Source organism: Ptychodera flava, chromosome 21 (assembly GCF_041260155.1).
Source record: "Ptychodera flava strain L36383 chromosome 21, AS_Pfla_20210202, whole genome shotgun sequence".
Taxonomy (NCBI): domain Eukaryota; kingdom Metazoa; phylum Hemichordata; class Enteropneusta; family Ptychoderidae; genus Ptychodera; species Ptychodera flava.
The window spans coordinates 31,680,512-31,733,324 of record NC_091948.1 but is presented as its reverse complement, the minus strand read 5'-3'; the positions used below and the strand labels follow the sequence as shown (position 1 = coordinate 31,733,324).

The window sequence follows — 52,813 nt, the reverse complement described above, 5'->3', positions numbered from 1 at the left end:
CCCCCCCATTTTCTCTTCCGGCCCCCCTGCCGTTAATTGTGCTCGGTCCCTCGGCTAGTTTTGTATTTAAAAGAAATTATTCATAGCTTCTCATAGACTACCCATAGATTATGTATGGAGGACCAAGCAACATGAAATTCTAAAGTCAATTTTTTTCCATAACTCCATACAAACCTTTATAAAATCCCCCCTTCCAATCATTGATGGTAAAATTTGAACCCCTAAAAAACGGTTTTGTAAAAGTCAACCCCCTGCCGATTTCCACCGACCCCCCTCCCTGTAAAAAACGAATGCTCCCTAACCTACCCTAAATGGGCGGGGTGAGTCGGCAAATTCTTTGTGTGCACAGAGTCAAAATTATAGTGCCCCCATCCATTGTTCAACTCCAACAAATCTTTGCTCAGTATGGCGTTGTGGAAACAGGAAGAGAAGTAGAAAAAGGAAGTAACATAGAAGGGAAAAAAAGAGAGAAAGCAAGAAAGGTTAAGATCTGGTGTGATGAGTTCATCTGACGATTTTGCAAAATGCTTAGTAATGAACCATAGATGAACCGAACTTAATGGAGGAGATTTTGTCCAATTTCAACGAAAGAAATGCCATATCTTGACTATAGGCCTACCTCCTGAAAACCGGGGATTTCGATGGTGGGGCTTAAGGTAAAGCTCATGTAGGCCTAATCCATGAAGAAACAAAACTATACTTCTGAAGCATGGGGCCGGGGAGGTAGAGTACAGCTGAGGAAATGAGACTCGGAAGACAGCACATGATGCTGATGATGATATGATGATATGATGATGACGACGACGACGACGACGATGATGATGATGATGATGATGACGGCGACGACGACGACGACGACGACGATGATGGTGCTGACAATGACAATGGTGACTGATAAAAGAATTTCTACGGCTACAGAAATAATCCACAAAAATCATGATAATTATACTGATTTAGGCCTACTTGTTTAATTTACTTGGTTATAACGTTATGCTGATGCCATATTGCCGTGGGCTCCATCGAACATATCGTCCATACTGTTCTAATGAATTTATATTAAAAATGACATGTATGTTTGTCTTATTCTACCTTCTATGACATTTGTTGCAATCATCTTTATGTAATTTAAATATAGTTTTCCCATTTAAATATAATTTATCGTGTAGGCCTAATTCTCAACAGGCATTAGGCCTAAACCAAAACCTACATAGCCATTCCGTGATCCGTTCATGGACCACACATCTTAGTATTTCTGTTCATATATGATTGATTGCAAACTAACATTCAACCGCACTTTTACGGGGCCTCACTTCCAGGGGAAATTGTGCATTTTTACATAGTTGCATTTTTTTCAGAGAAAATGTATTTGGAATTCCCCCACACACCAAAAATACCGGGATATTAGGGGTCAAATAATAGGCTCATAATTATAGGCTTATGGTACCCACGCACCGCTCCATATGGGCTAAGGGACGATTCAGAATTTACTTCCAGGGGGTGGAGGATTTTCAGGGGGGGCCACCCATTTTTCCCAAGAAAATTTAGGGGGGCCAGACAAAAAAACCACAATCTTTAGGGGGGGCCAAGGAAAAAAAACATCAATTCAACATTTGCCCAGAATTTTGATCTCTACAAAAGAGCACCGTAGACTACGGTGGCCCCTACACGCCACGGAACTCTATTACTTTTGAATATAAACTCTAATTTTTCTTGACAATATCTTTAATATTTGTGAGAGATTTTATTTCTCCACCGCAAACTTTTAATTTTGTACGGGCAACTTTATCTTAACATTATCTTAACTTAACTTCTCGAAAGTAGCTTAGTTTTAACAATAAAGAAAATATGTTTCTCAAAAGTATTTTTTATTTTGTAAAACAAACGTAAATTTTTTTCAAGATAACAGACTCCCCTACACGTCATGGAAATTTATTACTTTTGAACATAAACTCATATTTCTTGGCAATATATTTAATATTTGTAAGAAATTTTATTTCTCCACAGCAAACTTTTATTTCTGAACGCAGAAACTTTATTTTTGGGGTAAACTGTTTTTAAAAACTTTTAACAAAAACACTTTAACTTTTAAAAATAACATTAACTTTGAACAAAATATTTGTTTCTCAAAAACGTTTTTTATTCGAAAAGAAGTAAAAATTGTTCACAGCAAGAGTTGAAGATATTTGCTGAGCGCGAACAGAGTTACTTAAATGACATAACCTTATGTCTTTGAGAGCAAAACTTAAATTCTTAAAGAAAAGTTTTATTTTTCAAGAGTAAAATTAATTTCTTTATGGAAAAAAGATTTTCTCAGAGCAGCAAATTGAAATATAGTGAATAATTTTCTTTCTCAATGGAGAGAAATTATTTTCTGAAGACAACAAAACTAATTCCTTCAAGATATATTTTCCACATATGAGTGTGGTTTAAGAATTTGGTAAAACTGAACTGAGAGAGAACGAAAAAGGGATGAAAAAGTCAAACTTACTTTTCTTCAGAGCGAAATTTATTTCTGAGAGGAGAAATATTTCATGTGAGGGCGCAATTACCTATAATGCATAGCAAACTCTTTCTAGCGAGAGTAAACATATTTTTGGGAAGAGTAAAACAATTTTTCCGACGAGCAAAACTATTTTAACGGCGGCGGAAGTTAAAGTATCCCACCATGCAACACCCAAGTTTGATGACCCAGAGTCTCCGAGTTGGTAGCCGGTATCAGACAGTTCGTGTTCATGTCGGCTACATGGACGATCTGCTCTCCGAGACAACCATGACTGACTTCATCGGCGATACGGGCACGCCTGCCCGGCCCTACCCTGCCTGCGTACGATGCTGTGTGTTGGGGCCGTATAACGCCGGGAACTCACAACATCGTACACAGGGCTACGGGCACGCGGGTCAGTTGCTGCGGATCCATAGCCCTACCATTCCCTGTGCTGGTTATGTTAACCAGCACAGGGAGTGGTAGGGCTACGGATCCGCAGCAAGCGGGTCAGTTGCCACTTGTCTGAGTCCCCGAAGAACGGTTTTATGTTTGAGTGATTCATCCTGACGGCAGACGGTGTGCGACGGGACCGCATTGGGGTTCTTCATTAGTTCGCATGACATAGCCCTGCGAACAGGTCTGTGTGTTCCCGGCGTTATTATACGTTATTAGAGAGGTTTAGTTACACGTAATTACGTGTAACTAAACCTCTCTACTATACGCCGGGAACACACAGACCTGTACGCAGGGCTATGCATGGCAGGGCTGTGTGTTACCGGCGTTATACAGTCTCCCACCACATAACCCCGGTAACACACAGCACACACAGCCAATGTGTGTGATATTCATCTTTTCTAAGAGGAGAAGCCAGATTCGTAATTTATAGAAACTGAAACTGAACCGAGCCCGCCAGATTTGACCACAGTCGCGGACTGGTTTTGACTTTCACGTACGTGTGTTTGCGGGGTCAAAAACGTGAAAGTCTACCAGCCCGTAAAAGGCATATCCCGTCCGAAAACACCACAGCTGTGGACCCACAACTACTGTTTTGAACCACGCTCGACTGTGGTCAAATCTGGCGGGCCAGGTTCAGTTTCAGTCGAAGACTCTATCAATTACGAATCTGGCTTATAGAAAAGATGACTATCACACAACATAACATTTCACAACACAGCAACTGATGAAGGAATAGCTCTGGATGGCAGGGCTGTGTGTTACCGGGCAGATCGTCCATGTAGCCGACACGAACACGAAGTGTCTGTTGCCGGCTACCGAAAACTATGAAAAATAGTAAAGAATGAGCTACAAAATCACTATCAGTTTTAAGTTGCAGGTAGAATAAGTCTGTGCCTTTGTATAAAATACTATAAAAATAGTAGAAAGTGAACAACCAGCTGAAAGTCAGTTGAGGAGACCTTGACTGCATATCATTTGCATCTCATTGTCGGCTACATGGACTGTGTGCCATGTTACCGGCGTTATGTGGTGGAAGGCAGTATAACCAGGCCTAGGTAAGAAATATTGGCAAAGCGTACGGTCCATATCGTCAGGATGGAATTCTAGATAGCTAAGCTACGAAGTCCCACCTATGAGATGTAAAACACAGATAGTTGATGACAAAAGCTAGGTTGTCAAGACGCAATTTTGACGATTTTTCCCGTCATACATGGCGTTTCAACATGGCGGCCTAGGATAACGTCGATGCGAAGGCAGCAGTCGTGGTAAGTTTTTACCGTTATTTTTAGTTTTGAAGTGAGAAATCGTGAAAAAACGTATCGCTTCCCGGGTCAAATATCATGGAAAATGCCCTCGTGAAGTATTTTTGTCGAACGTTTGGTATTTTAGAGAAGATAGATGTTAATTGCGGACTGCTGTGGGTCTGCTAAGCAGATCTGTGCGATATCCATAGAAAACCACGTGCGTATCAGTACAAGTATGGTACACGGTATGGTACAAGGCTTTATACCAACTCATCGCAGATGAGCAGAATTTGATGATCTAAGCAGATATGTGCGATATCCATAGAAAACCACGTGCGTATCAGTACAAGTATGGTACACGGTATGGTACAAGGCTTTATACCAACTCATCGCACAGATCTGCTGGTAGACCCACAGCAGTCCGCAATTAACATCTATCTTCTCTAAAAATACCAAACGTTCGACAAAAATACTTCACGAGGGCATTTTCCATGATATTTGACCCGGAAGGCGATACATTTTTTCACGATTTCTCACTTCAAAACATAAAAATAACGGTAAAAACTTACCACGACTGCTGCCTTCGCATCGACGTTATCCTAGGCCGCCATGTTGAAACGCCACGTATGACGGGAAAAATCGTCAAAATTGCGTCTTGACAACCTAGCTTTTGTCATCAACTATCTGTGTTTTACATCTCATAGGTGGGACTTCGTAGCTTAGCTATCTAGAATTCCATCCTGACGATATGGACCGTACGCTTTGCTAATATTTCTTACCTAGCCTGATAAGCCGGTGATCTGCGACCTACCCTACCTGCGATCTACTCTTCCACTCATGAATAATTAATTAGATTTATGCAAATATTGCTACTTATGCCTGACAGCGAATTCTATTCAGACTACACTGCCAAACGGAGTGTGGTAAATACGAAAATGTAATCATGGGAGAAAGGTGGTTTTACGATCACGCAATCACAGAGAGATTATGCTTACGGATGTGATGAACTTCTTGTCCATGTTTAGTAACCTTTCCAATGTTGTGAAGGAGAAGAATTATATTATTTTACTCCGTATGCACATATCACCGCGCATCATTATGATTTGATCATTGACAGTCCTCGCATGTGAGTCGTTGACAGGTCAAGTCGCAGAGAGAGAAAATTCGTCTAATTACCTCCATCCATGGCCAAGCTGAACTGACAGGTATGTTTTTCCTACTCTTCTAAATGTGAAAATGTTAGGTCAAGACAATAACGCAACATGACAAGCCCGGCGAAGTCGTCAATGTGTGGCACGATTTTCATAGTATTGATCATAGTGTCGATTGGATTGATCAACAGTGGGAATTCAAAATGTTGAATGTGATGAAACTGTTCGACTTGTGATGGTCTTCATAAGTGTACTGTCGGTCGCTCATGTCAAAAAGCGTTCTTGTTTTTGAAGTACCGCTGCTTATTGTTATTTTCCTGTACAGAGTGAAGACTTACAAATGCACGGAACTTGTCAAGTATGATCGATGAAGTGATAAAGTGTATGACAAGGCAACGCAAGGCAAGGCTAAAACCTATGTGATACTCATTATTCAAAGAGCGGTACAATAAAGGTGTATTCATCTTATACTGAACTATCATTGCAATAAAATACATTTTGTGTCTTGTATGCCTTATTTGTTGGCAGTGGGGTGCTATCTATATGACCTGCATAAGAGACGACATGAAAAGTTCAACATCTGATAAAAAATGTATATTTCTATTGCTGTAAATTATCATAGATTGATGAGGGGAGATAGCTGGCAATGGGAGTATAGATGGCAATGGGAGTATAGATGGCAATGGGAGTATAGATGGCAATGGGAGTATAGATGGCAATGGGAGTATAGATGGCAATGGGAGTATAGATGACAATGGGAGTATAGATGACAATGGGAGTATAGATGGCAATGGGAGTATAGATGGCAATGGGAGTATAGATGGCAATGGGAGTATAGATGACAATGGAGTATAGACGACAATGGGAAAATAGATGACCTGCATAAGAGACGACGTCAAAATTTCTGACCCAACACCCAATCGCCCCCCTCCATTGAAACTTAATGATGAATATCAATAATCAGAGGTTCCCATTTAATCTTCACTGTGATAATTCCAATCATACTTAAAACATTACCAGGATGGAAAGTTGCAAATAACGACAATGTTCTAATGACAAAAAACTATTTATTTCTGTTAAAAAGGCTTATCAGTAAGATAAGTCCCTGTAATATAAGCAGGTCAATATATAAATGTCTTTCAGACAAAATCAAACAAGAATATCGTTTTATGCAGGATGAAACTTTTTTGGGTTAAACCCCCCCTCACCACAAAACCCTCCCCACCCCAAACTTAAAGAATTCGGATTTTTATCTTTTGACGTGGTCTCCAAGGGAAGTGTTGAGGTTGCCAGGCTCAATCTATACCTGCGAACTACACTTCCCCGGCGACCATTGACACTGGCTGCACTGAATAGCTGTGACGCCTGTGACTCTTATGTGGGGAGGTTTTTGGCATCGATAGCCAACCCCTAATTATTGTTTTAGAATGGCTTAATATTGACTGGAGTCTATAAATTGAACGAAATCAGCAAAATGTAGTCTATAAATTGAACGAAATCAGCAAAATGTATTTGGGAAGCGTAGATCGCAAGGGAAGTACAGATCGCAGAGGTATCGGCGAGGTAAACTTCCTGCGACCAACACTGCATGGCTTCCCCGTGGCGATGGATGTGAATTTTATGTTGCAGGGTTTGTGGTATCGAAAATTATTTGATCCTGCGTAATTGTTTTCGAATGTTTAGTATAAGTTTGAATTATCAATCGAACGAAACAGTAAAATGCATCTGGGAAGCATTGATCGCAAAGGGAAGTATAGATCGCAAGGGAGGATAGATCGCAGAATCACCTGCGAGCTATACTTCCTGCGATCAACAATGGCTGCCATTGTGCTGATACTAGTTAATCGTATATTGCGATCTTTGTGGCATCGACATCGATCACGGTCACGAATAATTGTTTTGGAGTGATTTAGTATCAACTTGAATCTATAAATTGAACGGTAATAATAAAATACGTTTGAGAAGCGTAGATAGCAGAGGGAAGTATAGATCGCAAGGGAAGTATAGATCGCAGAGCTAACTGCGATCAACTCTGGCTGCCAAATGCATGCCTTGTGGTGATGCCAATGAATCGTATGTTGCGATGCTTGTGGCATCGAGGTCGGTCAACGATCTCGGATAATTGTTAAATCGAATTTATAAACTGAACAGTAATAATAAAATACGTTGGAGAAGCATAGAGGCAAAGGGAGGATAGATCGCAGGGGAAGTACAGATCGCAGAGTTACTTCCTGCGATCAACACCGTCTGCCATTGTGGTGATGCCAGTGAATCGTATGTTGCGAGGCTTGTGACATCGATAATCGATCCCTGATAATTTTCTGGTATGATTTAATATTATATCTAATTTATAAACTGAATGGTAATAATAAAACACATTGGTGAAGCGTACATAGCAGAGGGAAGTATAGATCGCAGAGTTACCTGCGAGCTAAACTTCCTGCCACAACAATGGATCCCGGATAATTGTTTTGGTATGACTTGATATTACATCGAATTTATCAACTGAATAGTAATAATAAAATAGGTTGGAGAAGCATAGATAGCAGAGGGAAGTATAGATCGCAAGGGAAGTATAGATCGCAGAGCAGAGTCACCTGCGAGCTATACTTCCTGCCATCAACACTGGCTGCTATTGTGGTGATGCCAGTGAATCGTATTTTGCGAGGTTTGTGCCATCGACAATCGATAATCGGTCCCGGATAATTGTTTTGGCATGACTTAGTATTACATCGAATTTATCAACTGATTAGCAATAATAAAATACGTTTGAGAAGCAAGCAAAGGAAGTAAGATCGCAAGGGAAGATAGATCGCAGTAGTTACCTGCGAGCTATACTTCCTGTGATCAACACTGGCTGCGATTGTGGTGATGCCAGTGAATCGTATAATTGCGAGGCTTGTTGCATCGACAAATGATCCCGAATAATTGTTTTAGTATGATTTAATATTACATCGAATTTACCAACTGAATAGTAATAATAAAATAGGTTGGAGAAGCATAGATAGCAGAGGAAGTATAGATCGCAAGGGAAGGATAGATCGCAGAGTTACCTGCGAGCTATGCTTCCTGCGATCAACACTGGCTGCTATTGTGGTGATGCCAGTGAATCGTATTTTGCGAGGTTTGTGCCATCGACAAATTGATCCCGGATAATTGTTTTAGTATGATTTAATATTACATCAAATTTATTATTGAACGGTAATAATAAAATACGTTGGAGAAGCGTAGCTCGCAAAGGGAAGTATAGATCGCAGTCACCTGCGTCTAAGATTATGATCATTGCTCCGCGATCAGACCGACACTGCCTTTGGATAGGCCGACTTCATTTATTGAAGTTAGATGTTGCGACATTCGCGGTACGTATCGAGGTGTGGCAGTTGGCTTGTGACAATTCTTCTGTGAACCGAAAGAGCAGATATGCTATAAAGTTGTAAAATTTTTGGAGTTGCGTAGATAGCAAGGGAAGTATTGATCGCAGGTGTGTTTGACAGAAAACCATGCGATCTACCCAGCTCTATCTTGTAGTAATTTGATCTATAAGCTTAATTGTAGGCCTACCATTTGGATGAATATTTTATTTATTTGATTTATTAAAGGATGGATGTGCCGATTATGCTTAAATCTTTAAATTTGTCAGGACATTATTTTTATTCCATCATGAGTTTCTTACGTTCACATCGCAAGTAATTACAACCATCTCACCATGGCTAATACGCAAATAGCCAACAATACACATGATAAAACATGAATATTAATAATTCCGAAATAATACACAATCAGACCATACAACATGTACGAAACATTAAAATACACTAATGAGAATTGTGGAGCAACCTTCCTCTATTTTACTCAGACATTAGTATAGAGTTTATGACACAATGCAAGGAAGTGATGGCTAGAGGAAATTTAAATTTCCCACTTAGAAGATTTGCAGTTCGTCATAACAAAATTACTTGCTGCAAACAGATCGCAGCGAAAACGGTGATTAGCGAAAAGCACGCAAACTTTGCCGAATTTGCAGTTTGCTCCTAACGACGCTCGCGCTCGCTATAAGGATCTGAAATACAAAATGAAAATGAAATATAAATGAACTGAAGGCCTCCTTTACATCATGCACCGTAACGGACTGAATGTACGGCTACATGCAGTTGGTTGCAAATCTGCAATCGTGGAGCGTAGCTCGCAAGTCAGCATAGATCGCAGTATATACCTGCGATCTATTCACCCATCTTTCACGGGCGCACATGAAATTTGCATAAACCTGTACATTTTTGCATAAATCTAATTAATTATTCATGAGTGGAAGAGTAGATCGCAGGTAGGGTAGGTCGCAGATCACCGGTAACACACAGCCCATGCACAGCTAATGAAGGAATCCAATGCGGTCCATCCCGTCGCACAACGAATCACTCAAACACAAAACCGTTCTTCAGGGACTCAGACAAGTGGCAACTGTTGAACTGACTCGTTTGCGTGCCCGTGCCCGTGCCCATAGCCCTGCGTACGATGCTGTGTGTTCCCGGCGTTATACGGCCCCAACACACAGCATCGTACGCAGGCAGGGTAGGGCCAGGCTAGCTGCAGTACAGTACGGCAAACCGTCCGACCCAAATACCTAGGTAAAACCTCGAGGTACTGTACTGCAGCTGGGCCAGGCTGGCGTGCCGGTAACGTCGATGAAGTCAGTCATGGTTGTCTCGGAGACTCTGGGTCATTAAACTTGGGTGTTGCATGATGGGATACTTTAACTTCCGCCGCCGTTAAAATAAAGTTTTGCTCGTCGGAAAAATGTTTTACTCTTCCCAAAAATATGTTTACTCTCTCTAGAAAGAGTTTGCTATGCATTATAGGTAATTGCGCCCTCACATGAAATATTTCTCTCTCAGAAATAAATTTCGCTCTGAAGAAAAGTAAGTTTGACTTTTTCATCCTTCCTTTTTCGTTCTCTCTCAGTTCAGTTTTACCAAATTCTTAAACCACACTCATATGTGGAAAATATATCTTGAAGGAATTAGTTTTGTTGTCGTCAGAAAATAATTTCTCGCCATTGAGAAAAAAGTTTTATTCTCTGTATTTCAATTTGCTGCTCAGAGAAAATCTTTTTTCCATAAAGAAATTAATTTTACTCTTGGAAAAACAAAACTTTTCTTTAAGAATTCAAGTTTTCTGCTCTAAAGACATAAGGTTATGTCATTTAAGTAACTCAGTTCGCGCTCAGCAAATATCTTAAACTCTTGCTGTGAACAATTTTTACTTCTTTTCGAAAAAAAACGCTTTTGAGAAACAAATATTTTGTTCAAAGTTAAAGTTCTTTTTTAAAAGTTAAAGTTTTTTTTGTTAAAAGTTTTTAAAAACAGTTACCCCAAAAATATAGTTTCCGCGTTCAGAAATAAAAGTTTGCAGTGAAGAAATAAAATTTCTTACAAATGTTAAATATATTGTCAAGAAATATGAGTTTATGTTCAAAAGTAATAAATTTCCATGACGTGTAGGGGAGTTTGTCATCTGAAAAATTTTTACTTTTGTTTTACAAAATAAAAAATACTTTTGAGAAACATATTTTGTTTATGGTTAAAACTAAAATACTTTCGAGAAGTTAAAGTTAAGATAATGTTAAGATAAAGTTGCCCATACAAAATTAAAAGTTTGCGTTGGAGAAACAAAATCTCTTACAAATATTAAAGATATTGTCAAGAAAAATTAGAGTTTATATTCAAAAGTAATAGAGTTCCGTGGCGTGTAGGGGCCACCGTAGTAGACGCTACCAGGGTGACAGATAAACTCAACATGTTTAGTTAAACTCCTTTAGCTGCCAAATTCGGTAATATTCACAGTTGTTTGTTTTATGCATCTACTGCAGTATCTTGTTCTCCTCCCTGAAGCGTTATGAAATGTCCAGTATTTAGCGTGTCAATACAAACCATACAGTGAACAGTCAGGGTTGTTTTTGTTGAAAAGAGATCTCAGATCAAGTCCAGACTAGAATTCATTTATCAACAATAACAATGGTCATTTATGTTCACACTGGTATGTTGCTAAATACAGCATTGGGTGTTCTATGTAGTGATTAAATAACAAACAAATGCTGATACACAGAGATGAACATTGAACAAATGCTAAAAATTACAGCAAATGTCTGGGTTTACCTTGTAGCTTGTAAAGCAGTTGAAAGTTGCATGATAAAGAAGTGGTAATTTATGCAAATGTATGCAAATCACCTGATTTCTTGGCTTCTTTTGCCTCCCAATTTCAAAATTTCCAACGAATTTAACTCCACTCCGGCTGGGTCAAATTTTCTGAAATTTCACATTATGTTTTTTTAAATGCTATATAACACAACAACTATCAATTGGTTTTGTTTGGCAATAAAGCTCTTACATTTTTAATAAGAGGCATTTTGAATAAGAGGCATTTTAATTTTGCTGATCATGATTTTAATCAATTATTAGAGTGTCAGTCTTTAAACCCCTACAATTTTAAAATGAAGATGGATAATGCCAAGTAAAATAGTTGTTTTTTTCTACATGAATACTATCCTTTCAAGTGAAATATTACATTTCAGAAAATACTGTCTAGTTTTCGACTTAAATTAATTTATATCATTAATACAAAATTGAGGTTTTTTACCCCAAATATACACCCACTTCATCCTTTGAGTAAACTACTGCTACTGCCACTCTTCTTTTCTGCTCCTTTTTTCTATGTTTCATTCTCATCAATTTTACCCTTTCTAAATTTTTTAAATGTTCTACATTACTTTTTACAGTGCTTACATCTACTATAAACGTTTTTGAAAATAAATTTATGGCCGTCTCATCTTCAAGGTGCTTTTCAACGAATAGGTTTTAATGTTGAAAATAAAAATATTATGTATTACTGTCAAAAATATATGGTGCAAAATTTACAAAAGGGTTGATTTTCCAATAATCCTGTATGTGCATCCAGAAGATCATGTGGCACTGCACAATGCTATGGTGTCGGATTGTTGAAATATTGTGTACACAAGAAATTTGCTGTAGTCCAAGAAGTGATCTCAGTGTGTATGAGGCTAGGAGAAATGTGGATAGGCGTACACATTGTGTATTGATGCTAATACTTTTGTGTCCCATTCATTCTGATATGTATAATCAAAGATTTCACAGTGGCGGCTGGCAGAAAAGGCAAAAAAAACAAATTAACATGTTGTTTCGTGTCATCTGAAAACATGCGCATCATGACTATTTTAAAATTAAAGTTTGTTAAAAAAATTTGAAATATGAATGCTCTGTCAATTTTGAAAAATACTGCTGACAAAATGTGAATTTTGACTTACACAGGGTTATCTGCATTTTAATATGAACATTGGATTGTGAATGGAATGAGCAGGATAACATGTGAATTCATGTTTTGGATAAGGTGTTTTGTTCAAGAAATGTTCTAAAATATTCCTCAGCATTGTTGCTTTCAGTGGCAGCAACTTGGTTTTATGACAACCAAATTAGAAAAAAAGAGAAAATTAAAAACAAGTTGGCTTTCACCAATTTTAATTCCTAATGTTAAGACTTTCACCGTGAGTCTGCAAATATTCAGCATCATCAAATGAAAATGTATGCTGAACGTGTGCATGTATATGTACATCTCACTTTCCAGAAATATCTGGATATCTGCAAATTAGATGTACCATTAAACTTCAAGATATATATCACTTTGTCAATTATCTGCTCCTCTGATTTTCTGTTCACCATTTCTAACTGACATCTTTGCTTATCTTTGTGTGCATCATATGTATCAGTGAGACATAACGAAAAAAGTATTCATATTTAGTAATTAACTTTTCTTCAGAAATTTACAACCAGATATGTTTATTGCTACCCTTTCCAAAAGTGTGCCACTTGCAGTCCTGCAAATCATTCTTTTTATAGTCATATAACCCTGAAATGATTTGTTATATCATCGATTAAATGTCCACTACAGTTCCTGCAACTTGTTAGACTGGATATGTCTGGATATGTCTATAATGTATAAGCATGCATGTATATATTAGGGGGGCCATGGAAAAAAACAGGAAAGATGAGGGGGGGGGCCATAGATTTTTTCTATAATTTACTAGGGGGGGCCATGGAAAAAAATCACCGAGAAAATAGAAAATCCTCCACCCTCCCCCTGGAAGTAAATTCTGAATCGTCCCTAAAGAGAAGCAAAGTGAGCTAAACATGCTTTGACAAGGACACGCTCCCCAGTGGAATACTCTGGCCACAATACCATAATGCTACCTGAAGGATACTTTACTATATAGTATGTACTCATATTTTATATTTATTATAAGAGTTATAATATAAAAAGTTATATTTATGTATTTTTTCCTTGTTGCAAATAAGCCCCTTCAACAGTTCTGCGGACCAGCGTTCTATACCAATGATGCTTTGCGAAACTAGCGGCTTCGAGGGTACCACTTTGAGCGTATAGGCTAACATTTTCTTTAACCTGTTAACGCAGGTCTGCTATAACAAGAATCTTTTTTTGCTTGTTATCCGACTTATTCTGTCGAAAATGTAAGCTAATTAGTCATTTTGTACATGTCAATCTATCTGAAAACTGTTGAATATAACAGTTCGCCAATTATTTACTGTTTCATGGAAATATGGAGGAAATTTGTGTCGTTCTAATTTATTTACACATGCGGATGTTGATCGCAATAATCGGCTGTTGCTTTAGACAAGAGATTTCACGCAAAAGTATACAATAATATTACTGCCGTCAAATTGAATGTACTAGAGTGCATTGAACATGCAAATATTACATACAACAAGTACGGGTGATTTTTTAGCTGGGACACAAATGGGAACCCCCGCTCATGTAAACAAACACATAAAACTTGATACGACACAGCGGCAATCATTGGACCGGAGAAGAGAACACCACCAGTCCGACGGTTAGTTGAAGGAGACATGTCCTGAAGGTGTCTAGTGTAAGGTTTTCGTTGCAACCTCACAAATCTATGGAAGACCGGTCACGACATGCGACATGCGACCTGCGACTTCAAACTGCGACCTGCGTCCTGCGAGTTTGAAACATACGACCTGCGACTTCGGCATTTAGACCAAGGTGTAGGCCTAACCTGCGACTCACAACAGCGACCTGCGTCCTGCGTGTTTGTCAAACTGCGATATCAGTCTTGATTTGTTCGCACCATTGCTCTGAACACGAGCCTGAAAAACACGAGGGACACCATTGCACTATATTAAAACAGCCGGTTTACCGCATTCTCGCGACCAGAGCATTATTTTCGCACCGCTGGCCTACGCAAAAATCTGCCAGCGAAAGAATTCAACCAGCGATAGAAGTCCATGAAGCTGTGACGGTAGAGAATTCCACAAACGAAGAGCACAAATTTATTTTCCTTCTTACGAAAGGCAAACCGATCTGAAATAATGCAATAGCAATAGGGTTTTAAACGTCTACATCAGTGTTAATAGTTTCTCGAACCTTTTCTGCCTACATGATCTAAAATATTATATACACACAAAAAATAATATGTGTCGCATGTCGCAGTTGTGAAGTCGCAGGTCGCAGTTTGTCAAACACGCAGGTCGCTGTTGTGAAGTCGCAGGTTACACGTAGGTCTAAATGCCGAAGTCGCAGGTCGCATGTTTCAAACTCGCGGGACGCAGGTCGCAGTTTTGAAGTCGCAGGTCGCATGTCGCATGTCGTGACCGGTCTTCCATACAAATCTAATTTTTCAAAATCAGGAATGTTTGCTACAACCGCATTGACCACAGATGTAAACAAACGCGAATCCCACAAACATTTTCCAGATTTCCGTAAAATTATTGCGCAATTGGCAAACTATTGATCAGGCAGCTATAAATACATCGACAAATAAAATATTACAGCGTAGCTCACATTTCTTCGCAGAATGAGTCTAAAACATGCGAAAAGTGAATCTGGATATAGTAGGCCTGTGTTAAAGGATAGGCGAAACGCTCAACGTGGTACCCTCGAAGCCTAATTTCGCAAAGCATCATGGGTGTAGAACGCTGGTCCGCGGAAATGCAAACTGGCTTATTGACATACAAAAAACAAGGTCATTGAAACTTTTCTTTTATATTCCAGCCTTTGTGTTTATTTATTCAGATAAGTTTTATACATCTCTTTCCTGTATTAAAACTGGTCAGATATCAACGTTTACAGTACTAGAAGTGCTATGCAACGGCACAAGGAGGATCTTTCAACTTACATGTATAATGTAAGCCAGGTTTCAGTTTAACATATAGCTTGCACCTAATCAATGCCTTACCTCAGCCAAAGGCTGATAGCATTTGTTCATTTACCATCAGCGAGCTCAATTTACAAGGAGACAAGCCTGTGCATAGTTGCCAGAGCATTGCGCAAGATGTTCATGTGACAGATACACACAGTAATACCTACACTTTTATTTAGATTAAAGTGAAATGACTTCAGAGGATGAAATCATGCAGACAATCATTTTTATTTCCCAGAATATTTTACAACTCAATGTGAAGTGATCGAAATTTTAAACTTTTCTCCTCTCACTCAACCCGTTAAAATTTATTTTTTCTCTACTTTCTTTTCACAAGGGCATAATTTGTGTGGACTATATAGGCCCTATAACGTTTTTAAGTTTCGCTACATTTTCTCTCCCGATCAGTCGGACGGTCACTGATTTCAATTTTTACTATTTTTTTTTTATGCATTTTCTCTCCACGACCGGACGCCAGGTCGTGGCTTTCGGGTTATATTTCTATCGTAGTTTCTCTCCACGACCGGTCGTGAGGTCGTGGCATTAAAGTGTTGATTTTTTCCCCCATTATTCTTGCCCACGATCGGTCGCCAGGTCGTGGTTTTAAATTGTTGATTTTTCCGACATTTTTCTCCACGACCGCCCACCAGGTCGTTGCTTTCAGGAGTTTACCTTTTTTTATTTTTCTCTCCATAAACGGCCATGAAGTGGTGGCTCTTAGGTTTTTGTCACTTTTTTTCTGTTATTTATCTCCACGTGCACGCGACCGGTCGCCAGGTCGTGGCCGTCAGTTTTTTTATTTATTTCTGCAATTTCTTTCCACGGTCGGTCGCCAGGTCGTGGCTAACCCCCCCCCCCCCCAACGCCCGCTGATTAGCCTGGTTATATTTTCCCTACCGCTGAAAAACTGCATGAACAACTTTTTACACGAAAAGCTTCGTTAACAGCATCTGTCCCTCCACGTGTGTGGAGGGACTGTGATTTAACAGAGTTATATTTCGCCCTAATCGAAATTGCAACTCAGTAATAAGACATCTAGCCAATGCCTAAATCCGGTCTACCCTGGTCACGGTACATGTCAAAGTTGGTTTGACGCTGCCTGAATAACAGTAAACAAGTAAATATAAAAAGAAAAAGAAAAAAAAAGAAAAATCGGTTGAAAAAGAAAAAAAGGTAGACAGAATAATACAACAAACAAGTAAATAAGCAAACAAACAAACGTGTGACGGTTCAATCATTGTGAGATTTCAATGAAACAGACTAGACTCACCTCGCTACGGAATGGTCCTCCTCTCTTCCATAAAATAATACAAGAATCATTTGTTTGTTTACTTATTTATTTATGTCTTTACTTGTTTGTTTGTTTATTTTTGTTCGCTTGTTTGTTTGTTCTCGTTTATTCTGTTTATTTTCCCTATGTTGACCTTTTTCCTAATTTTTATTTACTTGTTTACAGTTATTCAGTTAGAGTTCCCTCTCTATGGGCCGCGTGGGAGAGAGCGGACAAGGAGCCAAAAAATGACTCTGCCTGGCCTCGCGACCTCGCAGCCACACAGCTGGCCTGCGAGGCCGAGGTGGCTGAGGTGCCACGAACCATACTGCTCATGCGTGAAAGCCAAGATGGTTGCGCCCATGGGAGGAGCGTGACAACATCAACCCAAAACGTTTGTGCAATTTTCGCATGCTTTATATGCTCAGATGTTAACAACATTTATCTCTGTCAATTAAATGTATTAGACAGTCACTGAGATGGACAGAGAAGCCGAACTTCGCCGATCGGTCGTCGACAGTCTGACAAAGGGAAGGCAGAACTGGCATTGTTTACCTGTGAAACACCCAAGCGCAGTCATAGTCACTTGTGTGATGGAAGAGTTGAATGCACAGAAATGTCAATCACAACAGGTAAATCAGTCCATTTCATACAGTGGATATTTACAACCGATTCACAATATAAAATGGCAGTAGGTTACTGCAATGCCAATGACTGTCGCTAGTTCAAAAAATCCGCTCTGCGTACTGTGCTGTGCTCCCGGCGTTATACGGCCTCCCACCTAGTAGTAGCAGTACCATGCGCCAGTAACACACAGCCATACGCCCACAGTTGCGAGTGTAGTGATACGTATAGGCCGCCGCGTACTATGCCAATTATTCTATGCATAGTACGCGGCGGCCGATACGTATCACTACACTCGCAACTGTGCATACGCCTGAGAAGAATAAAGTTAGGAACTCAAATGTAGAGTGACCGGACGATTAATAAAACAAGTCTTTTGCCAAAATCTTGACAGCAGCTGTTGAAGGTGTTGGGATGAAGTCCAAATCTGGAAAAATAATTTGGCTTATTACTCTCAGTGTTAATCTTTACGGCCCTGGTACGGCTTTTGCAGCCCAAGGTCGTATGGCGGAAGGGCCCGAGCGTGCGAGGGCTGCAAAAGCCGTATCAGGGCCGTAAAGCTCATATACCTTGTGGAATGATAAATATTTAGTTTACATAATATTCAACATTGTTTAAGGGATAAAAATGCATGCGATATCAAAAGTTCATCGCCATTTGTGTCAATTTTTCATAAATGCAATGGCCGCTTCCCGTCACAGATTGACATACTTAAATAACGTCATTTAGTGTTTACCTGCAGATTTCTAAAATGCGCAAAGCAACATGCGTACTAGTACGTTACCAACAGAGATCCAGGCTGAAATGGAGGTGTAAGAAGGACAAAAGCGTGATGTCAATTTATTGTAATTTATACTGAACAGGCACGCATTTAGTATACACAGGAGTTCACTAGAATTGAGAAATGAAAGCCAATGTCACCGTCGTGGCTCCGCGCAGCTACGATCTGTGCAAGCAGCGGTTTTCCTAATCATGCGCTGGCTTTGTGTATGAATGGAACGTTTGCAGATAGCAACGTATGTAGCAACCAGAGTTGAGGTAGTTCAAAAATGTATGCAATATTGCCCAAATTTGGGCACTGGGTCAGTGCATGATACATAAAAAAATGCACGGAAGTGAGGGCGCTTTCCCCAATGGCTTTACACAGGCACGTGAATGTAGTTATACATGATAAGACAGTTTTCGGACAGGGTAGTGAATTTCGCCCAAAGCAGTTTCATAAATGACAAGCACTACGAAATCTTATTATCATACATTTTGAAACTTTGTTATGTTTATCCTCAAACTGTTAACATGACAGAAGTGGTATCAAGGGATCAAAGTTGCCAAATTTTTACTCCATGTTGAGTGCGTAGTAATCTGACTGCTATCGCAGTAATCAGACATCCTATTTGGAATGTGTATTAGGGGCTAAATATTGATAATTTGAAACTTCAAAACCCAGATTTTCAATTTTGATGTGTTTAGAAAACTGTATATAAATATTTTGTGATAATTAGTTACATTTAATCCATGGACGACTCAAAAATATTGCGATGCATGTGGCGCTTACCTACCATGCATGGGCTGTCTCTGTGTGTTGCTTTCGGCACCTTATATCGTACGGTCTGGCTAGCTTCGCCAAGTTTGTAGCCCGAAATAGCTTCTACCCCAAAAAAACTATTCAAAATGGGACAACAGCATCACCTGACTTAATATGTGGTCACATGACATGTAAAACACTATCAATACAGTGCAAAGTGAGTACAATGAATAGCATGTTATTAAATGTCCGAAAACTGAGGTTGTCCGGAAACTGTCACACTGAGTGTAGCATAATCACAATATGGCAGCCCTGGAAAGGCAAAGTTTCCAAATTCTTTCCGTGAGAATATTTTAACCCTTTTCCTGCCGAGCGCCCCTGTCTGTTATCCTGCCAAGTCGGTCAAAACCGGCCCCCTTTTCCGTGTCTACAGAAGATTGGCTCTCCTGCACGCTTTCCTGCCAGGCATTTGGCGGGAAAATACCGCATTTTCGGGGTACGATTACCGACCATATACGTGTTAGACTTCAAAAATTTTTGCATGCCCGTATAGAGGGGCAACCGCTGATGAGGTTGTGTCGAGAAAATAACGAGGTCTTGGGCGTTGTTTGCCCCGGGGGACATGCACTTTTATGCCCTTTTCTAGCTTACTTTTGCGGAAGTAAAGCTCGTTCGCCGTCACGCACGTCCACACCGGGGAAACATCACCTCGCTCGTGAGTTAGTAGAAGACCCAGGGGTTAGTGCTATGGGTGCGGCAGCACCCTCAAACCTGTCCTGTTCCCCCTGGGTTGTGTCACTTGGCCACGTACTTTGAACGACTTGGAAGAGTCGCACAGTGCAGTCTGCTTTGACGTAGTGTCAACGACATAGCTTCGCCATTGAAGGAAAGCGTGTACGTAGTTTGGCCAGTTCAGTGCACACTTAGCTCGTTAGTGTTACCGTTTCCTAACAGGTTAGTTGTGCAGTTGTTACTAAGGTGCAGTTTTGTACCACCTTAGCTCTGGACAGTGCAACTGCTCTATGCACTAACCCAAACGACAGATGGTTGGTACAACGTCTACGTCGCACGAGCACAGCCTCCGTTTCGCTGTGCCCCTCCCACGTGATACAACGCACGTTCATCCATTACTATAGCGTCCTTACGGATCTGCCAAAAACGAAAGTGGGGGTAAAAACAAAATAAACGAAAATATGCGATAATAGATAGTATTTTATTCGGGAATAATTTACATTATGCCGAACAATAAATCTCGGAGTCTGTCTCGACGTCCGAGTGCATGGTCCGTGTTTCAAAAATTACAATCGGGGTGGCAGATCCGTGTTACAAAAATTACAATCGGGGAATTGTACAAAATAATCCGTGTAAACAAAACAAACGAAAATATGCGATCATAGATAGTATTTTATTCAGGAATAATTTACGTTATGCCGAACAATAAATCTCGGAGTCTGTCTCGACGTCCGAGTGCATGGTCCGTGTTACAAAGATTACAATCGGGGGGATTGTACAAAATAATCCGTGTTTCAATTTACAATCAGCGGGATCGTAAAGCACAAACAAACGGCACAACCGTGCTCAAAATGTGATCATGGTCCGTGTTAAGAATACAGTCAAGCCACTGTGAGGCGAAGCTATCCCCTGTCCGTTATTTACGTCGGGTTCTCTTGCTGATGGGTGTCGTCGGGGCTGTGTGAGTAGAGGTCTGCACGCCAACGCTCCTCTTACCTCGTAGCATCATGCGATGATGAAAAGCCGCAAAACACTCGCCCTCGTGAAGATGAACCCCGCACAGACTACATCCTTTGGACGTCTCAGACAGTCGTCCGCTCGCAGTGGTCTTACCCTCTCTGCTGCATACTTTACAGCATTTCTGCCGCCCCTCCAAACGGCTGACAACGTGCATCGGCTGATTTTGTGGATTTATGTACGAGGCAAGAGAAACGGTGGCCTCGACCTCTCTCACACTGGGCTGCGATCGCCCACGATAACCGCCAATGAGCTGTTTCCCGACACGCAGATGAAACATCTTATGGGTCAGCTTACTATCAGGGTGTACATGCTTGAAGCATATATATGCATTTACCAGGGCAATATCAATCAGGTAACATGCCAGATATGTCCACCATCTGTGATTCTTGCGCCCAGTGTGAAAGTACTTGCGCTTCTGGTTGGCTCGGTCGACACCTCCCATGTATACCGGCGATAATTATACAGCGACAGAGGCACTTGTCGCTGCTCGTCTCCCTCCCCCACTGGCACGCACTCCAAGGGTGGATAGACCGTATTCAAGATCAGCACCTGAGCGTTACTATCCTGATAAGCAGTGATGTTAAGACGAGAGTCCGTTCTGGTCGTGGCTTTCATATCCCCAACAGACAGAGGAAGGCGCTTCCTCTTACCCGGCGGAATTAATTGAGGGGGCATGGTGCGACGATTATGGCCGTTAAAGCTCCTGACCATGTAGATCCCGGTCTCCATCAGCTCTCTAGCAGTAACGACCGTGCTAAACAGGCTATCACAAAATAGGCTGTGATTATATCCACAAAATGGCTGGACCAGCTCCATCGTAATTCTTTTCACCACACCTCGCTCCTGCCGTCTCCCATCAGTCCGATCCCAAAATTTAACACCTAGGTACGGTGCAAAGTTAGCGATGTATGCAGTGCTAGAGTCGCACAGCTGCCATATCTTAAAACCGTCTCGGTCAGGCTTATGCGGTAATCTCTGCTTAAATTTAGAACGGCCCTTAAATCGCACCATGCCCTCGTCGATGGAGATCTCTCTACCCATCTTATAATTATTTACGCACCTGTCAACTATGGGCTCCATCCATGGATTGATTTTATAAAGGGGATCCTCCTGACACCGACGTCGGCGGCGTGCCTCATCGGGATCACGACGTGGATCGTTCTCTTGGTCTGCCAGATGAAAATATCGCATAAGCTGCTGAAAGCGACTGCGGGTAATCACAGTAGAAATACCCTGGTTTCTCAGAAATGGATCGCTAGACCAATAATCCTCCACTGATGATTTACGGTCGATACCCATACAGACTAAGACGCCAATGAACACCTGCACCTCTCGGTAGTCAGCGTTACGCCAGTATTTATCGATCTTTCTAGCGATATATCGCTGGTGGAATTTGGCGTATTTATTAGTCTCGTCCTTTGCCAATCTGATCAGTGTAGCTGGAATAAACTTAAAAAAGTAATCGATCTCACGGGAGTGGCTGGGCAAGGTGAAGGTCGGTCATCTTTCATGGTCAAAATCGGTCTCCTCAAATATATTAGCATCGGTAGTTTCTGACATACGCCAGACAAGAGGGGTGTCGTCCTCCGCCAACACAGCAGCAACGTCTCATCGTCGTCAGAGCTTGCCTCACCTACATACTGCCTGTCATAAAAGTCATCGTCCATCGCGCACGAGCCACTCCTCGTCAACCTCCGAGTCGGACTCAGCGGTGATATCACCGTCGTCTGGGCGTCTGGGTCTGAACTCGCCCGTAGCGGCATCAAGGATCATATCTGGCTCAAAATCAGGTGGGCTGTCCTGATAACGAACCCTCCACACTATCTTTTTTGGCGGGGACATCGCAGCACACGAAACTATGGCAGGAGCGGGCTGGGCAGCCTCTGCTGATGACGAGGACTCAACCTCTTTCGCACTGGGCACAGGAACCTCTCCTGACTGCAGGATGAGGGCTCATGGTGAACGCAACAGGTGGTGTCTCTCCCGGAGCAGCCAGGGGAGAACCAATGGCATCAGCCGTCTCGTTACTAACTGTCTCACTAGCAGCAGCAGACGTAGTCTCTGCAGATGTAGTCTCTCCACCAGAGCAGATGTAGTCTCTGCAGGTGAAGTAGTCTCTCCCGGAGCAGCCGGGTGAGAACCACTGGCAACCGGTGACCCATCATCATCCTCATCGGCAGAACGATCAGTCTTACGTTTACGCTTACCACTGGGTTTTTCAGCCGGAGATAGCTTCGCCTTACGGGAGCGTTTCTTGCCCGACTTCTTAGAACGTTTACTAGGGACATCACAACGATCGCTACCACTACCGCCCGGAGACTCTGCATCTTTGAGCTTCAGTCGTCTGCTCGCCTTCAGAAAACTTTTGCGGTCCGTCAAGCTCATGTCTGGAACAGTGTCGACAGACTAGCAGGTCCCACCCTTTTAAAGCCACAGGGAAACAAAGCCCTGGACATGATTGGACGCAGGGGTGTTTATATATGCAGCCACCTGTTATTATAATGGACCTACGGCAATCAGTCCACCAACCGGCGCTGACATTCGTACCCGTCATGTAAATTGCCTGTCCGTACCATTTGATATGCTAATAATACTCATTTGCAATGCAAATCCCTCGAGCACTTAGCATAACATAGTCAATGTCATTAGCATCTCAACTTGACATTCTGTCCAGCTGGGTACGTGGCATGCGCACCTGCCACCCAGGACATTGGCCCAAGCCCATGTTTAGTACGGGTGGGAAACCCGTATCTTTAACCTCATGTCCCTTCTAAGTACGCCTGCGCAGGGCGTATTGTCATCCAGTCGGTGACAAGCCAACCCGACAGATCGCCCATTAAGCAGTAATGGACTGGCCGTCTCGTTCTTGTACGGCAACGAACAGTGCTTCAGCGGCTTGTTTAGGTCATAACTGTCGCCTGCCGAGCGGCTTACCCAACTAAGGCGGTCAAAGATGAAGGATGCCAAAATTGTCAACAGCTGTCTCGGCCTCGTCCGTTGGGCAAACATGGCTCCTTCAAATAACGTGGCCAGCACGTCTACGTCATCAGCGGTGATGACGACCCGTCATTGACGCCCGAGTGCGTAAAACTCGGAATATACCGACAGGTACCTCTACCTGAGTCGGTCATACTACGGTATAAACCAAACACAGGTCTGCCAACTCCCGTTAGACTCGGCCGTTAGCCGAACTTCACAGGGACAACATAGGCGTAACAAGTCGGTGAACAAAGGTTCACGTACCTAACCGCAGCCGCCAAGTCGGTGAACAATGGTATCAAATTTTGAGGCCATGTTCGTGAATGGCAAGGCTGAGGCGGTGTGTTTCGTTGCACGGCTTGAACGTCTAGAGCCAAGTGCAGCCGACAACATCCGACATCTGAGTGAGTAGTCTTTTCGAAAAGGTAACAAGTCGGTTAAAAGCGGTGGTTACCCTTCACAAATGTCGCTCAAGTCCGTTCGGATCAGTTCCATGTCAGGGACTAATCAAGCCGAGTCCGTCAAATCCGTCTGCACTTCCCGTCAATCAGGACTAAGTCCGTGATTTTCGTCTCGCACCATTGGCAAAAATGCACCGCCAGCTGAGGCGGTCTTAGGCGGTTGCCTTACAGATTAGCGTTGCCGAGACGGTCAATTTCGGCCGCAATCTATGTAGTGCCTCAGAGCCAAGTTAGCCCAAACTCCGCTAGGATACGTCACCGTGCTAACCTGCCAAGTACGCTACTCGTCCCCCCCAAAAAAACAGTCCCCCAACGGGGTAGGGGACTGGCTGGGTAGCTTCTGCACCTTTCCCTGTCGTTGGACTCCCTGTGAACCCATTTCGAGAGCAAACGCCGTTCCTCGCCCAAAACCTGTCCTCGAACGACCCCTAGCGTGAGCAAGGGTTTGCTACACGTAGTTCCGTCGACTAGGCAGGAAAGGGGGTACCAAAAAGTAGCCCGATTTCCACCGCCTTGGCAGGATAACGGCCGTGGCTGCTCAGATTCTAGCTACACCGAATTTCAAGCGGATTTTCACCGACTTGGCAGGAAAAGGGTTTAATGAGGGATACTGAGACAGTGTGACCAAAAAGCGGACCCAATATGGTTGAAATAGCTAACAGAAAAATAACTGTACAATGATGAGTCCGGTGAAAGGTGCATTTAGTTTCCAAATTCTTTGCCCGAGAATATTTACCCGTGTATATATATAGTAAAATCTTTCCGTTGTAATTGCACGATCATGATCTCCTTTCTTATGTTGCCCCTTCCTTGCACTATAGGTCGAAGAAGGACCTCATTTTAGGGCTCCAGGTTCTCTACGATTTCAGGAATATAGTGGTATACAAATTTTGTGATAAAAATCCTGAAAATTGACTAAAAATGCAGTTCTTTAAACTCTCGTGTATAGGTAGATAAAGCATCCACTGAAAGAAAATGGAAGATTGTCCTCATGCTGACCTTTTCCAGTATCATGGATACAAGCCATTGTTTCTGGATAATGACAGGTGTGCACAATGCACCAGTAAAAGCGTGCAGAACTAGTGCGACCCCTTTACTTCTCCTTTATGTGAGGAAACGCCTATGTTTTGGTGATGTGTCTGCTGAACTCTGCCAAAAATTGCATGAAACTAGAATTTTTTTAAGCAGATTAAGTATCAGATACATGTATGAATTTTATGAATTTTGAGAATGAAATGGAACGATTGATAGTTACGTGATAAATGAACTCGCTAATTTTCACAGTAAATCAAACATGGAAGATGACAAGGCATAGTCCTTATAGCCATTTGGTTTCCTGACTTTATTCTTCTCAGGCGTGCATGTATGTACACATATCTATGGGGCACGTACACACAGAGCGAAATTTTAGGAAACTGCCGACTGTGCCACAATCATGGGATTGGGAGGGACTGTGTCGCAATTCAGACTGCTGCGATCCATCCTTAGTCTCTTTCCACCAGTGTTTTTGTTGAGGGCGGTAAGCAGGTTAATGTAACCAGTGTTCCCAAGTCATTTTACGAGGGTTCCCCTTTGTATATTAATGCAATCAGATCAGAGAACAGCAGAAATGTGACCAGGGCTCCCAATCATTTACCAATATTCCTAGTCTAGAACCTTAGACTCCGTCTTTGGCTTTCGTCTTTCTGTATACCTCCATGGTCATATGGATGAATACCAAAAAGACGGAGTACAAGGTTCTAGACTACAATATTCCAGAACCTGAGCAAAAGCACTGTCCGCTGTAAACATGAGAAAGGTAGGAAGTTGGGAAACAACATGGCTGCAATAAACATGTATCACAGAGTTCAAAGATGGATTTCTTTTACATAAAGGTAATGGCACAATTTATTAAATAAATCTGCATTGATGGCTTCCGCTACATGTACATCTCTAAATTTATACCTGCTGCCTTTCAAGTGTCATGCCACAGAGCTACCACACAGACTATGACACAATACATGTACTTGGAAAGACCCCTATCCTCTTTGCATCAAAATTGATCTGCTGTGCATTTTGGGGTGCAATTTCTGAGGGGACCTGTACGGGTACTTTACACCTCCTTTCTGCAACAGCTGCTGGTGATTTGAAAGTAGCGGTGTTGTGATTGAGCTATCAACTGTCAGTCTGTGATCTGTTGAAACATTTAAATTTGGGTATGTTGATTGAGCCAATGAGTGTCACACCCAAAAATGCACAGAAAATCAATTTTGAAGGGCAAAGAGGATAGCAGGTATGAATTCAGAGATGCAGTAGAAGCCATCAATGTTGGTTTATTGAATAAATTGTGCCTTTTTGTGAGGAAAACTTTCAAACTTGGTGATAGGTCTGTATCACGGTCATTTTGTTTTCAAACTTCCAATTTTTCTAATGCTTATAGAGGCCCCTGCCATGTATCAAACCATAAGCAACTGTGGATCCATCTATACCCTTTGCTACTTAGTTGTGTCCATGGTCATTTTGACAACACCACAACTGAGAGAGTGCATTAGTAAGGCTGAGGATCACAGCAACGCAATCTGCAATTGCAACTTACAGTACGGCTCTTGGACATTCTGTGTCGTCAATTTTCACAACCCACCTGGGTTAGGTCATCATGCGAGTATGCATATGCTTGTAAAAACTTATCCGATTGTCATATATTTCGCGGACAGAAAACTCTACTGAATGGATTCTGTGCATTTCTTGAAGAATGTCCAGCAAACTGGCTGTTCACTGACCTGAAAACAGATGGAATCATTATCTATGAACGCTTGATATCCACTCTCACCAACTCTGCTACCTTGACAACAGGCAGTATCAATGAAGATGAAGGTAAATCTCCAGAAAAGACAAATCATTCCACAGCTGCTTTATTGCTGTGGTGTATTTGGACTAAAACCAGCTCAGCCCAAGTTTCAAGTTGGCATGAAACTGGTTTTGTCCAATTCTATCTCAGTTGAGTGCAGTCTGCAGTTTGTTTTAGCGGTTTGAAATCAGATTCATAGGCAATGTTTGGCTAGTTTATATCAGTCTTGTATATCCAGGCATGAAACATCCTTAGAATTAAAAGAATAGAAATATTGCCATCATTTCCCGCCAAGGTTAAGGAATTGAAACACAGTATAGTTCCATTATTATGAAAAGTATTCACGCCTACTTTTCATACTGGAACATAGTACACTTTTTACTCCATGGAATAGGTACACATTGAGTATATACCGGTATACAATGCTAGTTTTGTATTTGCATTCCTCAGTGCCATTTATGGATAATCTGTATTTTGGTGTCATTTTCTAGTATTTAGAAATTGACAAAGATTTCAAGTAGTACAGATGTTTCTACATGAATGTAAAAATAAAATTGTGACTACCAGGTAATAGAAATGTATGGCTGTTAGATTGACTTACAACTAATAAATACATGTTGAACCCTATCTAATACTTCATTAAAACTTGATGAAAGGTATCTTACTGCTTTTGCTGTGAAAGAAGCTGATGTTACAATGTTTTCTTGTTTGGTCCTATTATAAAATAGCTTACAAAGAAGACTTCACAGACATTACAAGTAAAGCAACCATTGTCTTCAAGATCCTTATATCCTTCATCACCAAATTGGATGACTTTTCTCATCTTGGTCAGGAAGAGGCTGATTTCAGGACAGCTGTATTAAAAAATACTCTTGTGGACTGCGTTGTTCTCTCTGCAGCCTATATTGGACATCATGAGTGGAGTAATGAAACCACAAACAAGTATGCGTCAGGTAATCTATGGGTGCAAGCATGAGCATAAAGTTAACATCATCCTCATCCTCAGTCTAAGTATGCTGCTGCAGCATCTATTCCACCGGCATCAGATCTGACCATTCCTGACGTTATCCAATGGAACAATACATGTAAAAATGAATGTAAAAATATACTGCAAGTTTTCTATACCTTTAAGTATTAATGAAAATACTGTACATGTAGCTTTTGGTAACTTCTCATATTAATGTCTGTTTACCATTACATCGTCACAACACATTGTCAGCCATAAGTTTGAATACTGCATATTTGTTGTTGTTCCTTGAAATCAAAATAATGTTGATTATTCAGTCCGTAAGTTACAATTATTCAAGTACATGGTTTCTTATCTTTTTTATATAACTGGCGCTTTCATATCCCCTTGCATGGTGGCAAATTTTATACATGTCAGACTTACTTTGTGCATAAGTTACTAGGACACCAATAAACAGTGCCACAGATCATGGACTGAAAATTACAATCACTACCAAAAAAGCGTCTTTATGGGATATTCTTCTGATAACTATTACTTATGAATCAATTTTATAATTAAACAGAAAATTGTGTCATTGTATAGTTGTTTTTTTCAAGTTTTGAGCAAACTTTATAATTTATCCCTCATCGGGTAGAGCCACATCAGAGTTTTTAGGATATGATGCTGAAGCTGATGCTGAGTAGCTTCATTTTTAGCATCAGCTACGAATGCTACTTGAAGCTGAGGATGGGATGATGCCAACCTTATACTTGTGGTGCAAGCCCCAATAAATTTTTTAATCCCCTTCAAATTTTACAAGAAGTTGATTCTGATTGTGGTTCTGCAACATCACCACTTTGTCATCAGACCATACAGATTGCATCTTTTCACAATCGGTGGCTGCAACATACAAACAACATCCACTAGTGAATTTTTTCCTTGAGTGCAAGTCAACATTTATCCAAATGGACTGTAATCTTGTGAATGACATTGCAATGTTGCTGTATATTGTTATACATCGCAAGATGGGTGATGTACGCAACCTTTTGCAATATAAATGTAAATCACAGAGAGGCATAGCAATTTCTTCTTGCCTGGCTTTGGAACAGACACGCAGAGAAGCATATATTTTCTGAAAATCACAGCCCCAGTGACACGCAGAGCTTATCCAGTCATTGTGACTGACTGAGAGGTGACCCTTTACTATCTACGTGTACACCACTGCTAGATGTAATTAACATGAAATGAGATACAAGTACTGCTGCACTACCCTGACCTTCTGAGTCAAAAAGTTCAAACTGTTGAAACTTGGAATGTTGATCTGAAATTTTGATTTGCATGGAGATGCGATGTGAACTCTCGCAGGAAGTACTGCTCATCGTTGAAGAACTTTCATTTTCATGTCTTGTGATAGTTACACAGTTTTATCATTGAAGCCATTTCTAGCCAGACTTATCTGTTGCTTTAACGTCAAGTTGGTCGAAAAACAGAATTGTACAACATGATCACATATCATATTTTACAGAGAATATCACATTAACCGTCAAGCCATTTAGCAAAATGCCTAGTGAGACAGGGAGTCATTTGGCCAGATAACAAATAAATTGGCGATCAACTTCACTGGTTGGGTATAGCAATTGCAAACACTAAAATCAGCGGGTAATCTCAACGGTGTCAATTGTGAATTATTCTTCATTCGATTCAGTTTATTTTCTAAGATACACCATGAGAGAAATGGTTTGTACCACTGTGCGATGTTTACGCAGCCTTTAGTATCAGTATCAATTTGTGGCCAGAGTTGGGCTTCCTGCTGACTTTTGTATTACAATTGCTGTACCAGACCACTGAAGTTGACCAACATTTACTTGTTATCTGGCAAAATGACTCTCTGTTTTACAAGGCATTTTGCTAAATGGCTTGACAGGTATACAGTCACCTGTTATCTAAATATACCCATATATGGTCAAAGGGGCGTTCCCTGGTATTCAAAATACCCATGTGAGGGCGCTGTTTTAAAAAGCAGCCACCCGCTTAAAATCTGTGATTGGTTAGATTTTCTCTTTCCATGGTATCCAAAACTGTGGCAAAATTGAAACAGGTGACAGTATACCTTTAATGTGGCGTTCTCTGTAATGAACTGACCATTTGAAGACCCCTATTAGCTTATTTAAAATTAAACATGATTTTCACTCGTCTGTTTAACACATACGGAAACATGTTGACTTTTTCAAATGTAATGATATTGCATATCACTGTGATATTCTGATTACTTTGTTCTTACAGTACACTGTTTTTAAATTACATCTACTTTGAAATTCATCGATCTTTCCATGGAAACGATGAATTTCACAATGAATTCCACAACCCAAAATATACAGTGACATCCAGCTTTTCCTACTTTCATATATTTAGGCTGTCACAGTTACAGTTGAGTCAGAAAGGAAATTAAAATATTGCATGAATAACCCTCTTTCTTCCTTATTTACTAACAACTACAGATTTGCTTGAAAGACTGTGCCAGGTGTGTTACTGTGATTCCATTCAAGAACTCCTCTGTGGATGCAAATCTGGAATAGAAGAAAAAACAGGAACGTTCATCAAGAAGGGAATCTACAGGAAAGTTTTACAGAAGCTCCGACCACGTCTTACAAGAGATACCTGGAAGCTGGAACCAGCATCAAGACATGTCTACAAGTGGTGTCTGTTGCATGTAAAGGTAGGCTGGTCAGATAAAGGAGAGCCAATGTACTTCCAGATTGCTTTCACATGTCAGGAAGTATTAACCAATCACAATTGACAGAGATATAATATGCATAGAAGTCATAAATATGCCCTTTTACTTGGCCATTATTCGTCAATTGTTTAAGTTGTTAGAAAATTGCAGTAGAAGTTACTGGTTGTCAGGCTTTATAAATTGGCTTTAAAATTTGGCAATAGGGGTCAGCATACACAATTGCTGTATACCATTGTCAAGTTCAATTTTTCAACTAAAATTTGATCAAATAATACCAGTTCAACATCACAACCATTTCTATTTCCATTGTAAAAATGATACACTTTGCAGAGGTGTCAATATGACATGATTTATCTCATAATCCAACTTACATGTATTCTTATTTCAATGTCAGGGTTACTACATAAAATTCTGAGTTAAATTTGAGCCTGGTAATAAGTGAACATGAAATTCATGCAACTTTCTACATGTTTTATTTGAGTTAATAGGTCATCCCTCCAGTGCATGACATGAATATAGATCATTGTCTAAATCTGAAATGTCAGGGGCACCATACTTGACATAATTAACTTTTTCTGATTGCAACTTGGAGGTGACACCAAAGTTCTCCTTTTGTTTCCTTTCCACAGCACCCCTTTCTCAGTGGTCACTTGGATGATGTGTTTCCACCAGCCTTGTTATTAATAGATGACTACCAGGTAAACAGTTTAACTGAACAGTTTGCTTTGGTCACTTTAGCATGAAAACAGAATCAAGCATATTTCAACCAACACGAAAGAAGGCTGATATATTTTTTTTAAAACCATGTCAAGATTTAATCTTTTTTTCTATTTGTAATAAAATTTCTTGTTGTCTCCTCTCAGCTTCAGAATAAGATTCACGGTATTCAGTGCCTGCATCATATCATCAATAATGTGGTAAGTATAGGTAATAAACTGTAATAATACATGCATTTAAAAGACCTGCCAATCTGAAGCTATTCTTGAGCTCAATATTTCAAGAGCTGATGTCGTATGCAAAAATTATTCAAAGTTTATTTGTGTGCACTTTGATCGCAAAGTATATGAAATAATCAGCTGGAAATGACTTGTGGTGACAAAGGTTTTATAGAGAGCCAGCTATAGAGTCTTTGCCATAAAAATGTTCAAAGATTCCAGAGTACAGTGCTCTTTCTTATTTTCAGGACGGGGGGTGGGGGGGGGGGGTCGTAGAGACTGCCCTGGAGCAATGGATCTTTCAGTCTAGGGAGAGATATTACTGCTGGCATTAAGCCCATGATATTCAAGAGTCAGGCATTACATATCTTGGTTACAGGATCCCACAGAACTAAAATGGTATGGTAGAGCCATGGTTATCTACGAAGCTCTGCATAAACAGATCTACAGTCGAGAACCTGCCTTGTTAGATGAACTCTACCCTTGTCTGGTGGATTTACTGGGGGTTATTGAGAGGTCACCAAGGAAAACTGACCAACCAAGAAAGGTAAAAAACTCCTTGTTTCTTTCAAATATTTATGCTTTGCCCACGTTTTGTAAAGCAACTGCTATTGAGACAAGCAGACAAGCAGAGGAAATACAAGCTCTTTACTCTGTCAGTAACTTTTTTGGCCCAATTTTTATGTAGAGTGTAACTAATGTAGAACATGTCAAGTAGAACAATGCGGTTTTATCATATACCCATGCCCATATTGCTTCATTCTAGTGCCGTTCATCGTAAAATATCAGCTGTAATATTTCACGGTAAACGTCGAGATATGCATGATAAACGTCATCAGTTTTGGAGTTTCCCGAACTATACATTAGCAGTTTGTTGGTAAACAACGTAAACGTTCCCCGCCTGCGAAGCGATGTTGCAAAGGTAAAAAATTGAAGGGCTTCGAGGAACACAGGTATTTCTGGTTGCCAAATCGGAAATAACATGTTGAGTCTTGTAACGTTTTCTCTTGATTTTCCTGTTAAAGTTCTCGTATTTTTTTAGCATAGCTCTAGCAAACATTCTGCCGTTGGCACGGCGCCAGCACTGTGCACGGTCTACCCCTGAATAGGTAGTGAGTGCGTGGCCTGACAGTGATGTCGCACGCACGACGACTGTTGACATGACAACTCTAAGGGTAAACAAACAAAATGGCTGCCCCTCTCCATGTGAGCTCAATGCTGTACGACCATTGAGCGCATTAAGGATAAAGCCTAGGACAGTTTTTGATCAGTTACATACATGTATTGCAACTTAAAAGGTTCCTCCTGTATGACGATTTTTGTATTCCTGGTGTCTTTCTTCTTGGGGTCCATTGAAATATGGAGGACTTGCAGCAATGTCGTGTGTGATGTTTACTTCGTCGTATACTTTATGAATGAAGCCTGTTCGCATAAATATTCCGATATTTATGCGCAAGGCGTAATAAAGTAAAGCCTCAAAATTTAAGGTTTTTTGGACTATTAGTAAAATTATGGGCATGGGTATATGATAAATCGGTTATTTAAGCAATAATGCACCCCCTCCCGGCCCATAATGGACCAAAGGAAACTTTGCACGACGCCGAGTACATTATGAAGTGCAAAGTTTGCATGAGTCCATTAAGGGCCGGGAGGGGGTGCATTATTAGTCCCCACGGACACCGTCCGGGGGGACTTATAGGTTTGGTCATGTCCGTGCAAGCGTGTGTGCGTGCGTGCGTCCGTCCGTCCGTCCGTTCACGCAGATATCTCAGAGATGCCCAGGTCAATTTCTTTCAAACTTTGCACAAGGATAGTACCCTACCCCATACAGATGCACGTCGATTTGTTTCACAATGCGATCAAATTTGGCCGTGTTAGAGGACTTTTTAGTTTTCACCTCCATAGACTCCCATGTATAAGGCAGTCTCCATAGACTCCCGTGTATAAGGCAGTCCATAGACTCCCATGTATAAGGCAGTCCATAGACTCCCATGTATAAGGCCAAGAAAAATAAAAATTTAGTTTCTCATCGTATTCATATTGCAAAAAGGATGCAGTGACACAGTTTTTAGTCCCCACGGATGAAGTCCAGGGGGCTTATAGATTGGGTCATGTCCGTCCATGAGTCCATCCGTGAGTCCATCGGTTCACGCAGATATCTCAGATATTTTGACAAAATGTCATGTGACCTTGGTGACCTTTGACCTCAAATATATATATGTCCATAACTCAGTAACACAAGTGCTACACCCTTCATGTATGGTATGATGGCACAGCTTATGACGCCACATATTGTACCTCATTAATTATGCACATATCTAATTTTGAGCAAGCCAATAGAGCTAGAGGTCTGATTTTTGGTATATAGGGATAACTTAGCAATACAATTATTTTGACAAAATGTCACATGACCTCGATGACCTTTGACCTCAAATATACATGTTTGTCCATAACTCAGTAACCACAAGTGGTACACCCTTCATATATGGTATGATGGGAGACCTTATGATGCTTCATACTGTACCTCATTAATTATGCGTATATCTAATTCTGAGCAAACCCATAGAGCTGGATGTCTGTCATACATATGCGCATAGATTTGTTCTGTGATACGATCCAATAAGGCCGCCATGTGGCCATTTTATTACGATTTTTTTATGTCCTGAACTACAGCTCAGACATGTACAAGCGAATTTATTCAAAAGTATTTTTATCACAGACCTAATGAAGAGGACTCTATCCTCTCTGAGGACCTGTAATCAAAGTACTACCCATTAACAAGTGGGGACTGTGTCATCAACGATGACTTGTTGCTATTATTTTATAGTTTTGGCAATACCAGTTAATTTGTAGTTGTAGAAAAGGAATAAAAAAGGAAATTTAAACTGAGTTTGAAGCCAGTGAGCATCGTCTTGCATGATCAGACTCTGTTACACGCACTCCACACTGCACTGCACTGAACACGCACGTTCAACACAAAAAAATGAGCAGCACTTTCACGGTTCTATTTGGAATTAAAAACGATGTATTTTCAAAGGAAATGGAAAATAATTGCATCCCTGCCATCTATATCGAGCTTGAAACATCACCTTTAAATATCATGCTATTCAAAAAGCCGACACGGTGAAATGCCAGACATGAAGAAAACAGAATGTTCATGCATCGACATCAGCATGATCAGCGAGCTGCATGGTATCAGCTGATCAATACGATCATTATTATGTTGCTAGTAGTACAGCATTCATTGCAAATGATATCAACAGAGTTCAACAATGATATTCAAATGTTTAAATTTCATTAATAATTGTGTCTATAAATTAATTTTTGATGGATTCTTGAGAAGAGCTATTTTATTTCGGTGAACGAGAAAACTTGACGTAAACGGGTGCTCGAAAGGTGCAGTTGACAAAACACACTGGAGGGTTTCCGTCGCGATATCGTAAACAAGGCAAGGTGAAACCACAGACAAGGAGAAAAAAAAAGATGAATGAAAGTTGTCTCCGATTACAGTCAGTGCATCAGCATTAGGTGGTCGAGATGATAGATCAATGGATAGTCCACGGTTGTCATGATTGTTGGCAGTATCTGACCTTGGACCGAGACCCAGACACTTCCAGTCAAGGTTGATGACAGCTGCCGTTGTTGGCCTAATTACGGCTGGTTCGAGTGGCCTTTCACGCTTGCATCGTTGACATAGCCACTGACATACATAATATGCCATGTGTCAAACCCAGTATCGTCTAGGAGTTTGCAAACGTACTGAGTTCTGTTTCACCTATACGGCAACAAAGTGAACCATGTTGTAAACAAACGTAGTAGTTCAACCAGTGTATCGGAAGGTGGACTGCATGCTGGGCGCGAGCCAGACAGAGCAGACGACGAGTGCATGCGGGAGGACAAAAAAATTGATAAATCGTACAGTAAGACATTATGATATTGTGCACCATTATCAAGATTTATCGTTTTGTGTATTACATGGTTTCCCTCCTTTTAAATGCGCAGTCTTTTTTTGTTTTCCCCAAAAAAACTTATTGTTATGCTTGCTGTGGTGCCGCAATGCTGAATAATGGAATACATTATCAGTAATAATGTATGGATACAACGTCACAAAATTCACTGGTATTGACAAAGCTATATTATAATACCCAATATCGCCTGTTCCTTGTGTTGTATCAGCATGAGTGTCATTTGTGCTGTGTGGGACACTCAACTTCGTCTCGTGTATGACGCAGCACAAATGACGCTCATGCTGATACGACACAGGAACAGGCAATATTGGGTAATAACCTCTGATTATCAGAGTATACAAGAGTTTTGCAGTGACTTGTAATATATCATTAGGGTCTGTATGTATGATCTGAAAAGCTATGGTATTCATCTTCAATCAAAACTCAGTCTAAAAGTTGTTTTTGTTAAGAATTCATCAATTGTCTTCATATTTACTGTTATTTTCAGGTTTAATGAATTGGTTGATTTTTTGCCCAAATCATAGCGAAAATATTACTCACACTTTGAAATGGCGAATATCGAGAATAATGGAAAGACAGATAAAATAAGATAATTTGAACATTCTACAGTGCAGCTAGATTGTCGGCTGTCAGCTGGGTCACTTATCAAATTGATTTTTAAAGAATTCTGTCAATGACGTCATGAATTTTATGTCAGCAATGTCCTTTAAGTTTGTAGGTCAGTCCTTGATAGAACGGATGGTCAATGGTAAAACTTTTACAATACTATGTACTTGTTTGTTGTCATTCCATACATTACACGTCTATGATATTTTGAAATTTTAATATTTAGCAGCTTTTGAATAATTCTTTAGATTTTTTCACGGCTCTTTTTCCTTTGAAGACAAACAGATATGATGAAATTCTTCAGATCACTCTGACGAACATGGAAATGGAACAGCAGATCATCCTCAGAAGAATATATTCCAAGCATCTTCATTTGTTTGTTGAAAAAATGGGAATAACAGTGGTCCGACATTTTAAGGCAAGTAACACCAAAATGTAGCTTTTGCATTCCAGTGCAATCAGAACTCACTGTCATAACACATCATTACTTCAACGGGAGGATTTTGGGGGTTTTTCTCGCAAAAATGAATGATGTCAAAAAAGATCACAATGTGTTAACACATTTCACATTAGAAATGTCAGGGTTCTCAGTATCATCAATGTTGAAATAGAATTTCTTTTCACAGCCAACATCTTCACTATCTACCGTAAGCAAATTAAAGTTTCCTTTACATGAAGCCAACATTTGCTTAATGTCTAAAATTATCTGATAATTTCAGAGATTGCTCAGGGTGGTTGTTGAATACCTTGAAGTCTATGATGGACCTGAAGAGACATCAAGGATAAATATGCTAAAATTGTTGTGTTTGGTTGTCATGGAAACATGGCCACGGTAAGTTTGATTTCAAACAGATTTAACTAAGCACATTACTGATGATCGCTCCCTTGTTGAAAGATGAGAAAGTAAATTGAAAGAATATAGTCAAAACAAGTACAATCATGCGATGCCATATAAACAAGCTAGTATCCATCACTTAGCTTCAAGTATACGGTGATTTCAACGCAAAATGGTGGCAAATTTAACCTAAAGGAACAGTATTTCTTTCTGTCATACTTTTTTCTGATGATAAAGTCTTGCTGTCTTTCCAATAGAATGTACAATAGTCCACATCACTTTGGTGTCCTTGTTACAAGGGGATTTCCACCTCATTCTTTGTTTGTACATGTACGTTACTTTGCAAGTTCTACTGATTAACAAATGACATCATTATGTACAACAATCCACGACCAGATGTGACCTTCCATTTTCTGAAATATTGACATTAAATTGCAATAAATGCAAAGATTGGCAATAAATGTGTTGACATCACATGCATTTTAACTCCATAAGTTTACAGAATATTATTTTAACTACTATTTCTCATTTCATGAGGTATATGATATGAGACCTTTAAGGCCCTGATACAGGTGTTTGCGGACCTCAGTTTTACGGGATATGGACCCTTTTTGCTCAAGCCTGTCCCTTAATCTCGCTTCGCAAAACCCGTTTCAGGGTTGTAAAGACTATAAACAGATTTTAGACCATGGAATTTTAGGATTTATGGTTCCCAGCATGCATCGTAATGTTGGTCATCTGACCACTCAGTCATTATGACATAAATTTCAGACAAGGCTAATAGCATCATCAACTAAGGCAGGGCTCGAAAATTCTCGCCGCCCGACGCCCGTGACAAGTGAATTTTGAGTCCGGGCAAGTGAAAACAACATTCTCCCAGCCCGACGGACAAGTGAATTTCAATGAGGCCACTGTACGTACGCGCTGCCACTCTCTCTAGTTCTTTGAGTGTACCGCTTTCGATATGGCCGGCTGATAAAATAGCTCTGTTCTGCTTGGTTACAAAATGGCAAAATATTGACGTCTTTGCACGCTTTTATGTTTTTTTCTTCTGATGAAATCATGTCACGATGCCTCCTCAATAGAAAACTACAGCTTTACAATAAAATGTTGTAAGGTGTTGAAACAATTTACCCTCCTTCCTACAAAGTTACAATGTATTGAAACACTTTACTCTCCTTTCTACAAAGTTACAAATTCCCTGGTACGTGAAGCAAACATTGTTGCTGTTCGATACTGCAATCAGGGTCCCTCTTAGTCCCTCATGGACAGACCATACTACAATACATCATGGACGTATATCGACCATGAATACACTGAGGCTTGGCTTTGCCTGCGTGAGTCCCGCGTACCGACGTCTTTTTTAGTCCAAGTTTTACCTACATTGCTTGAATCAAAATTTGGCCTGCAATTACTCAGTTTGATAGTAAAAACCATTATTTTAAAGGAAACTTTCACAAACAGAGTCAGAATACAAGGGAAAGGAGAAAAACTTGAGGTTTTCTGAAAGGTCAAATCTGGGTCATCTTATGTGATGTCATGATGAAGACCCCTTAAGTACACAATTATGGTTGCAAAAGAAACCACCTAGGGAGGTCTAATAGGTACAATCTTATGATAAAAGGTAATTTCTTGCTTTCCAATTTAATGGCATTTAGCTTGACTGCCAGTTTTAAATTAAATTTTATTAACAGTTATTGCAAAGGAAAATTGTCAACAGCAGTTGCAGTAAGCATATCCATTTCAAATCATCACATTAATATTTCTGCAGATTCCTCCAGTTTAATGATGTAACAGTGAACATCACCAGACATTTCTTGATGATATCAAAATATCAAATGAAAATGTTCCTGGGCTACAATGTTATCATTATCATTAAAACTATTACTACTCTTTAAAACATTGGGAAATGAATTGAACAATATCATTGTGTCTTGTTTTAAAGGATTTTGACCTGACCCTTTTTGTCTCAAGAAAAATACTTATGCTGAAGATGCTATTGAGCCTGCTTGATCACAACTATGACACAACACCACAATACTTGTATCTACACTGTCAAAATGCTACCAAATGCTTTCTTCTGCATAGAAAATTTGTATTTGTGTTGCCAACAAAACCACATAAGGAGCTTGTAGTGTATATGTATGATAAGTTGTCATACTGTGAACACTGACTCAATGCTGCAGAAGTATTCTGTATCTGTGGTAATATACACTTCACGTTGCTACCTGATTTTTAGAATTGCTACCTAATGTGGCAAAAGTTTACCACTAGAAATGAATAAGTATTTCAATCCCTTCAATGTCATAAAAACACAGATAATGCAATAAAAACTAAACAAATATTTCTTTAATGTAAAAACTATCATGAACAAAATACAAGACATCTTGATTTGTAAAATTAGGAACTCCTGAATGCCGAGAAAGCTGTTGCTACACTTGAGATCATAAACTGTTTAAAAGTTGCTCAAAATGGCTACAAGATCTTTTATTTGGCTAAAGATTTGGCTAATCATTTTGGTGACTTAGGGGAACCCTGCAGTTTATGCACATACCACGTGGTAGCAGTAAACTCAATGATACTGAAAGTTTTACATGGGCACAATTTGACACAACACCGGTGGCCTATTATATACTTACCCTTGGTGCACCTACCTGACTTGCCTATTTAACACAAGGTACCAGGTCATGATGACACACAATGACAATGTACCGGTGTTGTTTTATTGAAATACATTACATGTCCCCCAAAAATTTAATTTGTCCCCATTAAGACCTACTATGGGTCACTGTGTCCCCATGCTAGCAAAAGCTGGCTGAAACACTGTGCATGTATACGTTATATAAGATATTATTTTTTATACACAGACTAAGGACACAAATTTATCAGTAAGTTACAGCTACTGTTTCTTTACAATGACATGAATAAAACCATACACATTTACGCCTTAAATCATCTGAAATTCAGGGCAAGTGAATTTTTCTTCCGGACAAGTGAAATTGAAAATTCACTTGCCCTATGGCAAGTGAATTTTTAAAAAAATTTTCGAGCCCTGCTAAGGGATATAATTTCAGTTCATTAGACAACTGTTAGCGTACAAAGTGATATGAATCCTCCCATTTATAATTGCTACATGAGTAGAGAGAGACAGGGGGAGGCAGGGAGAGCACATGTGAAACTATGAATGTTTGCATGCGAGTGTTAATGTCTGTATGTCTGTTTTGATTTGTATGGGACAGGTCCAGCCCAACTAGGAAACAGACGGACAGCATATTTTTCACCACTATTAGAGGTAAATTAATTGATATTTGTAACGTTTTCTTTTTTATTTGACCACAGCATGCCAAACCATGTTGATATGTTGCTGAAGTCACTTCTGAGATTGACCTTTGACATGGCCACTGATGAAAGCACCACACCTGACAATGGTAAGCAATGATACAAATACGAGGGTTGGATGAAAAATTTTGAGTTTTGATGACGTCCTACTGGAATGAGTTTCTATGCTATTTATTTTTCAACATAGTCCCCCTTGCGATCCACACACTTCTGCCAGCGGTGCTGCAGCAGCACATCTCTGCTCTGTCGAAGCTTTCATCTTGGTCATCTAAAAAGTCCTGAACAGCAGATATGATATCATGATCATCATTGTCAAAATGCTTTCCAGCTAACTGTTTCTTCATGTTGGGGAAGATATGAAAGTCTGAGGATGCTAGGTCAGGAGAGTATGGTGGGTGTAGAATGAGTTTGAAGCTGCAGTTATGCACTGTTGCCATGGCAATGACTGACTTGTGGGGTGGGGCATTGTCCTGATGGAACAAGACACCTTTCCACAACTTTCCTCGTCTTTTTTCATTAAAACTTCGCCGATGTTAACTTGTACACCTATTAACGTGTGTTAATTGGTTGCGAAAAGCACCACCAGTATGCATTTCGCGGCGAAGTGTAAATGAAGTTAGTTTGCTATCAGTATTAGGTAATGAGGGGATTATTGACAATGAATTTTCTGGCCAGCATTATGGCAATGCGGACCATGATATGCTCACCCTTAATCCCTCAACACGATACGGACTATGGCTGACCCTTACCTCCATGGGTTGACCCATGGAGCTGGAAAAGGACGTCTCTTGCTTGGAGGAGGGACTTTCACAGTGATAAATCGATACCGGTTTTGGCCGTGCAATGCAAGAGTACATTTGCACTTGACCATGTGTACCAAGACGTGTATATATATATACAGTGGTGCAAAGTATCGGTGTAGGCATGGAGCCAGATCCGTGTCTAGCTCCATGGTGTAAGCTTTATATTTGATCAACTGCTCCGGCGATTGTCCACATCAAACAGCACTACAGTAGAAAATTTACACGGCAAATTTCCATGGAATGTTTCCATTCTTTTGAACTATACTTGCACCTATCGTGAAGGCACACGTCCCAGCCGTAAAACATTTAACAAAAGCTATGTTTTCATATGAGTGACATGTGCTTGTGCGCAATTTTACTGTTGGTAAAGTGTGTCGATCGACTTTTTTCTGTTGTGAATGCTAAAACACTTCTCTGAGCCATAGACCCTCGAGGGTCTATGTCCGAGCACAGCATCAATAACTTGCAATGTAGTAAAGTAACATCCCCGGAAAATTTTATTTGCTGACATTTTGATGCTGCATGCCCTCTGCTTTTAAAAAATTTAAACATCTGTCTGGTATCAATGGTCAATGGGCACTTTTTTGAGCGTTTTGATTTCATCGTCGGTTACACCATGGCAGATTATTTGCAACTCGCGTGGAGTATTGACAAGCAATGAAGCAAACGAACGTACTACTGTTCAGTATATCATTGCCCCGAAAACAACCACTAGGCAGATTATTTCAACTTTTCAAATTCCATGGGAGCACGAGAAAATGGATGTAATCAATATTTCAAATAATTTCCTGGAACTACCAGGATAATCACATGACCCAATCATTACCCGTTTTCCGAACGATCTCATGATATTATTGTAGTGTGTCATGATCAAAGTTTCGCTTTATTACAATGCTGAAATTCTTTCAAGAAACTTAGAAATATAAGATAGATTATTTTTACCATGTTTACATGCCAACAAGTTGAAGATGTTTAGCAGGAGCGGAGATTTAACCCCCATGGGTCATGAATGCGTTCTGATCTGAATAAAATGTTGTGTATCTTCAGAACGGCAGTGTTTCACTCAAGCGGAGTCGTCTTTGTCTCGAGGCGAGACATACCGGAAGTTGACCGGGCAATAATTCATTTCGCTTTCCAGTTTCTTCCAGTGATTGTCATTCCGAGTGTTTTTTCACAGGGAACAAACTATAAAACTTCTCGACCAGTATTTGCAATTTGCATAAATCAAAATACAGCATTAGATAAACAGACAGACAAATTAGTGGATAAATAGATCATCTCCGTGGATAGGTATATTCTCTGTATGACAGCATGGACCTATGGTGACAGCGACTGTGTATGTAGAGATAGACAGAGAAGATAGAGGGACAAAGAGACGAAGAGAAACAGGGAGAAAGGAAGCGATCATTGTTCGCCGCATTCGTTCAATGAAATTTAAAATCGATGGAGGCGACGCTACACCAACAGACCTAAAATACCAACATTGATGTGGAAATGGAAATTGGAACTTCATGGTCACTGTTTAGGCCATATGTGATTTTAAAGAGACATATATCCTTTTAAAAAAATTCAGCGATGGTACGTTACAAAACTGTTTCAGCTGAGTCAATTTGCATCTCTCATTTTGAAGGCACGTCTGCAATTACATAATATGGGGATTACGATATCGGCGTTGGTTACAACTCACAGTGAGAGATATCCTTGTTTTTGTGAAAATTGTCTTCCTTCAGTGACAGTCACTCTCACTGTGTTTTTAGCTTAAGGGGACTTTTCAAAAATAATGTGTACCACCGGTAAATTGCAGTTTGCAAGCTATGTTCAAAGGGAACGCAGTCCTTGCTTCTAGCATTTATGCTGGCATAAATATAATCGAATTTGAATAGACAAGGCTAACAACGTAAAAGTGAGCTCTGCAAAAAGCATGCGAATCACTACCAGAGGAATAATTTCAACACGTTTTCATGCTCCATGAATCCATGAATGTCCATCAAATGTTGTTTCAACAAATTTTGCGATATTTTGATAGCATTATTTAGACAAAACATGATCTAACCTTTCGCCAAAGGAGATAAGCAGCATGAACCACGTGATCCACTGCCGTCTGCAGATAGGATTCAAAATTATGGTGAAGTCACTGTGGTTTAATGACCAGTCAGTAAATACCGTAGTCATGAGCGTTCGTTCTTACACTTTACACCCCTTGGTGCTGCAAATACTGAGTCAGAATCACTACAAATTCAAGTAAATCAAAGTCCGAATCAAAAATCTTTATCTACGACTGAAACTGAACATCATTCCGTTCAAAGCCCGCGGCCCCCTCATTATCACCGGCATAAAAAATCTGCGTCATCAAGGGACTTTCAATTTTGTATTTTTATATTAATTGATTCGGCTGTAGCTTTACCTATACTTGGGGTATTTAAAAATTGAATTTGTTCTCCACTGCTTGATGTAAATTTTTTGCTGGGTGTGTTTGAAGACTGTGAGACAATCACAATTATCTTGCTGAATTAGTAACCTCAGGAATGGTCCAAATTTTCATTACAATTTTCTTCTGACGAAAGTCCTTGTCTGATTCAATTTTAGTAGCAATCAATACTACAAGCTATAGAAGTCGAGCGAAGTCTGTAAGCCACCGTCATTCCACTCTGTGGAGTGACCGTGCTTATGTCGAACTGGCTTCGACCATTTTCAGCTTTTGGCAAAACGAAGCGTCTTTTCAGTTCTGTTGTACGATGTCGCATCGCAATTGCCAAGTGGTGTCAGGCTTTGGAAATACCAATAACCTTCACGAAACCACAGAAACTGATATTCAGTCAAACTTCACAGGAGAAATAGTCGCTGTTTCCACACACTGCCTTGCACGCAAATGCTGTTCGAGTCATTTGATTTTGGTATTATCAATGTGTACGTGATTCACACCTTCCGACCGGCTTAGCATATTAACCAACCCCGAAATTTCGGGGTTGCATACATGGCGGGTTAGCATCGGCGAAGTTGTAATGTAATAGCCTCATGTAACTGCTTCAACAGGTTAGAATAGTACTCTCCATTGATAATTTGTCCCTGTTCTAGGTAGTCATGCATTTAAAGAGTTGAAATAATTGCAAACCAAGCTTCATTGATCTGGCATTGCTCCTTCATAGTTAGGCTAAAAAATTTTTCATCCAAACCTCGTATAGTGATTCAATCAGTGTCAGTTTGATCGATGCAATGTTACAGCTCTATAGGGCTTCAAGATGATTTGCAATCATTAGTTAAAACATTTCACAAAGTAAAACAACAAAATTTGCAACAAATCAAAGATGTATGGAGTGACACACTTTGCCGATGTGTCTTTTACAGTTCTAATATTGAGTAACTTGCATTGAGAAAGAAACACCTTTTGACTTTTCTGCTGATGAGGTAAAAAAAGTAAGTGAGTGTTTCCTGTGAAGTGGGACCTGCCCTGTATTAAGCACCCAACCCCGAACGTTTATTACATTCTAAAAATAATGCTGGAATGTATAATATTCTCTTGTTTTCTTTGAGTTACAGTGAGCAAAAGCTGAAGAAGTTCCCTCTCTATCTTGTACGTTATTTTCAGAGCCATGCTAAAGAGAACACACTATTTATTTTGTGCTATAAGGGCAACTGGTATAGTGATTTCCCAATCAGCTGAAAGACTGAAAGATTCTGTTATCTTACAGTGGGGAATCTAAGGGGGTTACCAAGGTGATGACTCATAGTCCTGCTGTGGAGGTTTATTTGTGTTTGTCCTCAACTGACCAGATTTTTCATGCACAGTGCTGAGATGATTAATATTTGTTTACTTTTATTTGAAAGATTTAACTAACTCCATGGTCTTTAAACTAAACACTGCATGATTTTTGAAATCTTTTTTTTTCAATTTGAATTTCAGTGAAGCAGACTGTGCTTGACTTCACCACAAAATGCCTGGTGGTACTACGAAAGTGTTGCCGTCAACATGTGGACAGTTGTTTTCAAGAGGTTTCCAGCATTGTGGACAATGAAACAGTGTTACGCTGTATCAATGAGGTCATAAGTAAGCCAAATGACAGTGAACTTTGACACAAACTGACTGTGCTGTACCTGAAAGAAGTTAAAACTATAAGTCGTAGGGTAGTTAGTGTCTTTATGTTGCAAAAAGGTCAGCTAAAAGATTGTGAACTTTGACATCATTTGACCTTGCTGTACCTCATAAGAAGTTTAAACCGTAGAAGAGGTCAAAGATTGGTCAAATGACAGTGGTGCATTGACTTTAAACACCAACCACAGTTCAGTTTCCATGAAATCTTACAATATTTGGTGTAAAATTCCTCTTAAAGTTTGATTATGCTGGCATAAATCATACTTTTAGGATAAATTATGATCATGTCACATGATACTGTATACCTCAATATTGCATAGACTTACTGTGAGAGAGACCCAAGTTATGTAAATATGGAGTACAAAAACCAGGTTTTCCTTTGTAAACAGTAAGAATGCTCCGATGAACTCAGTATACAGCAAACTATGTGTAGAAACCTTATACATACATCGATGTGCAAATTTCATATGCCTTGACCAGTTGTTTATTTTTCCTGCTTTCCTATAATCTATGTGCCCTGCTTAACTAAGCATACAACAAACTATAAACCTTGATATGGAACAAGGCCATTGCAATCAACAGTTATAAAGTGCCCAAATGAAATGGCTTTCTCTCTCTACTTGAAGAGCTTAGTAATCTTATTGAATCATTTTGTAACACTTGAAAATTAAAAGAAGTTGTTTTATGAGACATTGACAATGAGAATTTTCCGAAAACTACATACTCCTGGAGTACCTACCCTGGGAATTACGAACAATTCTATCCACAAATGTTCCTTTCACAAACAAAGTCAGCGCATGATCAGAAAAATATCCTGATATTAGTGGGGACAGTGAAGCCAGCGACTTCAGTTTACATCAATATTAAACTTACTATAGAAACCCAGTGTTAAATAAGCATTTTACTGATAATCTCTACTTTAAAAAAAATAGCCTAACTAACAGAATATTACCAATTCAAATTAGATCATGCAAGGCTACATGAGCCGAGTGACGCCTGTCCCTCAGCTTCAAATACATGGTTATTAGTCCCCGCCTGAACCAACGAAGTCTGGCGGTGACTTGTAGATTGAGTGGCGTGCGTCTGTGCATCTGTGCATCTACGGTGATATCTCAGACATGCCTGGACTGATTTCTTTTAAACTTTGCACAAGGGTACACTGGTATGCATATGCATGTCAATTTTTGTTGTAGTACGATCTACCAATTTCTTGTTATTCGATGTGAACATTTCTGGATAGAATAATGAATCTGAATCTGAATTCTATGCAATTTTTTGAATCCCATTCCATACACGAATCTGAATCAGTGGCAATGCAAGATGGAAAGCAGAGGTTTTAGGGTTAAGGGTTTATATGTGAATTTGTTCAATTGAAAGTGCTTCTGTCAAAAATATGCAAGTGAGGTAGAAAGGTAAAATTAGCAAAATTGCCAAACTCTTGATTTGAAGATCAGATTAGGTTGATATACCCAGGGCTTGAAATTAACTTTTTTCCCTGGTAGTCCACTGGGGCTACCATTTTCTTAAGTTGGTAGCCCAGTGACAATGGCTAGTAGCCCATGCATATTCTAGTTCAGGGATATCTTTTTTCGTTACCCAGACAAGAAAAGGCTATTTTTCTAGATTCTGCCCATAAAGTGAATTTTCTAGTCATTTGATGTGATTATTGCACACCTTTAATACCCACGGAAACAGGTATAATGGACAATAGTGAACTCTTCTCAAAAGTTTGGTGACCCTTTACTCTCAGAGTTGTATGCAAATTTTGATAGTCGTCATGACAATGACATGACCTCAGCACTGAGAGATACTGTAGCAGGGCTAAAAATAGATCATGGGCTTTCTGTAGGGAGGAGGCACAATTTCCATGTAATTGTGCTTGATACATTATGATCCAAATGCAAGGAAAGAAAATTTGTTTTCATTGGCCATCATTTCCTGTGCCTGTCATTCAAGTATGTCAGTTCAGATATTGGAACTTTGTTGCGAAGTTCTACCGCACGACCTGTTGTCTTAGTAATTTGTATAATAAAGTCACAGTCCAGCCTTTCTGTGTCCAGCTGCGTTTGACTGCAATAATAGCATGTCCAAAAGTGATGGACCAGGCATGGCATGCCAAGTACTGACTGAGTTTTAGCTCTCAGGCTTTGGTGGTCTGTGTGGGCTACCATTTCATGGATTTTGGTAGCCCCAAAGAAAAGTTGGTAGTCTGTGGATGCGGGACTACCACTAATTTCGTGCCCTGATACCGTATGTTTCATAGGTACTTTTCACATTCCTATGCAAATGTGTTACTTTTGTTTGGATACTTTTAAATTTTATATTGTATTATGAATGTTTTGAGGATTTTTGCTTCTGATGACCTTAAATGACCCAAACATAAACATGTTATTAGTGTAACATAAGCATATTAATTGGTATTGATCTGTATTAAGTTTGCTCAAGAAAACAATTCCAAGGTTATTTTTGATCCCCTATTTATACAACTTCAATTCCACTGTAGTCTCTCCGCTAGCCCTTCCTGTCCAAGTAATCCTGCAAAATTATATGTGAAGTGCCCTCCATAGCCACTTTTCTTCCCATCTTCCAATATCGTTCACTCAAATGAGTACAAGGCTGTCTTAGCATCTTTCAACACTTGTATCCTGAAAAAGTGTGTACACAAACTTGAGACTATCATCCACTGCTGGACTTGCGACTTGGAAGTGCATTTACAAACGCATTTCCACACTTTCACCGTTGTACATTGACAAAATTTATATTTGGCGGGGACTGTGTCATTGAAAATGACTTATTTCTTTGCAAAGCAGTCATAAGCTAATACCAAAAGGATAACATTTGTTTTAATTGAACTTTTTTCTGAGAATTAGATCTTGCTGCCTTTTTAATGTAACTGAGGATAATTTTCATCACACCATAGCTCTTCATACATCTTTCTGCCTTCTAATTTTGTTGGTACAGCTATACAGGTATGTTACTGTGCGAGTTCTTCAGTTAGGGCTGAACAAAACAAATTATGCTGTTCCGATAACCCCACCTACCCTATTTTTTTTCCTGCCGACCCTAAACTTTTTAGATCTATGTAGATGGAAGAAAAAAAAGAAAAAAAAAAGAAAATCACATGACCATTACTTGGCATTTGATTTCTTGAACGAGGATGTCTCTTATGTTTTTTTCGTTTCATATGTATGATACATTTTTCTGGAAATGTTGTGGCCAGTGTTTGACAGCCCTGAACTCCTGACAAATGCATATTTAAAAATAAAAATATTTTTGAAAAACAAAATCGTACCGACCTACCTACCCTATTTTTGAAAACCATGTTATCGGCACAGCACAATTTATTTTTTTTTGGCTAAACAAACTTTGTAATTGTGTATATCTATCCACCGCACGACAGGATGCGGCCATTGCTTTTCCAAAATAAATTACAATTATATTGATGAATATTTGATGGATTAAATGCACTTTTATCTCCAACACTTTGAGGAATATAATTTTTGACTATTTATTGTTCCATATGATCCACAAAACGTGTATCACGGCCATAAAGATTATTCTTAAACATTACACTGGTCTACTTCAATGTGATGATTTGAGCTCAATATGGAATACACACCTTTCACATCATGATTACACCTCCATATAGCTTACATACCTCGTAACCCATATTCAGCGTTCCCTTTCCTATGTACCCTTCTTAAACATTGGCTAAAGTCCAGACCCTTCCACATAATGACTTGACCTCTATAGAGCATACCTTTTTACAGAATGGTAAGATGAATGTAATCCCCACCCCTCAATTTTATAGTTTGCACCCCTCTAAGTTGAAAAAATGGGACAACAGCTGGGCCAGATTGTCGCTTGGGGAAACTTTTAAATCCAGGAGTAATTTTTGGTTCCATATCTCAATGTCCTTTTTAATAGGCTTTTTGACTTTGGTCCAGAGGTGTTGTCATTCCATTATATAAAGAGTGGTTCATTTAATCATCCTTAAAACTACAGGAGAATTTCTTTGCTTTGCATTTTCAGTAAAATTTTTACTTCTTTTCTGAATAGTCATCTTACTTTCTGGAAACACTTGGAAAAATTGACGAACCACAGGCAGGTTTTCTTAGTGGTTATTGGATTATCGACAATATTTACATTCTCCAATCCATCATCCAGAAATAGTTATCACATAAAAGAGGCAAATTTTGCTGTGCATTTGTCAATTTATTCAAGGCATTTGATTCAGTGGAGTGCAAACGACTTTGGTATATTCTCTAATGAGATGGAATCAAGGAAAAAATGTTTAAGATTCTACATGCAATGTACAAGATGTGCAATCATGTGTAGGGTAAAAAATCAAGAGATATGGGTTATTTTGATTTCCCTATTGGTGTACGCCAAGGTTGCATGTTGAGTCCTTTTTTGTTCTCTTTTTTATAAATGAATTAATTAGTGTTATACAAAATAGCAGTTATCGAGGCATCCACCTTTTTCCAGATTAAATAGAAATTTGTGTTTGTTATTTGCAGATCTAGATGATGTTCTATTCTCAAACACAATTGTTGGTTTGCAACGTCTATTTTATTGTCTTGAGTCATATAATGGAAATTGTCAATGAACTTATTTAGCTAAGACAAAAATTATGGTTTTCTTTCTAAAGCTGAGAATGGTTTTTCAACGGGAAAAGAGTACAAGTTGTTTCTTATTATAAATATATTTCATGTAGGTTGATATGGTCGATGGCAACCAAAACGTTAGCTCAGCAAGCATAGAAAGCTTTTATGGGTATTTATAAAGCTACCAGGAAAATTGGTATGCTTCCTTATAATACATTCTTTAAAATATTCAACAATATGAGTTTACCTATGTTGACATATGGGTCAGTGGTTTAGGGTTTTGAAATATGACAGTCTAGAGAGAATTCACTATGCCTGTCGTTATTGTTTAGGAGTTGTTGGAAATGCACCAAATGTCGTAGTTTTAGGAGAATGTAGATATCCAATTTTTTATACCCGGCAAAACGTTGCATTAAATATTGGACAAAACTTCTGAAAATACCTCAAAGTAGATACCCCAAGAAATGCTACAACATGCTTTATATCATTGAACAATCAAGTATTAGATCCAAACCAACATGGGTACAGCATATTAAAAATTTGTTGCATTTATGTAATTTACATGATGTACAGGAAACACAAGAAATAGATCATTCTTTTATGCAAACTTTTGTTTGGAGATTCAAAATTACCTGTATGATAAGTGGTATAGTGAAGTTTATTCACTCGAAAGGTTGACACGGTAAAGGCAATTTAAATCCTCCATCGAGCCAGAAAAGTATCTGTTATCTGTGAAAATCACCACACATGCGCTTATGCTTGCAAGGTTTCGCTCCTCTTCCCGTTATTTACTGGATGAAGTGGATCAAAAGTGCAGAATAGATCGAGATCTGAAGATGTCATTTACTATGTGATAGAAATTGAGGATGAACACCACTTCCTTTTGATCTGTCCTTTTTTTTGAACATCAGAAAAGTAATACATTCCTGTAAGGTATTTTTATCCACCTTCTGAAAGAAAATTTATTCAATGAATGATAACAGATTATATAGCCACTTTGCAATGTTAAGTCATGTTTTGTCATCTACAATCATGGCAAAAGGAAAGAACCTGGCAGAAATTGAAAACACACTGAATGATGATCTTGAATCAGTGAGACATTGGTGTATGCAAAATAAAATGGTTATAAATACAAGTAAAACAAAGACCATTGCATGCTTATGACCACACATCAGAAATTGTCACGTCTACCAAGAAATGTTCTTCATTGTAAACTTGGTCAGAATATTTTAGATTCTGTAAATGAAGAAAGACTTCTGGGAATAGTTGTAGATCAACGCTTGAACTGGAAGTCAAATACTGATTCAATTTATAAACAGGTCAATTCACTTATAGCTCTACTTATACGTATAATACGGTATTTACCATTAAGTAAGAGACGAGCATATTATAATGCATATATACTTCCCCATTTGGACTATTGTTGTAGTGCATGGGGAACAAGTGCAAATATAAACAAGTTATTCAAATTACAGAAACGCGCTGTGCGTGTAATGATGGGCACTAAGTATAATTATCCAACCAATGGACTTTTTCGATCGTTACATATTATGCCTTTACCTGATAGACTTTTATACAAAAATATGTGTTTACTTTTTAAATCCTTGAAAGGTATAGCCCCATTGTATATGACGGAAATGTTTCAATATGTCAATCAGTGTCATAGCCGTGTGACCAGAGCTAGCTCCCAAAATAAGCTTGATATCCCTAGAGCCAAATTGAATGTTTTTAAAAGCACATGGTCAGTGCAGGGAGCTATGGAATGGAATATGAAGAAATAGTTTTGTCCATCGATACCAAGAAAGCAACTTCACCACTTACTTCTAAGTTCTGTATCAGAAACACCACCTGGAACATAATCCTGTGGTTCCGGATGGAGAGAAGCCTGCGATGAAACGGCGGAAATGGTGTCGTACGACCACCATACCTTAGTGGAAAACAGAAGTCAAATTTTCTGAGACACTTGTCTCTTTCAAAAGCAATTATTTGAAACAATATTGGGCAGAATTTTAATTTTTTCTTGTTTTTCCTGTTAAATGTGGCAGTTGTTATATGTGGTTATTTGTATTTTCACTTTGAAAATTGTTTTTGTGGTTTTGTATATATTTGTTGTAATGTCAAGGGCCCTGGGGGAGATAAACTCTTTCTAGAGTTTACCAGGCTACCCTCATTAATTAATGCCAAAAAAAATAAATAAAAATAAATAAATAAATTTGTCATTTATGGTAAACTTGTGATATGTCATCAGTTCAATTAAGCGACCTTATTGCACTTTGTTTATTGTGTTACTCTTGCAATCCTATAAAATGCAGGTACACAATAACGAAGGGAAAATATGGTGCATTTTTCAAAGAGGATGTCGGTGTTAATTTGCCGTTATGCATGCAGTGACAGTGACACTGCCTTTAAGCAGTAGCAGGGCAGTAGCTGTATTAACTTTGTATTTTGGCAATACTTTTATTCTTATACAACTGCGTCCTTGTTCTACTCCCTACAGCATGTTGAGCTGTCCAGTATTAAGCTTGCCAACACAGCCTACGTGTTCTGTGCATTTGTATCATTGACAAACTGTATTTGATACATAGCATAGAAATATTGAAAAAATATCAACAGTTGCAGCTCTTGCCCTATTACAAGGCCAACTTGTTGTTTTTTACGAAAATTTAACGGCTTTCACACATTTCTAGAATTTTTTCGGAATTAAAATCATAAAATGCGAAAAAACGGTTCTAGATTTTATTTAATTATTACTTAAACATTAGAACCATTGGACGACATCAAAATGTTGGGAGCCAAAATATTTTTCAAGTCCCCCCTATAGGCAGAGCAAAACTTTCAAGTCGCCCCCTCGACTACCCCCAGAATTTCCAAATCCCCCTGAATTCCTCCGTCCCCCCCCCCCCCCCCCACCATTTTTTTGAACACGGCTTTTCGAC

The 52,813-nt window shown here is 39.6% G+C and overlaps 1 protein-coding gene across 2 annotated transcripts; it reads left to right on the top strand.

Annotated features, from left to right (window-relative positions):
• Positions 1–17,174: 17,174 nt before the first annotated feature.
• Positions 17,175–52,235, top strand: LOC139122031 (TELO2-interacting protein 2-like). 2 transcript variants are annotated; one of them, XM_070687395.1, is made up of 11 exons: positions 17,175–17,481; positions 26,881–27,040; positions 27,743–27,967; positions 30,459–30,676; positions 31,324–31,392; positions 31,558–31,611; positions 32,009–32,176; positions 36,481–36,621; positions 36,923–37,035; positions 40,378–40,466; positions 45,082–52,233. In XM_070687395.1, the coding sequence occupies exons 1-11, from the start codon at positions 17,329–17,331 to the stop codon at positions 45,249–45,251; spliced, it is 1,560 nt and encodes a 519-aa protein (XP_070543496.1). In that variant the 5' UTR covers positions 17,175–17,328; the 3' UTR covers positions 45,252–52,233. The 2 variants fall into 2 exon arrangements, with proteins under 2 accessions (XP_070543496.1, XP_070543497.1); XM_070687396.1 differs by lacking the exon at positions 31,324–31,392 and having other exon boundaries at positions 45,082–52,235.
• Positions 52,236–52,813: the final 578 nt, after the last annotated feature.

Coding starts and splice junctions, on each gene's coding strand:
- LOC139122031 (XM_070687395.1), top strand. CDS start 17,329: ATGGACAGAGAAGCCGAACTTCGCCGATCGGTCGTCGACAGTCTGACA. Junction 31,393..31,557: donor TATTAATAGATGACTACCAG/GTAAACAGTTTA, acceptor GTCTCCTCTCAG/CTTCAGAATAAGATTCACGG. Junction 36,622..36,922: donor CAGTGGTCCGACATTTTAAG/GCAAGTAACACC, acceptor TGATAATTTCAG/AGATTGCTCAGGGTGGTTGT.